Source organism: Carettochelys insculpta, chromosome 20 (genome assembly GCF_033958435.1).
Source record: "Carettochelys insculpta isolate YL-2023 chromosome 20, ASM3395843v1, whole genome shotgun sequence".
NCBI lineage: Eukaryota > Metazoa > Chordata > Testudines > Carettochelyidae > Carettochelys > Carettochelys insculpta.
In genome coordinates this window covers 22,655,953-22,728,041 of record NC_134156.1, presented here as the reverse complement: position 1 = coordinate 22,728,041, position 72,089 = coordinate 22,655,953, and the positions used below count along the sequence as shown (strand labels likewise).

At 45.1% G+C, this 72,089-nt stretch overlaps 1 long non-coding RNA gene across 1 annotated transcript; it reads left to right on the top strand.

The window, feature by feature from the left end:
- Positions 1-41,300: 41,300 nt before the first annotated feature.
- LOC142023701 (uncharacterized) lies at positions 41,301-49,384 on the top strand. Its single transcript, XR_012648293.1, has 3 exons — positions 41,301-41,369; positions 43,783-43,823; positions 49,172-49,384. It is a non-coding gene; the product is annotated as an uncharacterized LOC142023701 (long non-coding RNA).
- Positions 49,385-72,089: the final 22,705 nt, after the last annotated feature.

Below are 72,089 nucleotides of genomic sequence, written 5' to 3'. Positions count from 1 at the left end.
TTTTTTTTGGTCTGTGGAAGCAAACAAACCTAGAGAGAGGAAATCAAACCCGTCAATAAGTGCTAAAAATATTTAGTGTGGCAGGCTCTGTATTTTCTTTTTTGTGAAATACTGATTAATATTCAGTGGTTGAAGGTTAATACCCCATTCATTTTATTCCCTTTACATCCTCTGCACAGCAGTCACTGCTCCAATTTCGACTTCTAATTCGCACAAATCTGGTTCCAATCAGGATATTAGTAACTCACTGCCTAAGCAGGAAGAAAAATGGAAATCACACCATTGTTAAACTTATCTTTCAATACAAGCACACACATGATCTCCAGAGAGTAAATCTAAACATTCAGCATTGCCAAAGGATGCTTTTTAAGGGCTCAGCTACATTTTTATAAAGATAAAAAGAGAGATGCATTTTGAAGTTGTTCTAAAAGATCTGCTATTGCTCAGCCAGAAGTAAAGGCTTTTATGAAAATTCTATAGCTTTTGTGATGCAGAAGGCTAGAGTACATGACTGTAACTGACCTTTCTGGTGTTAAAATCCATAAATCGATTAATTAGGGCAAAGAAATACTGAAGTAAGAGGCAAACCACACTTGCTTTAGGTTATTCAGGCCAACACAATGTCAGCAGAAACGTAGAGTTAGAAGCAATCCAAATGAATGGGGATTTTTTTTTTTTTTACATAACTTGCAGAGCTTTTCAGTATTGCCCCAAAAATTGACAAATATTTGGAGTCTGCTTTTTGCTGCTCTGCCTAGATAGTGGTGCTCTGCCCTTTTCCAAGTGACACCACCAATGTGCTGCTAGGCTAATGGTGTTAAGTGATGTACTTATTTGTGAGAGTACATATATTTTGCAGCAACAGAAATGTTGCATTTACCATAGCACCTGAGAGCTTTGTACGTAGAAATTTGAGTGGCTATCTGGTTTCCAGCTCAATTACTTGTTTGACAGTCATGTATGCCAGTGGGATCAGGGTAAGCTGACTGCTGAACAATGTTCCATATAATTTTTTCCCCTTCATGTGTGGAATAAATTTTGTTGCATGCTCTGAGGCAAGTGCGGATGTGTACCACCAGTAGAAACACATGCTACCTGCTATGGGTGCTCTGCTGATCAGCTGGGCAGCATTTGAATCTCTCCTGGCTGGCTGCCCAAGCTCTTTGCTTACAGGCAACACAGCGAAATATTTTGGAACCTCCTCTTTTTACAGTCTTGAGTATGTGACAAGCCAGTGCTTCAACCTGTATTGCCTTCGCTGGGAACTGAGGGGTCCCAGCACGCTGCAGCTAAGTCTACACTACAGCTGTCCTTCAAAAGAAGCTCTTCTGGAAGATCCCATCCGAAAAAACTTCTTCCGAAAGGGCGCGGCCACACACAAAAAAGTGGAATGAAAGATCCATCTGCTCTTTCAATAGAGAGCGTTCACACAGCCCCCACTCTTTCAGAAGAATGGGCCAGGTATTGAACAATCTGGCACCATGAGGGCTGCTTTTTTGAAAGAAGGGCCTCGGGAATGTCTACACAAGAGGGCTTCAGAAAAAGAGCCGTGTTCTTTCGATTTCAGATCAAAAGAGCACATTTTGTGTGTGGATGCTCTGTGTGTTCTTGCAAAAAAGGGCCGGATTTTCCCAAAGAACTTGCTAGTGTAAACGCAGCCTGCATGTTTGAACTCTAGTTGCGTACAGAGGGAAAAGTCATAACATCTGTGTGAGTTTTGCCATTGATTTTAATGGAATAGGGTGGGTCTCAAGAGAGCAGAGTAGTACAATGTAGAATGAGGCGAGGCGATTAGAGAAGAGTCATGGTGAAAAGGGCAGATGACAAATAAGCTTTGGGAGAGGCTCCGATGTGTGCTGAGCTGTGCATTGTGGACTTGTACAATGTGCCATGGCACCTTTGGTGTTGAGGTAGAGCAAAGAGGCTGTATTGAAAGGCCTCTATAGAGCAAACTTCATGGAGCTCAGTTTATTTCTTTTGGAAAGTCTGAAGGGCTACTCTACTTGGGAATTGTAACCGAGGCTGGATGCCAGGGTAGGTATGTCGAAACCTGATGCTCGTACTTCTAAGTCATCCCCTTTAGGATGCAAAATGCACTCCTGAAGGGGGAGCATTGTGGTTAGTCAGGAATAAAATGGATTCCATTCACCACTGGGGGAAAAAAAAGTTCTTTCAGGACTCAATCCAACCCCCTCGTTAGCCAATGGGAGTATTTCCATTGAATTCAGTGGACTTTGGATCAACCAAAGCATGTCAACGGAGAGGCATTGGACTGGCGGGACCTACTTGTGCAGCACAGTTGAAATTATTAAGATAAAGCTAACCTATGAGCTGGTTTTAGAAAGAGTTGGTACACCAAGTTGGGTTTCCCTTCGAAAAGCTACTTGAATGTTTCATTGTAATGCTGACGTTGTTTCCTGATGTAGCAGTACAGAGTCACACAAGGCTAGAGTGAGAAATAACCTCACCTCTCCCAACAGCAGCTTTCAAGCACCTAAAAGAGTGTTGTTACAAGGAAGAGTGAGAAAAATTATTCTCCTTAACCTTTGAGGATAGGACAAGAAGCACTGGGCTTAAACTGAATCAAGGGAGGTTTAGGTTCAGCATTAGCAAAAACGTCCTAACTGTCAGTGTGGGTTAAACCCTTTAATAAGTTGCTTGAGGAAGTTATGTAATCTCCTTTCTTGGAGCTATATTTAAGAGCAGGTTGGATAGGCATCTGTCAGGGGTCATCTAGACCAGTATTTCTCAATTTTTTTTTTATAAAGCACCCCTTTTTCAGAAGACTTCTCTCATGTACTCCCAAGGGTCCACATCCCACCGATTGTGAAACATGGTCCTAAGGTAATCTGAGGTTTTGAAAAAAGTGCCATTCAGCCATTTCAGATCACTGTACCCTTTTCAGGAGTCAGATCTGTAGTTACATCTCACTTAAAAACCACTTTCAAAATCATGCAAAAATATTACAGGAGATGACTACTGAATGCTTGCTGACTTTTTAGCAGCTTATTAGCAAATAAATGAATTGGAATAGAAATATTGTACTTGCATTTCAGCATCAGGCATGTGGAGTAGCAGAAACAAGCCATTGTCTGAATGAACTCTTAGATTGTACTGATTTGACTAGTGTTTTTTTATGTAGCCTGTTGTAAAACTAGGCAAATATCTAGATGAGTTGATGTGCCCTCTGGAGGACCTTAGTGTTGTGTAGAGAAACACTGATCTAGAAGGCGCTTGGTCCTGCCATGAGGGTAGGAGACTGGGATGATGAGCTTAAGGCCCCTTCCAGTTCTAGGATTCTGTGATTCTGTGGTCACAGCAAAGTTGAAAACCAGCATAATGAGAATGCAAACTGGGATAGACATTTTGAAATGGTGGTGCAGAGACTTGAGGCTGCTTCAGAGAGAAGTGGCGGTAAGGGGTCCATCCCAAAAAACCTAGTGCCTTTCTGATCCCAGGTTTGTTCTTGTACCTAGCTTTGGAAAGAACAGAGGTATGCACACCCACCCAGCCACCCTCCGGAAGGAAGGAGGCAGGTTAGGGTTAAACCCTTGTACTCTGGTTGGAGCATAGGTTATTTACAGCCTCCTCTGTTTCACTTTTGTTGGGAGAAAACTCCGAGGTAACATCCCATTTCTTGAAAAGATGCTACTCCTTTGGAATCGTCCTTAAAGGAAATGGATATTCTCATTTTATGGAACACTGACGACTTAACCTTTTTAAAAATAAGCAAATGGTTCAGCACAACCCTGCACGGGATGTCTAGCCAAAATGCAAAAACTGACCACAGCGTACAAGTGGGCTGTGTTTTTCAGACCAGGGAATGGTAGTAGGGCCTTTCATCACCTTGCGCTGCACTTCTTTAAAAAATGATTTAAATTGGTGACAATGGCATTGAACGCTGAACAGCAGACACTCTGACAGGACCTAAGGAATTGTGCGCTTAAGCTGCATGAATTTTCTCACGCCACTTTGCTTGGAGGCCTTGTGTGTCCACACTGCCCCCACAAAGAGCCCCAATATTTGATCGTTCAGCCCTGCTTGCTCTTTACAATGCCTCTGAAACCCTTTTTCTTTCCATCTGTGGCAGTGGAAGTTGGTAGAATTGGCTGTAATCATTCACAGATCTCTAGAAATTCTTTCACAGTCATGCAGCTCACACACATAGGCTACATCTATGCAGCAGCCCTATTTTGAAAAAAGGTATTCCGGAATAGCCATTCCAAAAAACCTATTTTGAAACAAGGAAATACATAGCACATAGCGCTTATTTCAAAATAGCGCCCATATTTATTTCAAAATAGGTGCTTTCAAGACAGGGAATAGCTCTAATTTTGAAAAAGTTGCTTCAAAATAAGTGTGGTCCCACATTCTGACAGTGGCTACAAGTTGAACCTCTCTCATCTGGTACCCTTGGGACCTGACCGGTGCCAAATGAGAGAATTTGTTGGACCACAGGAGGTCAATATTGTCTAGCACATTACTAATGCTTCCACTGCTTACTGGGCTCTTAGAAGACATTTTGGGGTAACTGACAGAGAAATAATAGTACAGAACACTGAAAGTCAGGACTGGTGGCTGTAAACAAACTTTATGGAACTATGGAAAACTTGGCCACACCCAGGATAAGCGGTCTTCCAGCTAACTAAAATCATGCTGGATTATGGCAATTGCCAGATGAGAGAATTCTGTATTAGAGAGGTTTGACCTGTATTTTGAAATAGGCATTATTTGTCCTACACTGAGCTTTACCAAATTTGAAATAAATTCAAGGTAGCAAGTGTGTTATTTCCAAATAGCACGTGTATAGTGTAGATAACAGCAACGTTATTTTGAGGTAGCTTTGCTGCATAGGCATATGCACCTTGTAGAGCTGGCAGAGCCCTTGGAAGGTCAATGAGTTGAATCCCCTGTCCTCACCTATTGCAATCCACAGTGCTTTTTTTTTTCAAAATCCAACCTGCCCTAGAAAGGTCCCCTCAGGGACTGAGCTCGCACCCTGGGGTTTGCAACCTCAAGGCGCCAGCCACTGAACTATCCCTCCCCCTCAACAATACATGCTCGGAGCTAGAAGTAAGCCATACAAAGCTTTGAGAGAAAATGTTGAGTAGTAACGGTGCCAAAAGAAAATGAAGCATTTCAAACCGTCCACCTCCCCATGTCTGGTGAAGCTGCACAATATTGGATGTAAAAATGAAGGCTGTTCAAATAAGGAAAGGAGCCAGGACACCTGAAAATATTCCAACCAATAAATTCACAGATCCAGTTCTCAGCTGGCGGACCGCCTATTGTCTTAGATGGTTTTTACCAGCTGAAAATCTGGCCACTCGTGTTTATATGCCCAATTTTGACTCAGCTCAATGAAAATAGTTGTGGGCAGCAAAAACAGCCACCACTGAAAAAACCTGTGTGTGCAGCAGGTGGAAATTGCCGGGAGTTCACCGTTGCTGCCACTAATTATTAGAATCTGTGTCATAAATAATGTGTGGTTGCTTGGCCGTGTGCACTCTCCTGTGCCACCGGCAATCAGCGTAACTGCTCTCATCTGGTCGGGCATAGAAAATGAACTGCACAGAGTTTGCAGTCCCTGGTGGCTTTTCAGCTGCAGGCTTTGGGAGTAGGTTTGTGTCCCCTCCTTGGGCGTCCTGGGGAAGAAAAATACCCGTGGGCATGCTGGAGGAAGGATGATCAAGAAGAGCCCCTTTGAGAAGACACAGCATCCAATCCCCACCACAGCAGTCCACCTTTGCGTGCTGGTGGAGGAGCACTTGGCCGCTGCTTTACCCCACCCCACTGTCTTTCAGAACGCAAAAAGAGCTGGCCAAACTGGGTCAGACCAAAGGTCCGTCTAGCCCTGTGTCCAGTCTTCTGACAGTGGCCAATCCCAGAGGCAATGAACAGAACAGGGAATCATCAAGTGATCCATGCCCTGTTGCCCATTCCCAGCTTCTGGCAAAGAGAGGGTAGGGACATCATCCCTGCCCATCCTGGCTAATAGCCATGGATGGACCTATCCTCCGTGAATTTATCTAGCTCTTTTTCGAACCCGCAAAATAGTAGCCGAGTTAGGCTATAGCTTCAAAAATAACAAGCAGTTCTGTGGCACTTTCGGCTATGTCTAGACTAGAGGGATTTGTTGGCAAAATGGCCATTTCGCCCCCATCTACCCTGGCAGCTTGTGTTCCGAAAGCAGCAATTTCAAATCATGCATAGCTGTCATTATGCTAATGAGGCACTGCATATTCATGTCAGTGCCTCGTTAGCATCTTCCAAACTGCCTCATCAATATGCCTCCTCCAAAAGGAGGGGCTAATGTAGACACAGTTATAGAGCCTATTTTGAAATAGGGCCATTGGACACACTATGGCTTATTTTGAAATAGGCTCTATTCCCTGTCTTAACAGCACCTATTTGGACCTTGAAGCCTTCTTTCGCCGCCTCCGTCTAAAGGAATTTTTCCAGCACACCTATGAACAACAGTCTGACTCTCTCGACGCCCCCCCACCAACAACAAAAGAAGAAGAACTCTATGTGGACTCCCCCTGAGGCTGCTAGTGAAAGTCCGGACTTCTACGTACACTGCTTCCGCAACCATGCTCAGTCTGACATTATACACAAACAATGCCAAAGGAGACCCAATCTCAACTACGCTGAACGCTATGCTGTCCAGAGTCTCAAAAAGAACCAAGACATCATAATCAAACCAGCTGACAAAGGGGGTGCTGTTGTCATCCTGAATAAGTCAGACTATGAACAGGAGGCAGCCAGACAACTCTCCAACACCACATTTTACAGACCTCTCTCCTCTGATCCCACTTTGGAATTCCAAAGGAAATTACAACAACTACTGAAGGAACTCCCTGCTGCTACTCGGGACCTCATTAACTCAGACACACCATCTGAGCCGCAGCCTGGATTATTCTATTTACTTCCCAAAATCCACAAACCTGGAAACCCTGGACGCCCTATGATTTCAGGTATTGGCACCCTTACCACCGGACTATCTAGTTACGTGGACTCCCTCCTCAAACCCTATGCCACCAACGCTCCCAGCTATATCCGAGATACCGCCGACTTCCTGAGGAAATTACAAAAGATCGGAAAAGTTCCTGATAACGCCATCCTTGCCACAATGGATGTAGAGGCTCTGTACACTAATATTCCACATAAAGACGGATTACAAGCAATCAGGAACACCATCCCTGATGCCACCACAGCCAATCTGGTGTCTGACCTCTGTAACTTTGTTCTCACACACAATCATTTCCGTTTTGGGGACAATTTATACCTCCAGATTAGTGGAACTGCTATGGGCACCCACATGGCCCCACAATATGCTAATATATTTATGGCTGACCTGGAACAACGATTCCTCAGCTCTCATCCCCTATTACCACTCCTCTACTTAAGATACATTGATGACATCTTTATGATTTGGACCCATGGTACAGAGGCTCTAGAAGAATTCCACAGAGACTTTAACAATCTACACCCCACCATCAACTTATGCCTCGACTACAACATGCAAGAGATACATTTCTTGGACACTACAGTACTAATCAAGGATGGCCTGATCAGTACCACACTGTACCGAAAACCTACTGATCGCTATACTTATCTACACCCTTCTAGTTTCCATCCTGCACACGTGACTAGATCCATTGTTTACAGTCAAGCTCTTAGGTACAATCGCATTTGCTCTGGCCCAACTGACAGAGACCAAAAACTACAAGAACTTTACCAAATATTCATAAACCTGAATTACCCACCAGGAGAAGTAAAAAAACAAATTGACAGGGCCAGACGCATGCCCAGAAACCAGCTACTCCAAGATCGGCCCAAAAAAGCCAACAACAGAACACCACTGGTCATCACCTACAGCCCCCACCTCAGACCACTGCAACGAATTATTAAAGACCTACAACCTATTCTTAATCAGGATGCTACACTCCAGAAGGCCCTGGGTGACATGCCTGTTCTCTCCGATAGACAACCTCCCAGCCTCATGAGGATCCTTACAAACAGCCACAGTCTGTACCTCAGGAACACCAGTCCTGAAACCTTTCCCTGCAACAAAGCCCGCTGCCAGCTTTGTCCACATATCTTCTCTGGAAATACCATCACTGGACCTAACCAGGTTACTCACAGAATCACGGGCACTTTCTCATGCTCCTCTACTAACATCATATATGCCATCACGTGCCAACAAAGCCCAGATGCTTTGTATATTGGACAGACTTCTAACTCCCTTAGACAAAGGGTCAACGGGCACAAAACAGACATCAAAACACTCCAGATCCACAAACCAGTTAGTCAACATTTTAGTGGAATGGGGCATTCTGTCAATGACCTCAAGGTATGTGTGTTACTGAAGAGAAATTATCGCTCCGTTTTAGAAAGAGAAGTGGACGAACTGACATTTATATTCAAATTGGGCACATTAACACATGGCTTAAATTGTGATGGGAACCTTCTGAGTCACTATAGGGGCTCGTCTGCATACTTGGCTCAATCTAATTCTTGATGTTTCCCCCCACCCCTCCACTCTCTGATTTGCTCACCTTATTATCTTTTTCTGATTTGTCGTCCTTGCTTACTGTTTTTGGTTCTCTGTGTCTTAAATATTGAGTCTGTTCTGGTCTGGCTGTGGTCTGAAGAAGTGGGTCTGTCCCACGAAAGCTCACCTAATAAACTATTTTGCTAGTCTTTAAAGTGCTACTTGACTGCTTTTTGTTTTGATACTATTTTGAAATAGGCGCTCTTCCTTGCAGGATGAGGTTTACCAATTTTGAAATAAGCCAATGGCTATTTTGAAATTATTTTGAAGTAGCAGTTGCGTTGTGGAGATGGTAGGACAGTTATTTTGAAGAAACATCTCTTATTTCAGCGTAACTTTGCTGTGGAGACATGCCCTGACAAATTTAATAGGGCATGAGCTTTTGTGGGTAAAACCCACTTCAACAGTGGGGCATTGCTCCATTTAATTAGATTTCATCTGAAATGGGGTTCACCCATGAAAGCGCATGATCTAATGAATTTGTTAGTTGCTATTTTTTGAAGCCTGGTACAGTCTTGGCCTTCACAACATCCTCTGGCCAGGAGTTCCCCAGGCTATGTGTTGTGTGAAGAAGTACATATTTTTGTTCGTGTTAAACCTGCTGCCGATGAATTTTGTCTGCTGGCCACTAGTGTGCAAAGCCAGAAGCAGAGACAGCTTCTCATGACTCAGTGATACTGACTGCTGTCCAGTTTGTGTCTAACATCACCAGGGACAATTTCTGCTCTATCTGAGCCTGGAGTGGCAGCATTAGCTTTCCTAATCTGCTGTAACAGCATTGGTTTGATAAAGTGGTTGGGTTTACTCCAGCTTTAGTTCCAGTCCGAGCATTATGTAGCCCTATGGGTATGTAAACAGGCCATGCACATGTATGTTGACCAAGGCTTTCATTCACATGACGTAATGCATTTAAACAATGTACTCTGGAGCCCTGAGGGTAAAAGGGAATGCTGTGTTAATGCACTTTACACAATTTTATTTGCTGAGTCGTGGGTAGTCCTGTGTCAGAAAGCATGCCATGTTCCCCTCAAGTGGCAGGTCCATCAGTGGATAATAGCTTACTCCTCCCAGTAGTTGAAGGAGCAGCCTTGCCAAAAGAGAGGAAGGATTGTGCTTAATTTATGAGGGGCTCCTAAGTCACAGTTTGGCAAACAAAAGAGAAATGTGTTCAAAATGGTCTTGTTTTATGGAGGTAAATATTGCTTGCCCTCTCATTTGCACACCCAAATCTGGACCTGTTCAAGTAACATTCCTTTTGTGTGGGCACATTTTGTCCATCTCTTACTTTGTTTCCTTGTTCACACACCAGATGGCTCAGTGAGGTCCTGCAATGGGGTATATTCCTTTTCATTCTTAGCTGCTTCTGGAAGGCCAGCAGGAAGAGTTCTAGAGCACGTTATTAGTGATTTGTTGCTATGTCAACAGCTATAATTTGGTTTTATTTCTCAGCCATGATACCTTTTAAAATGACAAATTGTTTATCCAGAAGGCATTGCTCCATTCAATTAAAGCATTTTAAAGAAAGCGCTAGGACCCTGTACTAACTTGATTATGTCTCTTGAAGGACAGAACAATTTGGTTGCAATAGCATTTACAACAATTTTGTCAAGACATTTACCCACCCCCACCTACCTACATCTACTGGATGTTTTAGAGTGTATCTGTCTGTTGGTGCTACCTTTGTTCACGAACTCCTCTTAAACCCCATGGCATATGGCCAACACCATTTCTTTTACTTCAGCTGCTTGTCAGTTTCAAATCTTGGTTTGATTTGAAGGTGAAACCAACTGGCATTTCCTGAGACTTATCAACGGAGCTGCAGGGAGCTCACCACCTCACCCTGCAAAAATTACAGTCATCATGCCTGCCATGCAATGTCCAATTTGCGTCTCTCAGCACGAAGAGATAGGTGCTCACTTTCTGAAACCCAAATCCTCCCAAGTACCATCTTCCTAATTGTAATGTGGGAGTGGGAAGGGAGGTTTTACTTTGAAAACGACAGCATTCTTTTACTTTGTGAAAGGAATACAAGCACATATGGGAAAAGGTAGGCACTGTGTTTGTGGAGGTAAAAGCCCGTGTTCCGATTGCAAACCACTTGATGGATTGGTTGCAAATTACCCACTTGTTGTTACAGATGTTTAAAGCTTGCCATGTCAGCCTTGGAGCTGGCTTTCCCTAATTGAGAACAGAAACCCAGTTAGCCGATGATCCCGTCCTCTTTGAAGCCCCAGGCTGCAGCGTCATATAATATTAAATGGTGGATGTTGTGCTAGTGATGAAACCAACTGTAGCAGCAACATATGTGTTTTCAGCTCCTCCCATAACAGGAATGCTAGGAGTAAGCATCTGCTATGCCTGGCACAGGTACTAGGCATTTTTGCAGGGGTCTCCAGAGTGCACATGACCTTATTCCTATTATTGATTACATACCTACCACATGCTTGTTGCAGAAGACAAGGCCCTTGCTTGACAATACTTACGTAGTGGTTCACGTATACTAATGCACTGCATGATGGGATGGGGTGCACATATTTTGGGCAAAAGCTCTAAGACCAGCTGCCCAGAGGAAGCACTTTTAAAGTAGGCCTTTCTTAGCTTCAGAGATTTTAAGAGAAGGAGCCACTGTGATCATTTATCCTACATAAATTCATGGAGATTAATTCCTCAAAGGCTATTAGCCAAGGTGGGTAGGAATGGTGTCACTAGCCTTTCTTTGTCAAAGGCTGGAAACGGATGACAGGAGAGGGATCTTGTTCCATTCACTCCATCCAGGGCCTCTGGGCTTGGTCACTGTCGGAAGACGGGGTAGTGGGGTAGATGGACCATTGCTCCAACCCAGTATGGCCGTTCTTATGAGCCTGATCTACTGCATAACATGGGCCAGATGATTTCATCCAGTAGTCTTCAGGTTGCTACAGGACTATTTGTCATTTGCTTCAAGTATGTAATTTCTGGCTGAACTAGAGCAGAACTTTTAGAAATACTGTGAGGCCTTGTCTACACTATGTTGTGGATCCATGCTGCAGTGATCAATCCACTGGCAGTTGATTTATCATGTCTGTCATAGACATGATAAATCAATCCCCAAGCTTGCTCCTGTCCGTGCTGGTACTCCAGCAAAACGAAAAGAGTAGCTGATGTCAACGGCAGAGTAGCCCCTCTAACCTTACTTTATGCAAGATGACATGGTGCGTATGCTGATTTCAGCTGTGGTATTTGCATAGCTGAAGTAGATTGACAATCTGGTAAGTGTTGACAAGGCCAGAGTCTTGATTTAAAGCCTGGCATGGTGGGAGAATCCATCACACCTCTTCTTAACTTGTTCCAGTGCTTAATTACCCTCACAGTTCAAACATAAACCTAATTTTATTTCGAACTGGTCTAGGCTTAGCTTCCAACCATTGGGTTTCATTATGCCATTGTTTGCTAGATTGAAGAACCCTCTATTATTGGAACTCTTCTCGCATACATATGTATAGACCATGGTCAAACCTTTTCTAACCATCTGTTGAATAAATTAAATAGATGAGTTAGCATGTCCAAGCACATACCTGCAAGTTAGAAGATGTGGGCTCTCCTGACATTCTGTGCCTCAGATGAAATGTACAACACAGTATAATTTTTGCATCGCTGCTGTGCATGCAGAAAGTAAAAAGAGGCACATGAAAGGGGTCATAAAGCCAGGGAACCTGTGTCTTGTGGAATTCTCTCCACTGAAAGGAGATCCCTGGCCCTGTCGGGGGTGCATATGGAATCTTGCCCATCTGTGGGTTTACAATGGGACTTTGCAAGATATGCCTTTGCGGTGATGGGGTGCACCTGGGCCAACCCAGGTCTCATCTCTGTCTCACTTTGTACAACTCTGTTTCATGCAACTGCTGTTGGTATTTGAGATGCAAGTCACAAGTGAGCGTTACATGACCTCTACCACCCAAACTGCATCGTTCCTAATTCAATGGCTTAACAAATGCAACAGTGTCCTGTGTACTGGGGAGAAAAAAGGGATGGAGTCTACCTCTTTGCTTAACTTGGTCTAAGCTGGAATGTTTACCGGACATTGCTTGGGTCCTTAACTCAATTTATTTTCATGTTTTTGAAAAATAAAATGAGAACATACATGTTCATTTAAATGATTGCTCTGGGGTGGGCAGGGGATGAGCAGTTCATTATGCAGGCTGCCCCATGGACAGTGGACTACCCCAGCTCTCTTTCACTATAGCAGCTTGGGGTCAGGTGAGAAGTGCCCCTCCATGGCCACTGCGGCTCCAGCTGTGGGAGGGGTGCATGTGTTCTGGCTGGGGCAGATCCAGGTTTATCTGCCCCCGCCCCCCACGCTCCCCAGCCCAAGTGAGGAATGCCACAAATTGTGCACTTTGCCCTCACTCCCTGTCCTGGTCCCCTTCACTGACCCCTTTCTGCCCCCGTATGGTCATTATACAGTATAACTGTCCCTGCTTTCTATCCCCTGTCCCCTGCTGCCCCCATGTGGTGCTTATACAGCAGAGGCCTCACATTCTCTTTTATGAGAAACAAGCCCATTCCAGGCACATCCCAGTTTCCTGGCAAAACCAAACCCTGACCTTGCTCTAAGTTATGATAGGAGAAAGCTGTCTACCAAATTTGCTCCTCCTAGCTCTTATTGTTTAGGAGGAGATCTTGAACAAACAGCCAGCCGGACACATGGAGAGACACACAAACTCTCTCTACTATGTAATAGATTGGCAGAGGTTTGGAGGAGTTCATTAAGAAACATCATGAGTGTATTTAAAGGAGAGGGCTTCAGTTAATTAGTTTTCAAATATCAGGCTCTTGTTTTAGCAGACTGTGGTGCTCCTGAGCCTGATGAGAGAAAAGTGATGTTCAACTGCTGTGCTTAGGCAGTTATACCAGCTCCTAACTGGCTGATTAACCCAGGTCCGTGCAGCCCTGAGAAGCCAAAGCCTTGCCAAAATACAATGAAAAAACGCCACGGTCAGGTCCTGAGTTGGAAATACCAAGTGGTACATTGTGTAACTGCAGCCTTACAATAAACAAAGTGCGTCAGGTTTGACATTAACCATGTCCCTTGGCTGAGGCTGGTGCTGGAAGCATAGTCAGGGCCCTGCTGAATTGGGTCTGTCAGTTCAAAAACACAACAGCAGCGAGTCAGTGCCTTGAGAAGCTCCGATTAGCTTCTCCGCTGTTTCTTTTCAGACCTGGCTAAAGAAAAACAGGAAGCGGCATCAAATTAGTCTGCAGCCGAGCCTCCCAACAGTCACAACACGGCAATTCAAGACACGGCTCCGTGACTGTTTTTCCTGTCCTGCAGCAGCCGTGCATTAGGTCAGAAAATTGATTCGATGGCTCAGTCCTGTTGTGGAAGAAACAGGAAAGGGGAAAGAAATGTGAAGAAGTTCAGCACTGAAGGCCTTCTGCTGGACTATTTTTCTCCTCATCACCTCATGGAAAAACGAACCCAAACCTGAAACCATTTTTAGACACAATTAATTTAAGGCTGAACAGAGGACAGAAATGACACTGTCCAAGTCATGAAGCATTTGCACCTCACTGGCAAAGGCTTGTTATAAAATTAGCGTCGGTGCCATAACCTTGGGAATTTTAAGAGTCTCTCAGGAGCAGCTGGGCTCCATCCAGAGTTGCTGATTCAAGGACAATTTTGCTGTTAGCAGGTCTCCGTATACCAGGGGCCAGCGGCTATATATAGGAAGCTGTGATGCTGTTTGTTGTTTGTGCTCACCATCTTTATGTTTGTAAGTGTAGCCATTTTGTTCTCAGATCTACTGCAGACAAACTACACATGGGTGTGCTATTTATTGTTGTTTTCCTCAGCATAAAATAAAAATGTTTTTAGTCTGAAGCTACATGTCTGCTGGAAAATGTAACTCAGTTGACCCCCGTGGTCTAATGGATGAGGTATCAGCCTCCAAAGCTGAAGATGGTGGATTCAGGTTTCAGATGGGTTGTATGTTGCTTCACAAAGCTCTGGCTGTGATGGTTTAGCTGCTGGAGGTTGGACTTGATGACCTCCTGAGGTCTGCTCTGATTCTATGAGTCCATGAAAGGCCAGAGTCACTTAGGCTACGTCTACACGTGCACGTTACATCGAAATAAGCTATTTCGATGAATAGCGTCTACACGTCCTCCAGGGCTGGTGCCGTCGACGTTCAACGTCGACGTTGGGCAGCACCACATCGAAATAGGCGCTGCGAGGGAACGTCTACACGCCAAAGTAGCACACACCGAAATAAGGGTGCCAGGAACAGCTGCAGACAGGGTCACAGGGCGGACTCAACAGCAAGCCACTCCCTTAAAGGGCCTCTCCCAGACACACTTGCACTAAACAGCACAAGATCCACAGAGCCAACAACTAGTTGCAGACCCTGTGCATGCAGCATGGATCCCCAGCTGCAGCAGCAGCAGCCAGAAGCCCTGGGCTAAGGGCTGCTGCACACGGTGACCATAGAGCCCTGCAGGGGCTGGAGAGAGAGCGTCTCTCAACCCCTCAGCTGATGGCCGCCATGGAGGACCCCTCTATTTCGATGTTGCGGGATGCGGATCGTCTACACGTTCCCTACTTCGACGTTGAATGTCGAAGTAGGGCGCTATTCCCATCCCCTCATGGGGTTAGCGACTTCGACGTCTCGCTGCCTAACATCGAAGTTAACTTCGAAATAGCGCCCAACACGTGTAGCCATGACGGGCGCTATTTCGAAGTTGGCGCCGCTACTTTGAAGTAACGTGCACGTGTAGATGCGGCTTTAAAGAGCTAAACTTCATACTCTTATTTTTAATCATATTCTTGGTTTCAAGTGTCTTAAACATATTTCCTTGTGGATAACTATCTACAGCACCATCAGCAAACCCTTCTCACCAGGGAAGGCAGTTGAATGAATGGACCTCTTCTCCCTAGAAGTGAGGGTGTCAATCAATTGGTTATGATGCGCAGGAGAAGGTTGCAAGGGGGGGAAAATAAACCTGAGTACGAGTGCTATATACATGGCAAACCATCACAAGAGGGAAAAGATGGTGGTGTTTTGACCAACTAGTCTTACAGTTTTTAGTTTAAAACATAAAGTAGCATCTAATGACACAAGATCAAGACTATAGTAGAGCTTAAAAAAGAACTAAATAAATTCATGGGGGATAGGTCCATCAATGGCTATTAGCCAGGATGGGCATGGACGGTGTCCCTAGCCTCTGTTTGCAAGAGGCTGGAAATGGGCGACAGGGAATTGATCACTTGATGTTCTGTTCATTCCCTCTGGGGCACCAGGTACTAGCCACTGTTGGAAGACAGAGTACTGGGCTTGATGGGCCTATGGTCTGACCCAGTGCAGCAGGTCTTATGTTCTTAAGCCTCTATAGACAGTTCTTAAAAAGGAATGATTAAAATAGGGAGGATAATTGCATATCTACAATATCATGCTTTTCCACCATCTTCTCATTTAGCAAGGAGCGAACATTTATGTTGGACCCCACTTTTCCTCCCTGCAGTTAGCAGGGCCCCACCAACCGGGCTAATGTAATCCAAAGCAATGGAAATTTCAGTTATGTTCATATGAAAAAAAAAAACAAACCCTTTTGGTATGTGTAAGAAAATAAGTCTGTAGAATGTCAAAGCTTTATTAATCGGTGTATAAATGTGAATATACTTATCCAACAACAGTAGCATATTTCAAAATTTTTAATGAGATGAATGAGGGTGAGACCCAGCAGCTAATCATGCTCTTGGAATTTCACCCATCCATTGAGGTGGCCTGCTCCCCCAGTTTGTGCACCCTTTTCTAATAGGCTACAAAAGTGCTCTGGCCAAAAAACCACACAATTTAAAGAGACAGGAGAAATCAAATTGAATTAAAACCCAGATTGATTCTAATTAGGAACTCAGTCCAGGGTTTGTGCTGTCAAACGTGGTGGCATATACTGTGATGCGTTTCATTCCTGCACTTGGGACGGAAGAATCCCAAGCATTGTTACAGTCTGGGGGGCTGACTGGCTAAGTAGTAGTTCAATAGAAAAGGATCAGGGGATTACAGTGGATGAGAGGCTGGATATGAGTCAACAGTGTGCCCTTGTAGCCAAGAAGGCAAAAAGCATATTGGAGTGCGGGGGAGGATTTCCAGCAGATCTAGAGAAGTTCACATTACCCTCTGCTCAGCACTGGTGAGGCCACATCTGGAGTATTGTGTCCAGTTCTGGGCCCCCCAGTATAGAAAGGATGTCGATGCATTGGATAGGGCCCAGTGGAGGTCAACGAAAATGATTAAGGGGCTGGAGCACATGAACTCTGAGAAGAAGCTGAGGGATCTAGGCTTATTTAGCTTGCAGAAGAGAAGAGTGAGGGGCAATTTGATAGCAGCCTTCAGCTTCCTGAAGTGGGGCTATGAAGAGGATGGAGAGATGGCAGAACACAGCAATAGTCTGAAGTTACAGAGGGGGAGGTGTAGGTTGGAGATTAGGAAAAACTATTTCACCAGGAGGGTGCTGAAGCACTGGAGTGCATTACCTAGAGAGGTGGTGGAATCTCATCCCTAAGGGTTATTAAGTCCCAGCTTGACAAACTCCTGGCTGGGATGATTTAGTTGGGGTTAATCCTGCATTGGGCAGGGAGCTGGACTCGACCTGCTGAGGTCCCTTCCAGCCCTAAGAACATAAGAATGGCCATTACTGGATCAGACCAAAGGTCCATCCTAGTCCAGCATCCTGTCTGCTGACAGTGGCCAGTGCCAGGTGCCCTAGAGGGGTTGGACAGAAGACAATGATCAAGCGACTTGTCTCTTGCCATCTTGCCAGCCCTAGGATTCTATGATCCTGTGTGCTAATCTTTTAAATTTCATTAGATCAATAAGACTAAGTCACGTTTCCTAGTGTAGCCAGGGAATTCTGTGCAAGCTCTGTTATTCCCCGCAAGGGTGTCAGGCCAACACATTTCCTTGGTGCTGCACTGAGTCTGCAATGTAAAGACAGATGAATTACCAGTACACAGTTCAATAGGGACATCTTGAACTCTGATTGTCTGGGAGCCCTGTATGGAATAACTGAGCTACACTGAACATCCGTACTGGACATGAGTGTCAGAGTTACTTCTAATTTTTAACATCCATGGGTGGAATAAATTTTGTTAAAGTGCACCAAGGCAAGGGCAGATGTACCCCACCTTAGAAAAACATGCTGCTAGCTATCAGCTGGGTGGCATTTGAATTTTTCCTGGGTGGCTGCCCAAGCACTCAGCTTACAGGGAACAATGATCAATACCCTGAGACAAGGATACTGGGATCTGTTGCCATGCACTCAGAATCTAAATGCTTTATTTGTACCTCTTGGACTAAAAACTCCTTCTCATGCTAGGCCGAAGTTCCTCTCCAGCTGAGCATGGAGCTGCAAAGGTAGATAATGAAGACAGCAAGGGGAATATTCATTTGACACCATGCCAGACATCACTAGGATTTTTGCCTTATGTTCTGAACTGGACACGAAAGCAATGTGCAAATATTAATATTCATTGTTTGTCATTTGGTAATGCGTGCAGCCCCTTTGGCTGTGATAGTGAGAGAAGATTCCTGATCTGAAGTAAGTCTGATGTATGTTTATAATCTCCCTTCAGACCACACCTGCATGTTAACGTTATTGTATTTAGCCCAGCATCCTGAGCCCAAGTTAACTGACGGGATGCTGAGATGCAATGGCATGGTTGGATTTGTGCAGTGCAAATGGGCTCTTAGGTACATCAACATTACCCAGGAGATCAACAGGGTGAGGGCTGATCTTCTGGGCTTTGATTTTGCGCACCTAGTGGTATTATGGACTGTATGGGGAGAAGGAGGCTGAGATAGCAGAATACCTTCTCTTCCAATGCCTGCTGCCTGCCGGTGCTAATTTCATTGCCTTGAATTTAACTTTCCAGGATAGCCTGCCAGATGCTTGTTGCTTGAAGGTTTGTGAAAATTCTGTGAGGCCCACTCTTCCTCTGCTGGCTTGTGTGCCTCCTTAGATATGTAATTTTCTGGAAGCACAGGCTTTGGGCGGATTTGACTTGGACAATGCCACAGACATGGGTATCATGGCTGCTGTGACCACTGAGCACAGGAGATCGAGAGTTCAACCACAGCAGTGAATTATAGCGCTGGCTAAGATAATTGCTATGGTAACAGTTCATGAGCTCTGTTGTCTTTCAGATTGACCTAAGAAATGGGTCATCATCATCATCATCCTCAATAACTGTGGGCTCAGTGCCTGTTGGTGTTTGATGCCTCTTTCACTATTTCCTTCCATCTTCCCCTATCCAGTACGGAGTGGCTTAGTTTCTGTAGACTAGCTCCACACCAATCAACTATATCATCTATCCATTCTCTGTGGGGCCTGCCTCTCCTTTTCAAACCATCCGTTATGCCAAATACTAGGGTTTTGATTTTTCGTTCGTGGTTCATTCTGCAAATATGTCCGAATAATTGTAGCTGCTGTTTTATAACCTTCCACAGCAGGTTCTCTTTCGGCTGTAAAGAAATGGGTGAGTAATATTAATTCATTATTATTATTTGTAAGCCTTGGAATGAGACAAGACCTGACTATGTGAACATATTATCTTAGGCTATGTCTACACAGCAATATTATTTCTGAATAAACTGTTCTGGAAGAGGTATTATGGAAGAGCTTATTCCGATATACTGCAGCTACACATGAAATGCAGTTTGAAATAGTGCTCGGCTGTTTCAAAATAGAGGGTCTACATTAAAGGAGCCTATTTTGAAATAGATCCATTGGCCACACTATGGCTTATTTCGAAACAGGGGCTGTGTAGACAAGGGATAGAGCCTATTTCAAAATAGGCGACATTCCTTGTACAATGAGGCTTACCAATTTCGAAATAAGGCATCTGCTATTTTGAAATTATTTCAAAATAATTTTGAAATAGAGGTTGCGTTGTGTGCATGCTCATGTAATTATTTTGAAATACCTTTGCTGTGTAGACATACTCTGGTTACATCTACACGACAGAGATCTTTCGAAAGAAGCCCTTTCAAAAGAAGTTGTAGACATGCTGCGGGATCTTTCGAAAGAACTTGCTAGGGTAGATGCAGCCCCTGAGTTTGCATTTAATGGATTAATAAAGGTCTGCTGTAATTGAATGGCATTGCATTTACAATCGATGCCTTGCTCCCTGAATTTGATTGCTTTTATTTTGAAAACAATCTGCATGGTTTGCTAATGGAAATGTAACATCTAAATAATGCTTTTGTAAATTTTTTTGAGGAATGGCTATTTAAAATCAAGAGTATCTGATGACAACAATCAGGATTTCACAGAGACTAGCCAGGAAGGGGACAGCAAGCTGTTAGGGGAGGGTGAACACACTGAGCTGTCAGTCATCCCATGATTGTCTGGGTTGATTCTCGTGTGGAGAATCACAGTAGCTGAGGCTGGGCTGGCTTTATGTAGTGTGATGATGAGCTCGGGTGGGCGGACTGTGGCTGACCCTGGGGGAGTTCAGAACCATAGACATCTCCTGCAATGGGCATCTGAGTCAAACTGGTACTGGGATCTCACCCCCTCATCTCGGCCTGGCTCTCATTTCAGGTTCTGCTGCCAAGTTCTTCCACAGCTTTGGGCAAAATGAACAACACAGAGTGGAAGCCCTCAGAAGACCCAAATCCTCCAGCTGTTCATTTAGCTTCAAATCCCTTCACTCCCATAAAATCTCAGCTACAGGCTGTCCCCGTTTGTATATTTCCACCAGCCGCAAAAGTCACCTCCCTTCGCATCTGCCTATGCAGTTTCGGCTGAGGCTGCTCTCTGTGCCAGTTGCCACACCTCTTTGCAAGGAACATGTAATTGCAAACTCTTTTTTTTTTTGTTCTTTTCCTCTCATTTAACGTAAAACAAGCAGACATCCATCACCCTCCTCTGCCCGGGCTCTGATGCAAACATTTTCCACCTGGTGGAGTGAGACAGTCAAAAATACAAATAAAAGTTTAAAAAAAAAAAAAGCCCGACGGTGAAGATATTTTTAAAAGCATGACACAGAGGAGTGTGACCCGTTTGGTGTTCTTAGTGGGTGGGTACAGTGTTATTTCATGTTATTCTTGTCTCTGGGCCCAGCATTACCAGTGTGCACTTTATTAACTGCATCTGATGCTAACATGCTGCAGGGGGGTTTGTTCACAGGGCACAGCGTGGGATGTTTCGGGGGATGCCATGGACAGCATTCTACAGTCATTCTGCATCTTGGGTTGAGCCCTGTTGGTATCATTGCCCTGCGGGGCAGAGAGGGGGGCTGGGGGAGCAGTACTTCTGATGCTCTTGAGTACTGCCGGACAGCGGACAACATTGATAGAGAACAAGGCAGTGACACGTTTTTATCCCAAGCAAGTACAGAAGTATAGGTCCGGGGATGGGCAGTTCATGGTGCTATGATGAATTGCACCCATTAAGGATGTGGTCCTGTGGATCAGAGTTTCAGAGCTGTAGCTCAGAAACAAAAATGCAGCAGCTGGAGGGGGAGCAGGTGAACAAATCTCTGGGGGGGCTCAGCTGAAATTGGGGCTCATCCTGTCATCCTTCTGCAGACTGAAATGAAACCATCTGTCCATCAGTTTGTGTCTGCTGCTTTGACTCTTGCCTGAAGGTCCAGGAAATGTGGCTCTGGTTATTCTGCTCCTGGGCCATCTGCTCCCTGAGCTTCTGAATGAAAATGCCATGGTACCTTTGGAGAAACCCTGCTTCGGTCAGGCAAGGAGCAGCGTGGCACCAGACGGCCCAGCAGCAGCGGTGGGGATGGCAGCAGCAGCAGAGGCCAGGTCTGGCCACCTTGCTGCTGCACTGGCCCAGCTCCTTGTAAATGAACTCTGGTTTTATAGTTCTATAAAAGGCAGCTGATTGAAGAGGTCCCGTTTTAGGAGGTTCCAGCTGTGCCGGGTGGGGTCTGCAGCCGTCTCCAGAAGCTGGTGCCATGTACCCAGGACTGATGCTCAGCCGTGACGTCAGCGACAGAGAGAAGCAGGTTGGAATTCTCGGCGTGCCAGAGGGCGGGAGCTAAAGGCTTATCCAAATCATCCCCGCTAACCCTGCCTGCAGCTCAAACTCACGGCAGTTCTGGCTCGCCTCTTTGGAGACTCTGTGCAATGCTTGGAAGGGATGTGCCATCATCTTGCTCACATCACAGGGGAGGAACAGTGCCCTCTCTCCACGAAATTCACCTTCCCTCTAGCTTTGCTTTTAGTTTCATTTCAGTCTGCAGAAGGATGATGGGATGAGCCCCAATTTCTGCTGAGCCCCCAGAGATTTGTTCAGCTGCACCCCCTCCTGCTTCTGCAGTTTTGTTTCTGAGCTACAGCTCTGCACCTCTGATTTATGGGGCCACATCCTTAACTGGTGTAATTCATCATAGCTTCATGAACTGCCCCATAAATTCTTTAGTCCTCTCTTTTTGGTTAGTTCACTAACGTGGCATCTTCCCAGCTCCTTCCTCAGGATTCCTTGGCACGTTTTCTTCTGCCCCTGCCCACTCTGTATCATAAACACATGGATTTAATTTTTTCAAGACTAATTCACTTAGTCTTAGATGGGTAGAGCTCAGCTAATGATGTTTCTCGGTGCAATGTAAGCTGCCATAGAATCAGGGCTTGCTCCAAGGGCCACAAATAGAATCACAGAATCATAGGGCTGGAAGGGACCTCAGGAGGTCATCTAGTCCAGCCCCCTGCCTAAAGCAGGATCAACCCCTACTAAGTCATCCCAGCCAGGACCTTGTCCAGCCAGGACTTAAAAACCTCCAGGGATGGAGAATCCACCACCTCGCTAGGCAACGCATTCCAATGCTTCACCACCCGCCTGGTGGAGAAGTTTTTCCTAATATCTAACCTACACCTTTCCCTCTTCAACTTCTGACCATTACTCCTTGTTCTGCCATCTGATACCACTGAGAACAATTTCTCACCCTCCTCTTTAGAGCTCCCTTTCAGGAAGTTGAAGGCTGCTATTAAATCACCTCTAAGTTTTCTCTTCTGTAAACTAAACAAGCCCAAATCCCTCAGCCTATCCTCATAGGTCTTGTGCTCCAGACCCTTAATCATTTTTGTTGCCCTTCGCTGAACCTGCTCCAGCAAATCCACTTCCTTTTTATACTGGGGGGCCCAAAACTGGACACAATATTCCAGATGTGGCCTCACCAGTGCTGAATAAAGAGGAATAACTACTTCCCTAGATCTGCTCAAAATGCTCCTCCTAATGCACCCCAGTATGCCGTTAGCTTTCTTGGCTACAAGGGCACACTGTTTACTCATATCCAGCCTATAGCTGTCATTGTAAGCTGCATGCACCAGGCAGCCACTCAGCAGAGATTCAGGTGCTGCCCAGCTGATGAACTGAGCACCCACAGCCAGCAGCGTGTGTTTCTATGGGCAGTGAACACACATACTTTGGTACACATAACAAAATTTATTCCACCCATGTCTGGAAAAAATTGTTAGCATCAAAACTGGTTGTGACCAGTGTCGCTCAGCTTACTGGGAACGCTGTTTGTGACCCTGGCGGCAAAGACACGTGAGACCCTGAGTTCTCCAACCAGATCTCAGCTCTTGTGGCGTGAGGGGATTTGGGCCTCTACATAATGCACTGAATCAAAATGGGGGCCTCACAGATGTCTCCTGTAGACCTGGACAAAACCAGTAGGGTCCTAAAGATGTGAAATACTGACAGACCCACAAATAGAACCTGTGACTATAAGGTCTAAAGCCCTGCACTCTACCACATGAGCTAGGAGCCAGCTGGCTCTCAACTGAGGCTGTAGAGCAGAGACTTCACTCGCCCCCTGATGAGGTCTCAGTACCTCCGGGTACTACAGTAGGATCTGCTCGATTCTGAGGTCCATTTTCTACATGTTTTAAAGAATCCTATGGAAGGGCACTGAAGAGAATTATTTGTGTTCAGAGGGAAGCACAGAGAACATATTAATAAAGCAGAGCATTTCTGCCATGTTCAAGAGCAGGAAGGGCATCATTCCTCAGAGAACTCCAGGACTCCTGTGGCTCCACCGGCAGTCACATCGCCATAACAGAAGGGAGAGATAGGCCCCCACCTATTATTTTTGTTCCCTGTTCAGAAACCCTGTTGGCGTTTCAATTTCTTGATCCCCCACCAAGACCAATGGATCCTGGCTCTCATTTTATGCAGACTCCCCACCGAGCTAGACGCTAGTTAAAAGGTTACTACCCAGCTGTGAAATGCGTAGACAGGGTAACAGCTAAATGGTGGAGTGACCTCATATCTCATATTTATTGATTAAATGTGGCTTGAACGAGTCACTACTAGTAAAACAAACCACAGCAAGTATTTCCCAAGTACTGCAGAAATATTCCATGGCAGACAGATGGCTAATATGTGGGCTAGCTCTTACGTCCTCGCTTTAATACAGCTTTGTTTCTACAGCCCCAATTACATCTCCAGGGCTTGTAAGTCCTACATAAACCCTTTCAGAAAACTCACCTTCTCCAGGCTGCTTCAGAAAAAGAAGGAACCTCTTTGACCTTGACAAGGAGAGAGCAAGAGAGCTCAGAAATATGCTACAGCTTCTATTCATGTTATGAAAATGCTACCTCAGCCCTGGTCAAAGCATTAGATCTCTAGAGACCTGGAAGTCACACTTGTCTTAGGACCTAAGTGATAGTTGCAACCAGTGTTCTGCTATTTTTTTCCATCCCTGGGCAGAATAAATTTTGTTATGTTCACTAAGGCATGTGCAGACATGCACCACCAACAGAAACAGGCTGCTGGCTGTGGGCACTTTTCTAATCAGCTGGGCAGCACCTGAGTCTCTTCTGGGCAGCTGCCCAAATGCTCAGCTGACAGGGAACGCTGCTGTGGTACCTTTCCAGAACAATAAATTCATTTTTAAAAGAAAAATGTGATGAAACGGCAAAAAACCCTGACTAATATGAGACCTTAAAAAAAGAAAAAAAGCTTCCCGGGATGGCATTTAAACCCCAGTGTGTTTAATCAACAAAGTGAACTTCACTCCCATGCACCACTAATCTGAGGTGCTGCTTTGCCTTGTGTGAGAACTGTGTGTGTGTGTGCGTGCGTGTGAATTTCAACCCTGAATGCAGTTCTCTTGACCTTCCCATTTACAAACTCAGCAAATGCCATTTGTCTTCTCCCATGACAGATGTCACTTTCCAGTGCCTTGTGACACAAACCTGCTGGCTTGATTTAAACAGTCTGCCCTGTTGCTTATTAGCTCACGTTGGTCTGTGGATTCCCTGAGGGGGCAGTGGAAGCCCTGCACCATATTAACAGTAGTCTTGGCTGGAAAAGACTCTTTGAGTCGCAGGTGTTGCTATAACTGACTGCCCAGGATTACCTTTTTGGTTAAAATTATGACGCAGTGTTTCCCTTTGGAGATTTACACGCACACGGAGGGGAGACCAAGCCGTGGAAAAAAACCCAATTTGGCACCGCAGCGATACAGATGTTGCAAATGTGAGCCCACATCAACACTGCTTATAAACTTTAGACATCCTGCAAGTTGAGGGCGTCTAACAGCTTTAAATGGTTGACTTTTACTTCATTAATGCAGCAGAAATCCCCTTCCCCGGCCCATCCTCAGGTCCCTCCTTGAAGAGGCACAAAGGCCAGTTGTGGAAGAATGATTGCTTTAAGGTCACTTCTGAGGTAGGATCATGGCAGGGAGACTCGGCAAAATCTTTCTGCTTTGACAGTGGACAGAGAGATGCTTACTGTTGAGGGGATCGGTTTTAGTGAACCTTGCTCCAGGTAGGGGTGGAAGATGGTGAAGAGAAACCCTCACCTTTTCCCTTCCCTTTCTGATGCCTGGAATCCCTTGTTCCCATCAGCTCTGGGCTGGAGTTCTGCCGATAGGGATCCACAGCTAGCAGAAATTTCTCTCCCCAGTGATGTGATACCTGTTGCTCCACATAATATGGGGCATCGGCTTTCCCAATCCGGATTAAGGGTGAGTCTACTGAAGTTTATGAGTATGGTTTGGAAGAGTCATATAAATTATATAGCCCGTGCACTTGCCCTGAAGGTTTCCTAATGCTCCTCCATGTTTCTTCATTCTGGGGAGGAGGCTGGCCTCAGAGCCATTAAAAATGCTCCAGCTTGTTAAATCCTAAATCCTAATTCAATGCTTGGCTTTCTGGTTTCAACAGAATCTCTTGCTCATTGCAGTGATTATTCATTTTTGTGGCTGTTTCACTGTAGCCCTGATCCAAAACTATAAATCACTTCCCTCTCCATGTCTTTTGTAAGACACTGGTTGGAACTGAAAATCCCCATACGTGGGTTAGCTCTATCCAGCAGTGATGAAAACCCTTTGATCATGTAATCTGGCCTTCTGAATTATACAGGCCTTAGAATGTGCCTGAATCAATTCAGTGTGAACCAGCCATATCTTTTAGAAACATGTCCACACTTGATTAAAACATTTCCAGGGATAGAGAGAATTCACCACAAATCTTGTATGTTGTTCCAATGGTTGATTGCCCTCACTTTTAAAGAGTTATACCTTATTTCTATCCAAAGTGTGGCTAGATGCACCAAAAGGTTTGCGACTCTCAGTGATCCTTGAAGTGAATTGCCTAAGATTTAAAATTTGTGATCATTGTGCACAATCCAAAATCAGGAATTTTATTAGAATCATAGGGCTGGAAGGGACCTCAGGAGGTCATCTAGTCCAGACCTCTGCCTCAAGCAAGATCAGCCTCCCAAAGTCATCCCAGTCAGTACCTTGTCAAGCTGGGACTTAAAAACCTTGAGGGATGGAGAATCCACCACCTCTCTAGGAAACACATCCCAATGCTTCACCACCCTTGCGGTGAAGTGGTTTTTCCTAATATCTAACCTACACCTCTCCCTCTTCAATTTCAGCCCATGACTCCTTGTTCTGAGTCAATACTAGTCAGAAGGGTTTTAAAGGCATCGAATAGTATCTGCTAGGCTCTGAGATTGCAGTTGCGATTGCAATTTTCCTAGCACCTGTAATCCCATCTGACTCCACAGACTTTAATATTCCAATGTACCTAGCCGTTAAGGTTGTAAAGAAAGTCTTCTGAATGTGACCTGATTTAGAGAAGTCTGAAGATAGACATAAACAATGTCCAAGACAAGTGTGAATGGCACCCACTCACCTTAACTGAAGATGTTGACTCTGAAACCTACAAATGACAGTGCCAATTAATTCACTGTCAATCATTTTAGCAGAAATTTATGGGTGGAGTTTGAGAAAAATACAGGTATCTTTTTTCTCCTAACCTGAATTATTGCCGGAAAAGTCAGAAACAAGAGACAGACAGATTGAAACATACACACACATGCTTTTTACTATAGTGTAGTCACTTGAACATCGTTCAAAATTACTGCAGGCATGAAATCAGTAAGTGAGTTGTAGGGATGACTTTGCATATGTGGAAGAGAAGCAGTGTTGCCTAGTGGCTACAGTGCTGGACTGGCACTCAGGAGACCTTGGGCAAGTGATTTCACCTCCCTGTGCCTCATTTTCCTGGGGATAAAGCTGCTAACCTCCTGTGTAAAGTGCTTTGAGAGTCAGTGATGGAAAATACCAGCTAGGAGCTGGAAATTATATTCTCTTCATTATCTGTGTGTTGGAGGGGAGAGAGATCAGGTACGGGACTCTTCCCTTGTTCCCCGACATCCGAATTTACATGCACACAGGCTAATTTCCAGATTTGTTCTGGAGGAATCAGAACCTTTAAGGGCATAGTAGTAAAAAATAATGAAATGCCATCATAAAAGACATGGAAAAGCAAATATTTATTTATACCGAGGGAGCTAGGAATAATACACCTGCTTCGAAGAGATGGCTGGCAGAAACAGGGCATTGCACAGGGCACATAATGGTTTTTTTTTAAATTACAGTTTATAGGGGCTTTCCTGCAATTAAGGCTAAATAAAATCAACATTTCTCCAACCTGTTGTATTTCTGGCTCCCATTAACTCTGGTCTAGCCAGTCACCATCTCTCCTCCCCGGCAAGATCTTTAGTTCTGTCATGTTTCATTTTTATATGAACACTGGACTAAAGTGGCTAGGGAGGCTGTGGAATCTCCATCACTGGAGATGTTTAAAAGCAGGTTAGACAGACTATCAGGGATGGGCTAAATGGTCACTGGTCCTGCCATGAGCGCAGGGGACAGGCCTGGACATGATGATCTCTCGAGGTCCCTTCTGGTTCTAGTCTTCTATCATTCTATTTTGATCTTTCCTCAACTTTTCCCGAGTCCTCTCCGCACTGTCGTTCTCTCCCATTCCTACTCCCCACCCCCACATTTTCCCCACTTTGCTTTATTCTCTTCTTCATTGGACAGATTCTGCTTCTTCTCTTTCTCCATGTGGCTCTTTCACCCTTCGTTTGGGACTCTACATGCTAGTGCCACAGAAATGATGAATAAGGATGAGGAATGGAAAAACTGAGCTAAAACTGGAATCAAAGACCCCTGTGAACAATGCTGTGCATGCCTAGAACTAAGGACTTTCCTTAAGAAAGCTGAAAATTGTCATGAAAAACAAGACTTAGAAAGGGAACAAAACAAGCAGTTTTTTCCAGGGTCTAGTTCTCTTCTCCCTGATCCTCATGCCTCTAGCCACCCACTTTGTATGGCGAGATGCAGCTTCATATCTGACACTGCATGGATGGCCCATATTTGCAGGCAAAGTGAGTAATATCCCCGCTCCTGAAACCCTGCAGAAATCACTCGTGCTTTAGCTGAAGAGAAATATTCCGCTGTAAAGGAACACGTAGCCTAGTGGGCTGAACATAGGACTGTGAGCCAGAAACACCTAAATTCTTGGAAAGGAGTGGTGGGGGGACCCCACACTGCGTCTTAGTTTCCCTGACTGTAATATAACCAACAATGTTAGGCTTACAGGGGAGCATAGCCTTTGTGCTGGCACTTTGCCAAGGGGGATTGCCTTCACCTAAATATCTATATAAAGAGATTGGGGGATTGTTAGCTGTCTGTGTGTCATCTGAAGCCTAGAATATCTGTCTAGTCTGTGTGAAGCAATTGAGACAGCTAAGTGCCTGAAGGAGAGCTGTTTTTGACCAGAACACCTGAGTTTCACAGTCTGTTACCAACCAGTTTTTAACTTCTCAGCCATTTTGAATTTTCAAATTATACCCGTCTGGTGTTCAGCCATAACAAGGCATCTATCGACACCATGGAACTGAGGTAGATAGGGACAAATGCAAAGCGTTCCACGTAGGAAGGCACAATCAGCTTCACTCATCCGAAACCGGGAGTGAGTGTCTCAGAAGGAGTCCTGCAGAAAGGGTACTAAGGACTCATAGTGGGCCACAAATATCAGCTGTGTGACACGGTTGCAAAAAAACCAAATATCCTTGTGGGATGCATTAACAGGAGTGTCGTGAACAACACATGAGAAGGTCCAGTTGTGGGCACCACATTTCAGGAAAGATGTGGACAAATTGGAGAAGGTGCGGAGAAAAGCAGCAAAAATGATTAAAGGATTAGAAAACACGACCTATCAGCAATGTTCCCATTAATTTTTTCCACCCATGAATGGAATAAATTCTGTTATGTGCACCAAGGCATGTGCAGATGTTCACCACTCTGCAAAGCTGTAAGCATTCTGCTAATCAGCTGGGTGGCTGCCCAAGCACTCAGCTTACAGAGAATGTTGTCTGTGAGGGAAGAAGAAATAAATGGGTTTGTTTGGTCTGGAAAAGAGAAGAGAGGGGACATGATAACAGCATCCAAGTACTTAAGAGGGTGTTACAAGGAGGATAACCTTAACCTTGAGGATAGAACAAAAAGCAATGGGCTTAAATTCTAGCCATGGAGGTTTAAGATGGACATTAGGAAAAACTTCCTGTCAGGGTGGTTATGCACTGGACTAAGTTGTTTAAGGAGGTTATGAAAACTCCTTCTTTGGAGATATTTAAGAGCAGGTTTGACAAACATCTGTCAGGGATGATCTAGACGGTGCTTGCTCCTGCCGTGAAGGCAGAGACTGGACTGGATGACCTCTTGAGGTCCCTTCCAGTTCTAGCATTCTGTGATTCTATGCCAGGAGACGTATATCTTGAGGAAACTCAACCAATCACAACCATTCCAATACAGCTCATTTGCCTGCTTGCATGAAGAAAACTGTACAGATAGAGGATTACCTGGCCCAGCTGTCACACCAGTGTTCTCCTAGTTAGTGTGTAATCTATGGTTTGTTAAATCTGGAATCAGGACTGGTGGAAAAGGGAGGGAATGGAGTGAAATATAATGAGGCCAGTACAAAGTACACAAGAATTTCCAGAGTCATTGAAATCTCTTGATGAACCTTATAAAGTTTTGGGATAGAACAGGATGCTACAAGGAATTTTTTCTTTCTTTTTGTCCACACAAAGTTGCATAAATTGATCTTGTCATCCAACTTTGTCTGCGACAGCTTTGAAGAGCGAGCCCCCAGTCCCTAAATGACTTCGTCAAGTGTGTCCAACCAGGTATCAGCTCACTCCAAACCACAATGCTCAACAAGGGCCACTGTCCCAGGTGAAACATAGGTACTCATTCAAGGGGCGATTGCATCAGAAGTAAGGCAAACTAAACATTATTTTAATGGAAAATGGAGTATTCTTGGCACCAGGCAAAATACAAGCTGTTTCCAGCTCTTTGCACATCAATCTGAATCCATCAGCACAACACGTGTTATGCTTTCTGGAACTTGGGAAAACTTCCAGGTTTGGTTTTCTCTCAAACCTTCCACAACTTGACACTTGGGGATTCTACAAATTGAGGCAAGGGACAGGAGGATATTATATCTTGTCTGTGGGGCCCAGCGCTGCCTTTAGGCGTTCCTAGGATCATCTATGTTTAACAAAACATGGAACCTGGTGAAATGCAGGAACGTTCATTTTCCCTTATTGGCTCAATACTCCACCCAGCTCCTGGGAAAGGTTTGCTGAGATTTGTAAGTCTTCATCCTAGGGAAGTTTCAAGCAAAACTCAGCTGGGTTTCTAAGTTTCAAGCAAATCAAGGCAAAGTTTGATGTAGAGAGCTGAGCCAATCTATGGAGAGTCAAAAGTTAAGTGAAATTGGTCAGCCTCCGCTGAGTTTTGCTGTGAAAACTCAGACCATGTTAAAGAAAAATTGCCTCAAGAGACAGAGAGGGAAAGAAAGGTGAGATGCCTCAGGGGAAGAATAAGGCCAAGCATTTTTTTCCAGGCTGGTTCCAGTGAACATAAGAATGGCCACACTGGGTCAGACTAAAGATCCGTCTGGCCCAGTATCCTGTCTTCCAACAGAGGCCAATGCCAGATGCCCCAGAGGGTGTGAACAGAACAATTAATCACGAGGGTGATCCCTCTCCTTTCATCCATTTCCAGCCTCTGACAGACAGAGGCTAAGGACACCATTCCTACCCATCCTGGCTAATACCCATTGGCTATGTCTACACTAGCACACTATGTCGAAGTAGCCTATTTTGATGTAAGTACATCGAAATAGGCTACTTCGATGTGCATCGTCTACACATCCTCCAGGGCTGGTGCCATTGATGTTCAACATCGAAATAGCGACGGGGAACGTCGAAAGGAGCCACCCCAGAAGGAAATGTGGAGTGTCCACACACACAAGTGCTCCCCGTCAAAATAAGGGGCCAACAAAGCCCGAAGCCGCTCCCTTAAAGGGCCCCTCCCAGACACACTCGGCCTGCACAGCATGAGATCCACAGAGCCGACAACCAGTTGCAGACCCTGTGCAAGCAACATGGATCCCCAGCTGCAGCAGCAGCAGCAGCAGCAGCAGCAGCAGCCGCCGCCAGAAGCCCTGGGCTAAGGGCTGCTGCATGTGGTGACCATAGAGCCCTGCAAGGGCTGGACAGAGTGTCTGTCAACCCCTCAGCTGATGTCCACCATGGAGGACCCCGCTATTTCAGTGTAGCGGGACGTGGAGCGTCTACACACGCCCTACTTCGACGTTGAATGTCGAAGTAGGGTGCTGTTCCCATCTTCAGATAGGAATAGCGATTTCGACATCTCGCCGCCTAACATCGATTTCAACATTGAAATAGCTCACGGCACGTGTAGACGCGATGCATACTATTTCGACATTGTGCCAGCTACTTCGAAGTAGCCAGCTAGTGTAGACGCACCCATTGATGGATCTCATTTCCATGAATTTATCTATTTTTTTTAAACTCTGTTTAAGTTTTGGTTTTCACAAACTCCTCAGGCAAGAAGTTCCATAGGCCTACTCTGTGAAGAAAAACCTCATTTTGTTAGTTTTAAACCAGCCACCCATTCATTTCATTTGGCGACACCTACTTCTTTTGTTATGGGAACGAGTAAATGATTTTTCCGTATTCACTTTTCCCACACCTGTCATGATTTTGTAGACAAGTGTTTCTCAATGCATGGCACGCGTACCTTTAGGAGCCCCTGAGAGAAGTCCAGGGGTAACTCCTGGAGCTGTATGTGGCTTTTTGAGCAATAAAATGCTGCGAGAGCGCTGTGCCCCACTCTGAGCGTATGTCCCTCCCTTGCATGTGGAAGGAGAAGCCTGTGGTGGCAGTGATGCTGGCATTGGCAGTGGCGGCTCTGGTGAGTCACCAGCATTGGATTACAGGGTGTATGTGTGCTTGGCTGTGGAGGCGGGAGGGGGGATTGGGTTAAAGTTGCGGGGTGGGGGAAGCTGGGGCTCACTGGCTGTGGAGGAAGGGAGGTGGGATTGGGTTAAAGCAGGGAGCTGTGGGTGCCCGGCTTTGGAATATTATTCTTGTTATCTGAAGTAAGTGATAAAATTGCTATTTGTACAATTTTAGTTTAGTATTTATAACTACACCTGAAAGGGGTTAAAGTGGACTGATTTCTTGTGACAGCAAAGAACAGAATTGCAGATTTGGAAGAAGGTAATGCACAGGAAACAGTATCAGAAACATTGGTTTAACTGTGGCCCTCAGTATTTTGAAACCTAGGTTTGAACATTTGATTTCATCCAAACAAGTTCAAATTTTGCATTCAATTAATTATAATTTTTCTTGTAATTTCCTTGATCACTGTTCACTGATGCCTGCATAAAATATATAGCTATGCATGAATAACAATGGACTGATTTTATGTGTATCTAATATTTTATTTATCTTCTTTGCACAATCATACCTATGATGGCAAATTTATTGCCTATAGACAATTTCTTCCAACCAACCAGTTACAATTAAGTTATTTAAACAAATGTGTTGCAGTGGTAGAAAAAAAAATGCATGTCTGAAAACTGTGATTACTGGGGAGTATTTATTTATTTATTTATTTATTTATTTAAAAAAGAAAAAAAAAACGGTTGAGAAAGATTGTTATAGACCTCTGTCATATCCCCCTTAATCTCCTTTTTTCTAAGCTGAAAAGTCCAAGTCTATATAATCTTGCGAGGGAGAATGAAAGGGAGCAAAGTGCAGAGACAAAAATGAGAAGGATGCTTAGACGGATAGGCAACACAACACAGAGAGAAGGATGAGCGTAGGGCAGAAGGAAGGGTAGTGTGTGGAGATAGTGGAGGGATGGTGGAGGGGGAATGAGTGTTGTGATTCAGGGGAATGGAAGAGGACAGTGGGATACGAAGGACAGGTAATTGGGGAGAGAAAATATATTGTGGAGAAGGTCAGCAGTGAGCAGCATTGGACATACTGACTGGTGCTTGGTGAGCCTATCCAAAGGGAGATGTCTTTTGCTTGGAAGAAACCACCAAACGCGGGTCTGTGGTGTTTTTATTCCCAACTAACAATGGGAAGCTCTGGGAAAATTAAATAGGAAACCCCAATCCAAAGGTTTCATCATCAAAACAGTTCTCCATGCCCTGGCAGTGTCTATGCAAGAGAACTTCCTTCCATAATTATTGAGCATACTGAAAAACAAATGACCAAGCGGTTCGCCTTGTGGGTTTCCCTTTCATCCTTCCTTCTCCCTCCAAGCCTCTGCTGCAAAACTGGTTTGAAAAGCAATCCGTTCTGATATGAGCTCACATCTTGGAGAGCAGCAAAATATATTCAACCACAGAAAACTAAGTCATGTTCAGGGCCCGACTTAAATCCCACAGAAGGAAATTCGGAATGAAGGCTGAAAATTTAGACTGACACAGCTGCTCGAGTCTCAGGATTGTGAAAAGAGGAAAAAAATGGCAGTCACTTTACCATTAAGTGCTTTAAGGCCAAAGCCAGGCCATGGACTCTGGATTGAGCTGAACTGATCTACTTTTTTATTTTTGAGCGATGAGCTGGTGACGTCTCACAGAAAACAAATAAAACAACATTTAATCAGTGGGCAATTGACTGGGACTCAGATGCTACGCATCCTGTTTCTGCTGCTCCTGCTGGGTGACCTTGGGCACATCACCTCACCAGTTTCTGGTCTTGTTTCCTACATCTGAGATGATGATACTCAAATGTTAGGGTTAGGTCCTGCTTTAGGTCTGGTTTTGGGCAGAGGTGTTGGACTCAATGATTTCCCGAGTGTCTGCTGGCCCTGGGATGCTATGATACTGAGTGGCTTTGGGAAGTGCTTTGAGACAGATGGATGAAAATTACGAGACAAGAGCCAAGTCGTCAGCTCAGATTGCAAGTGTTTTCCTGCCTTTTGCTTAGTTTCTTTTCATCACAAAGGATGCTTGAGTGGAGGCAGCTGGGAAGCTTCATCACCTGGAGCGCAGGGGCTGGAATTGACTGCTGGCACCTTGCCTGTTCAGGGGCTGCCCTTTTGGCACTGGTAAAGGAAGCCCTGAGTTCTGTCCTTTAATTGACCTAAATGGCCCACTGTAGGGGCAAAGAACTGCCAGGGTGTAAGAAAGCCATGGTCACCCCATCCTGCCTCTACAAGGCCCCTTCTCCTTCATTCAGTCTAACTCTTCCTGGCTTTTCATCCCTGCAGTGCAATGTTAGCAGAGCTGGCCTGGAGCAAGCTCCTCTGGTCTACATTTTTCCCAGGGGGAGAGGGACTTACCCCTACCCAATGGTCTCTGTGTGAGCTGCCAAACTAGAGCCAGAGGGGGTCACATGGCAATGACAAATCTAGATGAGGGATTAGTTTTTGTCTCACCAGTACAGATCCGGAATAACTCTGCTGCTGTCAATGAAATGGTGTGGTCTCACGCAGGTGTACAGGTGAGAAGAATTTATCTATGATGCCTACTCCTTCGGAAGCTTATTTTGCTTTCTTTGAAAGAGCCCCGCTGAGGCATACTCTGTGCATGTAATTGTTCACACAAATGTAGATGCTCAAACACTTGCATACTTTTGCTGTCAGATCTCACTCCTCTTGAGGTCACCTCCCCAAGTCTTAAAAAGGTGCAAAGGCTTCCTGCAGGGCTGAAGGTCTTGTACTCTGAATAGCTCTAAGTTGGGGCCAGGAGCTTGTCACAGAATTGTCAAATCATAGGGATGGAAGGGACCTCAGGAGGTCATCGAGTCCAGCCCCCTGCTTCAAGCAGGCTCAACCCCAACTAAGTCGTCCCAGCCAGGACTTTGTTAAGCTGGGACTTAAAAAACCTCTAGGGATGGAGATTCCACCACCTCTCTTGGTAACACATTCCAGTGCTTGACCACCCTCCTGGTGAAGTAGTTTTTCCTAATATCCAACCTACACCTCTACTTCTGTAATTTCAGACCATTGCTCCTTGTTCTGTTGTTTGTCATCACGGAGAAGTTTCGCTGCCGTGCCGGGTGGGAACCCCAGAGGAGGAGAAATATAGCACAATTATCTCTACACTGCAAGTTTTCAAAAAATCTTTCCCGAGTCACCAGCAAATCTTTACTATTTAGACACTATCTAGCGTGAGAGCCTCAAAATGTAATTTACCGTTTTCATGTCCAATTTGTACCAACACAATCCCCTTCAGGAACTTATTAACCATTCACAGATGGACAAGCCTAGAGTATGTCTACAGAGGAAAGTTATTTCGAAATAACTTTGCGAGCATCTACACAACGCAATGGCTATTTGAAATAATTTCAAAATAGTGGATGGTTTCATAGTAGGTAAAACTCACTGTATGGGGAATAGCACTTATTGTGAAATAGGTGCTGTGTGGACACGGAAAAGGGACTTTATAATCCGTAATGCATCTAAGGGCTCTATTTCAAAATGGCCTCTGTTGTGTGCGGACACACTATTTTGGAGTAAGGTTTGCTTATTCCAGGGGCTTCCCTGTACTGTGGATGCCTTATTTTGGAATATCTTATTTTGGAATAATAAATCCGGTATGAGCTTTTCTGGAATAACTTTGCTGTGTAGACATATCCCTAGAGTGCAGGAGGGACGGCATCTGGTGTGGGTCTGGATCCTGTACACCATGCAACCTTCCTTGAAACTTCTCCAGTGGCCCCAGTGCCCAATTGGACACAACTGTGTATCAGCTCTAAAAAGCCTGGCAAGTAGGAGATTTTTGTCTTGGAACTCCAACAGCACCATACACAATGGAGGCAGAAGTAGACACAATAGCTTGGGGTGGGGGTTCTCAAAGGATAAGCTACAAAGGCTGATTGTTTTAACTCAGTCTAGACCTAACCCCAGGCAATTGCAAGTGGAATCTGCTACCATCTCACAGTGACAGTGTGATATGAGCTGATCCCAGTCCAGATCTTCGCTAGAGCAGCAAGATCCAGCTGGATCCGGGGGCTGGATTCAGTTAAACAGGATCAAGTTCCTGGCACGCCCAAGGTGCTTTATTTACCTGTGCCTCCAAAGGTCTGGCCACTTGCAGCTGCTGTGGTTTGTTGTTCCTGGCCAATGGGACCTGCAGGGAGCGGCAAGTTTGTTGTTGGACCAAAAAAACCCCCTGCTTACCATGAAAAAAATCATTTGTGATGAAACCCTGTGTTTTTGCAATAAGAAGGGAAGTAAAGATTTTTTTTGGGGTGAAAAATTTCAACCAGCTGTAGTGGTGGAGATAATCAAAACATGCCAACCTCGTGCACTGTAATGAGTGAAAGCATTTGTTCTATTAAAATTAATTAATGGGGATTAATTTAAAGACATGTTCCAGAGGGTGGTTATAGATTTTTGAGACAGCTCCTCAGCGAGACTAAATTGTTACATTGAATTGCTAAGCTGGTGATACTCTAGGTGAGGAACTGATTGATAAAATTCAAGAAAGAAGAGAGGTGCTTTTGAGAAGGTGGAACATGCTACCTGGCATGAAGGAGTGCAGGCGTTTGAGTGATTGGTTCCGCTCGCAGGTCTAGTCTAGAAAAAAGAAGTGGAAGGTCTCTTCATTTCTATGGTTTTGTCAAGTGGCAAAACCTCTTTCCCTCCCAGCGACCCCAGAGGTGTTTTACTAAGACTCACTTTACTGTTTCTACTTTTAAATCACAGCTTTGCTGCTTTTTCTATATAGAGAGCTTATATTCTGGTATGGCCCCCCTTCCATCACCATAGTACCTGAGTCGCGGAAAGTCATTAATGTATTTATCCTTGAGTTCAAGTCACCTTCACCCCAGCTTTTAGCTCTGACTACTGGAGCCTCCCTCCACTGGCTCTTTTAGGGTCCTTCATTTCCACTTCTCAGCCATCAAGCCTCCATTGAACTGGAGATTTTATCTGAGAGCTGAATAAAATCTGGGGGAAACAGGGGCACATGAATTATGTTCCTGCCTCTGCAACTGACTTCCTGGATGACCTTGGGCATATCACCTCATCCATCCATGCCTCGGTTTTCCCTGCTTTAAATAGGCAATATTACCACTGTCCTTCCTTAATAAAGTATTCTGAGACATATGGATAATTGGGGCAGTCGAAGTGCTGTGGGTTATTGCTACTACTACTACTACTACTACTATTAAATCCCTCAGGGAAAAAACAGGTCTATGTCACCCCCCCCATCATTAAAACAAACCCTATGTGTCAGGCAGAGATCAGAGCTGAATAAATGCAGCAATGCTAGAACAGTTTTGTGTTCTAAGCTTTGTGTTCTCTCGCCCTCCTCCTTCCGTAGCAGCCATAGCAAAGCGGGACACTGGCCTGATGAAAAGGAAGGAACTTTGCCCAACTCCTGGTCTTAATGAATCGCACTCTTAAGAAACAACAACAGAATGCTCCGCTCAGGCTGGCCAGGCCTCAAGATGCTTTCAGCGATGCTAGGCTCTCAGCCAGCCTTTCTGAATTAGTTTTCCTGAGGTTACCACATGGGTATTTGTCAGTTGCTTTTGGATAAAGCCACTTCTAGGATCCATCAAATCCAAGAAAGGGGCTGTTGCTTGCTGCCTCGCATTCGGCTGAAACAAGGCTTTCTTTTGGGAAAGCGGATGAAAAATGGCTTTGCGGCTTCCCCTAAGTTGCCTTGTGTTTGTTTGGGAGACAAAAATAGCTTTTGGTAAGAAGACGACAAGATTACACATCCTGAGCTGTCCTGGTGAGTCAGCAGGCCCTGAGCTAGGAGCTCTTTTGCAGATAGGCATGGAGGTGTGGGCTCTGGGTGGTACAACAATCAGGAAAGCCTGGAGGAGTGAATCCTAGGTGTGGCTGTGTCCCAGAAGTCCCCTCCCAGACAACCTTGCCAACACCAGTATTTCCTGTAACCTGTGCTCTTGTCCAGCCACTCAGGAGAAATTCAAAGGCCACCCAGCTGATTAGCAGAGCACCCACAGGTAGGGTTTTTTCCCTATTGGTGGTGCACATTTGCACATGCCACACAGCGCATAAAAGTTATTCTGCACATGGATGGAAAAAATCTTTGCATGGATGGAAATGGTTAGCGGGAACCTTGGACAGTGCTTTGCAAACTGGTTCATGTCCTGTTGCTTTTTAAGGGCCCAGATTCCTGCCAGAGATGCTGAGTACCCCTAACTCTCAGCGAGAAATGATGGGTGCATTGTCCAGGGAAAGACCTTAAAAGCAGAAGGACACAAGGGCGAAAGTCTAAACCAGACTGATGCCTCTCTGTCTCTCTCCACCTGTTTGTCTCCATCAGACCTGCCCACATTTACACGGCTCTTGTCACCATCACCAAAGTCATGGAGGGGCTGACACACCATTGACATGTTATACACAGCTGTGCAAAGTGCCAACAAAGCAAAGCAACTCTGCCCTGATGTAATAGGATGCTATATCTAGTTCACGGGTGTGTTAATGAGGACCCAAGGAGAATTTGGCCCCAAGTCTGGGGTGATGGGACTAGTCATATCAAAAGAAGGGGGATTCTTCCAATTGGGCTCCGTTCCTCCCCATCAAACCCTCCCCCACCCTGTCAGACTCCACATTGTGACAGCCAAGTATACAACATGTGCCAGAGTCACCAAGCGAGCAGGGGTCAGTACAGCCATCTCCTCTTTAACATTATTTGCTGTAGGCTCAGCTCTGCAGTTTCACGTCCCTGGTCATGCTTCATTTCTGGGACCCCCAAGTGCATCCAACAGCAAGCTTGTGTGGCATGGGGTAGGGTGGGATGCAACTCAGGGGCCTGTCTGTGCATAAGGAATCTGGGGGACAGGTCCTGTCTGGATGCATGTGGGCTGCAGCCCCCTATGGGAATCCTCAAACTCAGGGCTCTGGAGGAGCTGAACAGTTATACAGGGATGTCCTTAGAATTTATGGGTCTCTACGCAGTATTAAATTGGTATCCCTGTGCCTGACAGCAGGAGGACAATAATTTTTCAGAGGGGTGATTTTATAATCATCAGCATCACACTCATGAAATATTTTAAAGCAAATCTCAAACTGCAGTCCCGTAGACCAGGGGTCTCAAACTCCTGGCCCACAGACCAGCTCCACTTGGGCCAGCTGTGCAATCTGTCTGGAATTTGTAATGGGCTGGCAGAGCTGTCTGTTCCCACACCTCGAGACCCACTCCTTCCTGCTGCCATTCTGCCATCTGCTCCCTATGGCACCTGGTCCCCTGAGGATGTGGTGTTGGGGATTATCAGTGGGGAAGAGGGTGGCCTCTGCTCACTCCCTGCAGCAGTGGGAGCCACAGAGAAGTGGAAATCTGGCTGGCTTTTCCACTTCTGAGTTCACTAGACCCCGTCTGAAGGAACCAGAGCCACAGATCAAGTCTAGGAAGAGGCATGTGAGTGGACATTAAGAACCAGTGGTGCCCCAGATTTTCAGTGGCCCTACGCAACTGTGCATTGCATGTGTGGGTCAGGACGGCCCTGCAATCAGATTGGTGTACAAACAGGCAGGATGAAGAGACACATGTCCACCAGCGAGCATTGACCCAGTCTGTCTGGATGCCCTTCTGCCACCGAGTCACAGAGGACGGCTGCTGCTAAAAGAGTGAATTTGTTTGCTCCAGCAGCAGAGGTCTGTGCATCGGCAGTAACATAACCAGAGGGGTGGTAACAACAGCACAGATAGGAATGGAGTAGGAAAACCACCAGAACTTCAAATAAATCCCATCAACCATGTGGGAACATGTCTAAGACCATTTCTTCCGACCTCTGCATGTTACTGGAGGTAGCTTCAGTAACATGCCGAAGCCAGAAGATTCCCAAAGCCTTTCAACAGGATGGTATGTCCCACAGACATCACAAGGTTCTCACGGCAGGATGAGATACTTCTTGTCTGATCAAACCAAACCCTGAAAGGCTGCTGGGGGGTTTCCTGTATGGGATGAGCCAAAAAACAAGGGGATAGCAGGGATTAAAAATAGGTCTTAACAGCACAGCAGTTCTGGAGTTTGTGGGAAACTCTCCCCCCGCCCCACCCAAACATAGTTTCCTTCCCAATTCCTGCACAATCAGCGTATTTCGTAAAATTTTGAAGACTCCAAGGGAAGGATGCACCATCTGGCAGCTGAAACCTCAGTGTCAGGACTCTTGGGTCCCACTGCCAGCACCGCTACAGGATCAATGGATAGTACTGGGCAGTCACTTAGCTTCAGTATTTTCCTGTTGCCCTTGGCATCAAATGCATATAGTGCAGGAATAATTTTTGGAGTGTGGGGTGCTAAAATTGCATCCTCATTACCTCTGTCCATGCCCCTGACAGGCCCTTAGATCTGGGGCTGGCAACTGGGACCCTGCATTTGGGGCTGGTGCCAGGACCTCAGGCTCAGCAGCTGGGTGGGACCCAGCTGGTGGCACTGCCAGCAACCAAGTGGAAGCTGGGTCCAGCAGCTGAGCTCCTTGTGCATAGGGCTGACAGCTGAGCTGGACCTTGGGCTGCTGGCTGAGGCCCTGTGGGTGGGGATGCAGAGCTGGAAGTGGAGCTGGAGAACAGCGGGTCTGGCAGTCAGGACTCTGGGGCCCTGGGCTGGGATGCCCAAACCTTGGGGGTGCTGCAGCACCTCCTGTCTGCACAGCCCTACTTCGCTCACCTATGAATGCCTGTGTGCCTCTCAGTGGTGGGGTAATGCTTAGATATTTGAGGGCCGATCACGGCTAGTCCGTGCATGGGAAAGAAGGCAGCAAATACGTTACAAAGACTTTAATTTGTTTGCTGTGGGTACTGACCTGCTGTTTTTTGTGCTAGGCCCTGTACAGACACATAGCAAGGGATGGTTCCTTCCCCCTAGGCTTACAGTCTAAACAGGCAAAGAGCAGGCTTGTAAACCCAGTTTATCTCCTGAGTCTCTAGCTCACTCACTGTTGCTTCCTTTCTTCAACAAATTCCCAAGTTCCTCTGCCTTTGTGAAGGGGCCAAACAGTTACAAAGTTCTCACTTGGGCATAGTTCCCATACTGCATTCAGCTGAGTTATTACGACATGCAAATACAGTAGCTATGCCACAACACCAGACAGCCAATGCTAATAGTTTCATTTCAATCCATCTCACTGTTGCAGTTGGCCAAAATCAAGTCGTTACCTGCTGAATCCTACATATCATCAGTGTCTCAGAATGGTGAGTTACTCCTCATGTTTACTGTTCCCATCCATGTCATTGCATGGCGAACCGGTCGTAGCTGCAAAAATAACACTGCACAAACTATGCAGAACTGACTTCTTGTGTGCTAGGTATGTTAGATCATGTAAAAAGGTATAATTAAGAATGACTTCACCTGCCTTATATACATGGAACTTGACAAGACTTGTCATGCCACGACTTCCCACCTGTGAAACACAAGTAAACAGATTACAACAAAGCTTTCCCAAAGGGCAGAGTGCTCAGTTTATGTGGTTGGTGTGCCACCCTGTGCCAGCTTCACGGTTTGGAGATGCCTGTCTGTGGGTTTTCACATAACAGACATGATGGCCAACTGGGTGATTCTCATCTGCTCAGAAATGGTTTCCGTTAACTTGCCATTTGCGTGTAACAACCAATGTGGGCTAGGAAGCTTGTAAATATGGCTGGGCAAAGAATGCCAGCTGCTTTCTGCAGAAAATGTCGAGACTTTGGCTCACATTGGTGCAAGCTGCTTCGAAGCTGGTGCAGAAAATTCCCAAAATTTCCTCTGAATTTTTTCTTTTTTTTTTTTTCTGATGACAAGAATTGATTTTTGTTTTTGGTAAAATAGAAATGGAAAAGAAATTAGACCATTTTTGGGAGAGTGGCATTTTTCACAACAACTTTAAGAAACTTCAAACAACTCAAAATGTTCATTTTGTCAGAAAAGGCTATGTTCACATGGAAAATAGTTTTGGTGGAAAATTTTTGACCAGCTTTTGTTGGAAAAGAATGGCCTTGTGCTGCAAGCACATGACAGGTCAGGGGAAGATTGTGCTTGTTTACATTTCTCATGGAACTGGAAAAGACCTTGAGAGGTCATCAAATCCAGTCCCCTGCCCTCTCTGCAGGACCAAGCACCATCCCTGAGAATTCTTCTTCTTCTATTTTTTAATCTATTTGCCCCAGAACCCTAAATAGTGGGTCCTTCTGTTTCCAGGGGTTCTCCTGTCTTATGTTTCAGTGCCAATATTTTTTTCTCTGTAAAAGCTTATAAGGCTTCCAGTTATAGCTCTACTGTCATGTCTTTCTCCCTGCTGTTCCTATCTGTATCTGATCTGGAAGGCTTTTTTTCAGCACTAGATTTTTCCCCCTCCTACAGTCATGTTATAATTGCATTGGTGCAAGCTGGTGCAGCAAATCTATAATAGGGTGTTGCAGGTTGAACCTCTCTAATCTGGTACTCTCTGGTACAGCAACATGCGTGGTCCGACATGATTTTAGTTAGCCGGACAACCGCTTATCATGGGTGTGGCCAAGTTTCTCATGGTTCCATGAGGTTTGTTTCTAGCCACCAGTCCTGGCTGTCAGTGATCTGTGCTGTTATTAGCTCTAATCTACCTGCAAATACTGTTTAAGAGCCTGGTAAGTAGTGGAAGTGTTGGTAATGCTGATAAATATTGTTGACCTCCTGTGGTTTGGCAAATTCTCTGGTTCAGCACTGGTCAGGGCCCGAGGGTGCCAGACTAGAGAGGTTCCACCTGTGCATCTGATTCAAGCTAAAAGGTCTAGTAATCTGCTCAGGATAAAATAAGTTATTTCATTTTTTTTTTAAAACTGTGTGTCTTCATAAAAAATTCCAAGGCATCGGGCAATCCGAAAGCAAGTGCCAAGCCTGGGATGTTAAATACCCAACCTACGTCAGTGAGAAACTCACTCTTAATCAACAATCCACCTGAAATACCTCAGGGAAAAGACAAACCCTGTGGAAACATGTTACGGCCGACGGAAGCCATCTTGGGGTAGAGCTGCCCCATGAGCAGCCTGCCAGAAGACAGACAGCTACATTTGTCAGTTTCAAAAGCCGCTTGTTAAAAGTTTCCCTTTTGATTTGAGCACAACAAAACACGTTACATTTAATAAGAAAATGTTTCTACCACCTTCCATCCAGCTCAGTGCAAAAGGCTTACCAGCCTAAATGAGTTAGCTCAGGATTGTGAGCTCAGTCCTTGAGGGGGCCTTTCAAGGGTCAAGGTTATATTAAAAAAATCTGTCAGGGATGGTGATAGGTCCTGCTGAGAGTTCAGGGGACTGGATTCAATGACCTCTCAAGGTCCCTTCCAGCTCTATGAGATATGTGTGTATATCTCCATGTTACCCCATCTGGAAATGTGCATAGCCAGTGTCAGTAATTTTCTACTTCGACATGCTTCTTAATGAACAATTTTAAAACAATCATAAACAGCGATAGCATTAGATCATCCAGGCTTGAAAAAGAACCTTTAGTTTCAAGTGCAGGTTTTGCTGTGGTACATCCCTGAGTGATGTGTATGTTCCACTTTTGCGATAATTAAACGATTGCTTATAAGAACTTTTGCTTTGTCAAAAAGGAGCATGAAAATTAAAACAATTCTGCTTCACTGTTTTCCAGGAGCCCTTAGCCAAGTTGGCCAATAACTAAGACAAGAAAAGGTATGTATTGTATACTTTCTTAAAACTTGGCTAGAAACAGCCTCTTATTGTCTACATTTTTTTTCCATGCCCAACTTGGCTACACCAAACAAGCCGCTTGCCAAGTTTCTGTAGTGTGTTATTTTCCTATGTGTTATGTGTTTCAAAACATAAAAAGGCTGTCCTGAAAATATTCTACAACAATTCTGCACAGACAAAAGAAGAGAAGGTTAAGTTAATCTCACCGCAATCAACACAGCTTATCCAAACACCCGTCTCAAAAAACTAGCTCAAAGCATTGAAAGAGCTCTAAATGAGCACTTCTAACAAACACCTCTGAATCTCTGAGATCCCATTCCAGCCACAGTGGAGAGAGCCATACGATGGTACTACAAATTGTACTTCTCTAATCTGGCACTCTTTTGGCCGATAACATCCGTAATCCAGCATGATTTTAGTTAGCCAGGCAACCACTTATCATAGGTGTGGCCAAGTTTCCCACAGTCCCATGAAGTTTGCTTCCAGCCACCAGTCCTAGCTCTCAGTGTTCCATTCTGTTATTTACCTGTAATTTTCTCCTAGATGTCTTCTGAGAGCCCGGTCACTAGTGGAAGTGTTGGTAATGCTGCCAGACAATACTGACCTCCTACAGTCTGGCTAATTCTCTTGTTTGGCACTGAGGGTGCCAGACTAGCAAAGTTCAACCCGTACAAACCTCACTTGTCAGATTGTAGAGGCAGTGGGACAGGCCAGTAGTCATGGTGTTTGCAGCTAGTGCTGCTGAGGTGGCAGCTGGCCGAATGACTCACAGGAAACAATATTCTTGTATGCATGACATTCTGTGATATAGGTTCCATTCCCTCTCTCTCTGGAGCCATGTAATATACTTTGTGTTATGCAGGAGCAAAGTTATGGCTTCTTAATGAAAAGGTGACAATGATTTTAGTCATCCTTGACCTCAGTCTAAAAATGTCCCATAATTTTGCTTCATATGTAATGCCTTATGTCACTGATCTTTCATCGCAGCAAATAACACATCCAAGTCCCTGTGTATTAAGCGACATTATGCACATAAAATCCTCTATTTTTGTAGCTCCATATGTCTACGAGTGGTAACGCCTAGATCACCTTCACAACCTGTTGGAATTGTTTGTCATGAAAGAAAAAAGAAATGATCTTAAAAATCTGATATACAGTTTGGTCACATTGTGGTTTATTTTTGCCTTTGAGTCGGCTGGCATAGTAGAAGACAGCTAGTTAGCTTCCGTGTTGTTTATCTTCAGCTTCCTTTCCTGATTGCTGTAATGCTGTTTGCAGTTCCCTCAGCACAGAGCTTAGCACAGTTGGAGGACCTTAGACCAGTGGGTGCCAGCCTGGTGTCTCTGGAAGGAAGAGATGCATGAAAAAAAAAGATACACGAGAATTGCTAGAATTGACTCTGATAGGGGTCTATGAATGGGTTTTGGGGAGTGGGAATGGGATTCTGCACTAGTGAGAAGGTTGGGAAACCCTACCATAGACAGCAAACTATTTTGCACCAATACGGAGAGCAAGACTTTTGTATCCCATCGATTACCATGTGTAATTGGGTTCTCTGTATTATTCTCATCCTTCCTGAAGATAATTTTAGAAAAAGGGATGAGTACTAATGAAGGCCCTCAACGTACAATGCAACTGTTTTTACTGAGACATAGTCTGCCAGGCATATGAGGCAAAATCTTCGCCATTCAGAAAATTGACAAAGGGATAAAGCATGGCCCCAATCCTGCAAGCATGTGTACGCATACAGATTGGACCTCCAGCACCCTCAGGGCCTGACCAGTGCTGATCCATGGGAGGTCAATATTGTGCAGCAGCATTATCAACACTTCCACTGCTTAATCAGCTCTTAGAAGATATTTAGGAGTAAATTAGAGCTAAATAAGAGCACAGAACACTGACAGCCAGGACTAGTGGCTGTAAATTAACTTTATGAGACCATCGGAAACTTGGCCACACCCATGATAAGTGGTTGTTTGGCTAATTAAAATCACACGGGACCACAGATGTTGACAGACCAGAGAGTGCAGGACTAGAGAGGTTCAACCTGTATTTAATTTTACTGTCCATTCAAGTTCCATTGATGTCATTTGCCATTGATTTAAATGGGCTTTGAGCACTAGGGTTAGGTCTACACTCGCTGCAGAAGATTGAACGCTTAGGTTCGATCTTCTGGCACGCCACATTGCGCACGCATCAAACAGAGCGTTCCGGGGTCAACGTCAACCCCAGAACTCCTTGCGAGCTGCAAGCATTGAGGAATGCTGATGGGAGGAGCATTTCCATTGGCATTCTGCAGGGAGGAGAGGGACAAATATCGAAGGCTGCAATATTGATTCTTGGTATGCAATTGCCATACCTAAAATTAAGTAGCAGCTGTTGATATTCACGATAAGTGTAGACCCAGCCTAGGTGTTTTTGAAAATCTCAGTAGCTGCCTATTGGCATTTTTAGGCTCCTAAGCCCTTTTAAAGTCTCCCTTATGTGATTTAGATGGAAAATTCTCATTAACTCTTAGCGCCTAAGTCACTTAGGTATTGTAGCAACATTCTTCAATGAGATTACATTCCAGACTCTATGGCTGCATTTACACTACAGAGATCTTCTGAAAGATGATCTTCCGGAAGATTTTCTTTCAAAAGAGAGTGTCCACACACACACACACACACACACACACAGATCAAAAGACCGATTCTTTCTTTTGATACAGCTCCCACGCTTTTGAAAGAACAGGCCACGGATCGAAAAATCCAGCCCCCTGAGGACTGCTTTTTCAAAAAAAGGGCCCACGGAGCATCTACACGTGCTTTTGTTCCAAGAGAAGCTTTGGAAGTTTGGCGCTCCTCCTGATTCGGGTGTGGAAGAGGGCTTCCAGAAGAAGGAGCCGCATTCTTTTGATTTTGTATTGAAAAGCATGTGTGGAAGCTCTCTGTGTTCTTTTGAAAAAGTGCAGGATTTTCTGAAAGGGCTCGTTCGTGTAGCTGTGACCTATGAGATTACAGGTCTTAACCTCACAATGTTTTTACATTGATTTAAAAGAAGTACTCCTGGTTGTCACCAAAAAAGGGGATTGAAATCCTATATGTAAGCTACTGGGGTTATTTAAATAGGTACCTGTATGTCAGGTAAGAGCTTTGTAGGAAGTAAGAAGAGAAATGGTCAGAGAAGAGCTAGGCCACAGGATAGACACAGCTCACTCAACATAGAATTCCTATCCCAAAGGTCAAACTTCAATCCTTTATTTAAAGATCGGGGATCCTAATATCTGCTTGCTCGCCTGAGATGCTGGAGATTGCTTTCCTGAGCACAACTCTACCCTGTTTGCTAGCAACTGGTGAACCTCCTAAAGTTTCAGGATGTGGTGCTTGTAATAATCAGACCCCGATGCCAGTTTAGGGCAGTCTTTGGAGACAGCTGAGATTTCCCATCCAGTTCTGCAGGCTCCAGGATTTTGGAAAATTCAGAGAGGGGACAACAAAGCAGCCAGACAGCTGGGTTGTTAGCCAAACCTCTAAACTTTATGAATGTCAGTGATCACTCTTGAAAAACGCCAGTGGTCTGCCTCCCTCCCCCTAGGGCTTCAGAGAACCGAGGACAATTTCTCTCTATGGCCTCTTTAGTGATCTGAACTAAGACCAATGCAAGTCAACAGAAAGCTTGCATTGGCTTTGGATCAGGCTCTCTCTCTCTGCCACTGGAAGATTACGCAGGAGGTAAGAATCATGACCCTGAGAGGGATTTAAGATTTATGTCAAAATTAGATCCTCATGGTATAGAACGAGAGTAACACCTTCGTCCTCTCCTGTCTCTCCCAGGCCTGACCTTCCACAAGCACCATTTCCTGACCAAGGACTCCAAAGAAAATAGAACCCCTCCTTGGTATTGAACCGAAGCCTGCACAAAACTTGTCAAAATACACCACCGTGCCTGTCAGCTGCCTGGGACAAGCCCTCGCCAGGAGTTTGCAGAAACCCAGCTCAATTACTTACATTTTAAATTATCTTTAATTGTCACATGTGAGCTACAGAAATATTTCCCCCCTCCTCGGAATCAAGACCTTGCTATTAAGAGTCACCCCGTAATTGCAGCTTTAATAAGTGTACTGTAGCAGGTCAACAGAGAAGGTTAGCACAGGGTGAAGCTAGGTGAAACCAATGGCTTAATATGAGTAAGTGAAAGTGACACACCACAATACTTGGATCAATTATGTACGGGTAGTTTGGAGTGTAAACTTTTTAGTGAGTGTAATTACATAACCAGATGTGTTAATTCAGTTTCCCCTCTGCACCACTGCATTGCCTTAGAATACTATTTTCTTTCCTATTTCTTAATTTAACAAAATCACCTTAACTACAGTATCTCGCTTTCTAAATTCCACTGAGCACTGATTGCGGTGAGATTAACTCAAGGTTTTCAAAGGAACTGAGCACTGATTTGTACCGAACTGCCCTGGGTTGCAGGACCTATGTTTCCAAAGTTCCAGAAGGTGCTGATATCATGCAAGCTAAGGAAAAATGTTAAAGGGAAAAGCCCACAGGTCTTCCTGGGGCAAAATCCACACCGTAAACAATTGCTAGTCTTTACAAGGTGGGAAGGGTTACGAGAAGATCATAATCTCATGCATGTGTTCCATCCATGTGCTGTGGGTATGGGGTAGATACGTTGAACAAAACATGTGTTCACAGAAGGAATAAAAGCATTAATTAACGAAGGTATCATTAAGAACTCAGACATGCCTTATTAAAAATTATATGAGACCCGGTGGTGTAAGTGAACATTGCTCTACTGAGGATCTGAATGAGGATGTTAAGCAACACCTATGAATGTAATAATACACACTGCAACAACTCTGTAAAAGCAGCTTCTGAATCTGCCCCTGTACTTTTGCACCCAGAAGACCTTTGATGTTTAGGTGCGAATGGTGTCGTTGAGAATTCCTGATTTGCACACACACGTGCAGCAAAGTTTTTCAGCCCGTGAAAATAATTGCACTGCTGGTTCGAGGGTGAGGTGTGAGCAATAGTGATCTATCAGTGCACATGATGGTGCCTATTAAAATAAAGAGTTGTCTACGACCGCCAGATAGAGGAGCTCTTTTGCTGCCTAGGATTGTGTTTCAGGACCTGAAGGAAGATCTAATTATGTGGGTGGGATTTATCGAGCAATTCTTTGCATTGTCTGCTTTGGCAAGATTTTTTTTTTTTAAACTGGACTCTCAAGATTTTCCTTTGTTGGAGCTAGGGGTCGCATAATGTTATGGTCTTTCTTTTCTCCAGCTTATCACATTAATAGCTGCTTTTCTGTCCCCCTCCCCTTCCCCCATCTCACAGACCACTCGGACTTGTACCAAACATAACTTTAGTCATGCACCCTTGGGATAGAAACATGCAGAGAAAACAATGAAACAAGACTGTTTATAAAGCCTTCAACACATTAGCCTGTGGAGAAGAGCCCAAGTTTCCATGTAAAGTCCTGAATGGATGAGAATGAGGCGAAACACATGGAAAATGTGGAGTAAGTAATAAAATTATAAATAAAACAAATACAATAAATGGGGAATGCCCTTCCAGTCTTAATGGTTTGTGTTCCTAGGAACTCCAAGCTCCCCTGCCTGTGGAAAATGGCATGTTTTTCCAGTGGGATAACCAGGTGGAGTGGGGGGATGCAGCAGTTTCGGGGGGCAGATGTATTGTTTCATAGTTAGCGTAGTAGGGGTGGGACTCAGGATATCAAACCAGTCGCCCTGGTTCTCCCAACCACCTTTCAGCCCAACCTTAGGAAAGTAGCCGAAGCTTGGTCTACATTAGGCAGGTAAGTCGATTGCAGACACATAGTTCTAGCTACGTCAATAGACTAGCTAGAGTCAACTTATCTGCAATCGACTTACCTTGCCATCTTCACAGAGGGAGGTCGATGGGAGAAACTCTCCCCTCAACCTCCCTTGGTCCATGCAATACTGAGGAGTACAGGGGTTGACTGCTGACCCCAGAGAATTTGATTTCACGTGTCTCTAACGGACACCAGTGAAACCAAATCTGGGAAGATCAACCCTGAGTGAGTCAGTCTTCCAGGTAATGCAGATACACCCTCACTCACTCACACTTTAGTAGTGCACAGGTTTTCTGTTGGCCCTTTGAACTGGAAGGACTTTGTCCCTCTCCGCTCTGGTTTAAACTGGTGACACATGCAGTGGTGTAACTGGGCCAACGCACCTCTAAAGGGGCACACAGATCCCATGTAAAATGGTGCTGGTGTCCGTGTGACTTACTGGGGTGTGTGGGGCTGGGGCATGCTCTGAATTGTCTTGCAACAGTATGAGGTACAAGGGGGTTGTCAGAGCTGCCTGTCCACAGGGTGATGTGGGTGGCTGCTCCAGCCCCTGCACTTTTGGAGGCCCCATCGAGGCCACCTCAGCCGTCTTACGGATGAATGGGGCAGAGAATTACCTGGGGCTGGGGCTGAGGCTGGGACCAGGCTGGAATGAGGAAATACCTGGGGCCAGAGGTGGTGTGTGGCGGCTGCAGCAGCAGCAGGTTGCATCCTTTCGCCCCGCGCATACTCACTGGCTGGCAGGAGCGGCAGCTTGCTCCCACCTGCCTAGCCCGCCGAACCTAACTGTTCCTCAGCCTCCTGCCCCAGGTAATTCCCCGGCTCCATTGCTGGGGGAAACAAGTAATGGTGCATGGCGGGGCTGGAGCAGGCGGTTGCCTGAGGTCCCATGCCTGGGGCACTCGCTTGGGTGACCTTGGGGTGCTGAACCAGAGAATTTGCGGAACCACAGGAGGTCAATATTGTCTAGCACATTACTAACACTTCCACTGCTCACTGGGCTCTTAGAAGGCATTCAGGGGTAAATTAGAGCTAAATAACAGTACTGAACCCTGAGAACTAGGACTGGTGGCTGTAAACAAACTTTATAGGACCATCGGAAACTTGGACATACGCATGATAAGTGGTCATTCAGCTAATTAAAATCATGTTGGACAATGGATGTTGCTGGATGAGAGTTGTCGACTAGAGAGATTCAACGTGTAGCAGTAGGGAAAAAAAATCTAAGATGGTGGAAACCAGCAGAATTGTGGGAAGAAGTAAACAAAATATCTCACGGGCCAAACATAGAATGTGGCCTGTGGGCTGCAGGTTGTGTACCATTGGTTAAAAAAATACTTAGTCCTGCCTCAGTGCAGAGGACTGGATGATGGTCTATTGTTATTCTTCTACTTCTACTTTTCTATGGTTTCTAAACAAAATGTTAGTTTGAAACAAAAAGTTGAAATGTTTTCATCGACTGTAAGGTCAGAAGGGACCATCGTGATCAGCTAATCAGAGGTTCTGAACCATCATTGCATTGTGACCCCCCCAGCCCTTTTATGACAACAATAATGACTACATGACATCAGGAAGGGGGACCAAAATCAAAGGTTAAGGGCTTCAACCTCAGGTGGTGGGTGATGGGGTCCATAAATTGAGCCCCACCGAGGAGGGCTGAGAGCCTCTGGCTTGAGCTTGTGCTCCTGGCAATGGGGCTCCAGCTTTGGTCCCATGTGGTGGAGCTCAGGTTTCAGCTTCACCCCCAAGAAAGTCTAATCCCAGCCTTGGTGACCCCATTGAAATGGGGCCAGGACACACTTTGAGGGCCTGACCCACAGTTTGAGGACACCTGATCCAGTCTGTCCCCCTGTGGGTCGCAGGCCACAGAACCTCACCCAGCCCTTCCCGAAGTAGACCCTGGCTTCTGGATGAGTAAATAATGTCCTCAAATCATGACTCATTGACTTGAGAGAATTCACCATTGACACTGCTTTAAACTTGAAAGTGCTCCAGGCCCTGGGGCTGCAGAGGACAGCCACAAGTCATCAAAACAATTAAGACTTTTTTTTAAAGGTTTTCATCTGAAATTTTTCAATAAATTAAACTTGAATCCATGACTGTTTTTGGTTCTCCCCCAAATGTGCATGGGTGAATTTACCATGCACTGAAAACACTCCAGCCACCTCTACAGGGAAGTGATGCCACTAGCTAAGGTCAGACAACCGATGACCAGTAGAGGCAGGAACATGTTCAGTGTCTTCACACACACACAATTCAGAGCCCTCTCTATTACACCACACTACCACCCAAAGATATGGCCACGTTTTGCAGAGATTAAACCTGAAAAGCATAAGAGGCAAGCCCCTTACAGCATGTAGAATCATGGAATCATAGAATCAAGGGATAGAGGAGACCTCAGGAGGTCATTGAGTCCAGCCCCCTGCCCAAAGTAGAATCACCCCAGCTAAAGCATCCCAGTCAGGACTTTGTCAAGCTGGGACTTAAAAACCTCTAGGGATGGAGATTCCAGCACGTCTATAGATAAACCATTCCAGTGCTTCAACACCCTCCTAGTGAAATAGTTATTCTTTATGGGTACCCTACACCTCTTCCACTGTAAATTGAGACCATTGCTCCTCGTTCTGTCATCCGTCACCACTGAGAACAGCCTTTCTCCATCCTCTTTAGAACCCCCTTTCAGGAAGCTGAAGGCTGCAATCAAATCACTCCTCACTAAATAAGCCCAAATCCCTCACCCTCTTCTTGTGGGTCATGTGCTCCAGCCACCTCGTCATTTTGGTTGTCCTCTGCTGGACCATCTCCAACGCACCCACATGTGAATATCTTGTAAAAAATTCCTTTGAAAAATCTGTGATGAGTCAAGTTTGCTGTGTTTGCAAGAAGAAAAAAAAGTACCAGCAATGCATTATGTTGCAACTGTTCTTTAAGGCGAAGGCTTTGAATTTCCATTTCTCCAGCCATTAGCACTGAGGTTGTTTCGAACAGATTAGCCAGCGCATGGTGAAAAAGCCGCTCTGCCTGCCAGTATTTGAAGCTGTTTTGGTGTGAGTCAGATGCTTTGCCAGTGAAGTAATATTGGGTCCTTTATTTATTATATTGAAACTTGATCAAAGAAAATGTCGGGGCAGAGAGGGGCTGCGAGGGGAGGATGGCTGCAGTGTGAATTGAGTGTTCACGTCTGGGTTCCAGGATGCTGCCATGGGTAACGTCTATGGCATCGCTGAGTATTGTACTGCTAAGCAAGTCGTGCTACAAGCATAACCCAGGAGCTGATAGGCAAGGATAGCCTGGTCGGATACACTGTTAAATACTAAACTGACTACAGGGAGCCCAGCCTTGTGGGAGCTAAACAGCCACAGGGAGGAAAAAAGGTACAATGCCTCAGAATTAACGGTTTCTTCATCTTTTGTGACAAGTTTAACAATAGGCCCTTTATTTTTTAGCATCTGTGACCCCCCACTGGGTTAATTATTTTGGTCTCAAATGCGAGGCTGCAGATGACCCTGTTTTCCAGCCAGAATGGGCCCAATCCAGGTGAAAGACCAGTTTCAAAACTGAAATGTATAGATCTGGCTGGTTTTCAGTGTGATGTGGTCAAATCTGGATGGAAAAGCAACATTGGAGGCTTAAACAGAAGGCTTAAACAGAAGGATTACTTAAACGGAAAGACTGGGGGTAAAAAAGTGCCTGGAAAAGTGGCTAAGAATAAAATTACCCTAAACCTGAATAGGAAAAAAAGTGAAATAAATTGTAAGTTATTTTGAGGGAGGGATCACCATTTTTGGTCCATGTAAGGTGGAAAAATATCTGTAAAGATACTTGAGTAAAAGTGCAACTGCTCTCATTTCTGGATACTTGAGTACAATCATGATGTGATCTCTGTGTGTGCACGTGTGTACTTTTTCACAAGTAGTTTTGCACAGGGTCACCGATAACTTGTACTTAAGTAAATTCCCCACAAAGCAGCTGCATTTTTACTCAAGTAACTTTTTGGGTACTTTTCCACATGTGTATGTAACACAATGGGGTCTTGCTCCTAGGCTGAGCCTCCGTTGTCCTGATTTGCCAGACAATTCAGACCTCAGCCTGTACTGCTAGAATGCACCAATGAATTGCATGATATTAACAAACACACACAGTGGCGCTGGCCTGGGGTAAGGAGCAAGGTGCCTTCAGTCCATTTGCCACAGATGGGCCCTGAATTGAACCACAAACGGGGAATTATGTAGGATCAGAGGGCTTTGAAACATACTAGGTCCCATCTAGTCTTTCACTCTGCCCTTAATTGAAATCGGTGCCAACCCCAAAGATTCAGAAAACGTATTAGCCACCTGAAAATGATGAGATCGACTTCACTGTCTGTCACTCAGATAAGATTGTATTAAAAATGCATATGGTGATCTTTATATTAACCTGGGGTTCAAATCATGCAGAGTAAATCTGCATTTCCAGTTTATTTTTTTCAAATTTTACTCTGTGACAGCGAGAGCTAGAAATGCCCTCCAACTTTAATGAGAACTGAGTTTCTGGCATATTCAAACAGTTCCTGGAGCCAGGGCTTTAAGAAAGCCACTCAATATCACCAGCAATGTTCCCTCTAATTTTCTTCCACCAATGAGCAGAATAAATTTTGTTATGTGCACCAACACGTGTGGATGTGCACCGCCAGTAGAAACACATGCTGCCATCTGTGGCTTCTGTGGGTGTTTTGCTAATCATCAGGCAGCACTTCAATCTCTCCTGCGTGATTGCCCAAGTGCTCAGCTTGCAGGGAATGCTGATTGCCAGACAACATCACAAGGGCTGACAGCACTACCCATGCTCCATAAGGACACTTGCTCTTGTGTATCTGGTAATGAACAAGGACTCTGTCAGCCATCAATCTCCTCTCCTATGTCATTGGGTATGGTCCTGTAAATCCTTTTTGTCACAGGGCAAAGGTTGCAGTTAATGGATAGGGCATCGGGTTTATTTCATAAGGGAAAGAATCCTCCTTCTCAAAGACTTTCCCCTGGCATCAAACAGTTGTCAGTGGTGCCTGGGAGGGCAGAATGTTTCATGTACAATATAGGAAGGAGCACCCTGATGGGTGAAAGGTGAAAACAATCTCCCCCTTTGTGGCTTGCCAGTGAAGTGAAGAAGAAATGCTAGTCAGGGTCCATAAAGGAAGCACACCCAGACGCATGCCACTTGGATTTGTCAGAAGACATTTTACCTTTTCCAGGGTGGATGGAAACCAGTCTCTCCAGATGCTGAGCCGAAGGTGGAACGGGGAGAGGTTTGCTCACTGAGGTGCCAGTGGCAGCGATCCCTGATAGTTACAAGCCCTGCAGAATGCTTTTGCCGCTAGGGTTTTTTTTTTTTTTTTGGTGGTGGTGGTGGTGGTGGTGGTGGGGAGGCTGGGAAGGAGAAGCCGAGAAACCAAACAAACTGAGCACTTTACGCTGCAAAATGAGCTTTTCTCAGTGCATTGCAATGGCCGATGCTACAGGGGTTGTTGGGAGGGAAAAGCGGTGGCTGAGAGTTAAAGAAAAAGTTCTCTCACTGTTTTGTTTAAAAAGGAAAGACAAGCTGATTTCCACCTGACTTTTTAAATAGTTTGAGCTGGGTAGTTTCCTCCTTTTATTATAATACCCCTCCTCCTCACTCCTCTGCCAGAACTACATAGAAATGTTAACAGTGTAATAACGTTTGCTGGGGGGAACACTTTTTGATGACCATTTTGATATTGTTACAAGCCCTAGTGCAGACACAATTCTGCAGCTATTAAAGTGCTTTTGCAGCCATAGTTTTATCTTGCTTGGGGAACCAGTATAAAGAACATTGGCAAAAGCACTTTATTATGAGTGTAGACACAGTTTACTCTAACAATGAACTCCAGCTCTCATACAGAGCTTTTCACCCAGGGATCTCAAAGTCTTTTACAGAGGAGGTCAATGTCATTCTGCCTGTCCTACAGATGGGGAAACTGAGGCACAGGGTAGGGCTGCAACTTGCCCAAGCTTACCCCAGCAATGGCAGAGCCTGGTAGAGAAGTCAAATCTCAAGTTCAGTGCCCAGGCCTCTGGGGAACAAGCGTCTACTGTAGTTATACCTGCAAACTGCTTCTAGTCAAAACTGGGTCTTCGTCTGCTGTGGTGAAGCACCCTTATTCTGGGTGCAAAAGTGAAATTTAGTCTTGGAGCCCTGTACTACATCTCTCCAAAGGGGCAACCTCACCCCTAAAGAGAGTCCCGGGATTGTTTAAGGCCCTCCCCCCAAGTTTATATTGCAGCATATCCTAATTTTCCACTGTGGCATGCGTGTGCTGGCACCTCTTCTTCCTTGCATCTGCATTCCCTGCCAAATCCCTGCGGGTAAAACTGCATCCTTATTGTCTGATTTTCTACGGGCCTTGGGCAGTTACCCAAGTGTGGCGAAATCGGGAGACTTGTTCCAGAGCAGTTATTGCTGCCTCAGACACACCTCAAGTTAAGAGCGGAAGGTTCAGAGGTAATTAAACGCAGACATGTTGATTGGTTACATTGCTGCATCTTCTCCTTTAAGCTATTCCTTTAAAACCCAAGTGCTTTGCTTTACTTGGCTGGGTTTCACTGTAGCTTTACTATTTTTATGTTTTCTTTAAAGCAACATTTTGGGTTGGAGCAGACTGCCAAGCCAAGAGGCCTAGAAGGTGAAGCCAGCCTGCCCCAACAGGGTATAGAGTTTATGTTCTCTCCCCCTCTCATAGTCAGCTAAAGGGTAACGGTCTCACTAATGGGGTGTGAGTGCAAGGGGACGGTGATGCTAAAGATCCCAGATTCAAATCCCATCTGCTGACCCATAATGAGGGTCATTATATATGAGCTTCCCTCTACCAGCTTGCTAGGTTCATCATCTTCAAGCACGACCTCTTGGAGACGTTCCGACTCACTCAGGCTTAGGTTTTGCTAAGGAAACTGCTAGTGGGAGCACGGTGGTTCTACCTTTGTGGGCATTTATCTCAAGGGACTGGGCTGACACCACACCCAGCTGACTAAAGAGCCATTAGGCAGCAATGATTGGCTGTGACTGGGGATGGCCTCCCACGGCCTCAGTATCTACCTGGGTCCTAGGGTGATTGCAGGTTGCTAGAGCCTCGCTGCTCCCAGTGCCCAGGAGTTGGAGTGTTCTCCTGTCCTATCTGTGCTTAGTCTTTGTCGTGGTCTCCCAGCCAAACCCCACCCTGCTTTACACGCTGTACGTGATGCCTCAGCTCAAAACGTCATCATGAAGCCAACCTTCAAATCGAATGGGTGCTCCTAGGTGGTTGAGCCCAGCACAGACATCATCCACCATCACAAACTCCACCTCTCACTCCCCTTCTTAAGCAGCCCCCCACCCCCAATAACCCTCCAGCTCATGTTGCTTAGGGGACAGAGTTTTGGGCAAAGGGGTGGAGCAGGGTCAAGCTGAGGCGGGATGTCCTGGAGCCTGTGGTTGTGGGTTGACCTGGCCTCCATGTTTGGGACAGGCCCTGTATCTCTCAAGGATAGTGGACCACTGGACACTGCCCTCTGCGATGGCTGAGCTGAATTAGTGGCAGGCCTGAAGCTTGTGCGGTGGTGATGGCTATGGAGAGAAGGGAGCCTGAGGTGCCTCAGAAACCACCCTCCTGAAGCTGAGTGGCAGGGGATGTCTTGTGCTGCCCAAGGATAAGTGGCAGCAGCCTAAGGGCTCGTTTTGGCAGGCAGGGATGACTGGAGGAAGGGGTTCTGCCAGCCTAGACAAGGTCCCTATACTCTGGACTTGCTATTATGCTAAGGTCCAGGAGACAGTCTGGGTAAGAGTTTTCTTGTCCAGCTAAGGTGAATCTCAGTTGCTAGGAATAAATTGCCTGGCGAGGTTGTAGAATCTCCATCACTGGAGATATTGAAGAGCAGGTTAGACAAACATCTGTCAGGGATGATTTAGATGGTGTTCAGTCCTGCTATGAGGGCAGGGGACTGGACTTGATGACCTCTCAAAGTCCCTTCCAGTTTTAGTGTTCTATGATTTGACTTAGCAGGACCATCTTTTGTCTTTTAGCTCTCTTCCAAGTCCATGGGCCAGTTAGCCCCATCAGCAGCCCTAACACTCCAGACCCACAACACAAACTCAGCCCAAAGAGCCCTGCGATATTATTTAGTGTTTGTTAAACACTGGGAGTCCAACAAACCCAGAGGAGAGCTCCATGCTTGCAATTCACAAAGAAATGTTTGCATGCTGCATTCATGGGCTACATTCACCCTGGTGTATGATTAGTCCCGTATGCCTATCCCTGCCCTCTACTTCCAAGAGAGGTATTTCCTAACTTTCTAGTATGAGAGTCGCAGCTCCAGCCTGTAGTTAGCAAAGCAACTGTCTCCCTGGGAAGTGCCCTGCAGCACAAGGCAATAAGAACTTGAGTTGCATCCTAGTACTACCTGGCACATCTCTCCTGTTTTTTGGTATGATTCTCTGCCAGGTGAGCAAATCTGCAGCTGCAGAGTTTGAAGGATTTATTTCCAGGTATTGAAACGTTTATTGCAAAAAATCCTATGTTGCACAGCTTCTTCAGGCGGGGAAAAATACCCCCTTGCACTTGCTCACACAAACTCCTCTGGGAGGAGATGAGTTAAAGGGGAACATGGTTATACACATGGAATTTGTCAATGTTGCAGAAACAAATTCCACCTTAAATTCATTTTAAAAAACAGCAATTCTGGGACCTAGTTGGTATGCTGCTGTGTGTGCCTTAGGAGCAGGGAGGAGAATGTTACAGAGTAAATATCTGGTCCAGTGCCCTCTGTCCTGCAAGCAGACTCCCAGGGCTGTTTGAAGATTGGCAGAGATGAGAATTTCTCCATGTTTTACTTCCAAACGTCTCTGCTGCCCTTGCTCTATTAACTCTGAAACTGGCCCGACTGTCTTCACTAGCCATTCATGGGGGAAAATTATAAAAAGCATCTGTTTCTCTCAGCAGCTAAGCTCTCAGTAACTCTGATTTTGCTGAGAAAGGTCATTTGGGTACAGCTCTCAGGAGGCAGACACGATCAGGTGTGTGCGTGTGAGGAACAGCGACCAGGAAAGGTGGAGAAGGATTTTTCTCTGTCACCAGAAGCTGTGTAACAATGTGTGTGGATTATTTACAATAAAGACTGACGGACTGTACTAGTGGTTAGAGGAATCACACGTTCTGGGTTCTGTTCCTGCTTGTAAAACCTGGTCAATGTGGGTTCTTCAACTGTTCTGGGCCTCATTCTTTCCCATCATTTATTTGTACCACTGCAGCTCCTTGAGTCACTAACTGATCCTGGAGCCCCACTGAGCTTGGTGCTATCCCTGGTCCTAATAACATATAATCTACATAAACCAGCAGAAGAGGGGTGGGCAGTGCCACAGAGGCAAAAGTCACTCTCTAAAGGTTGCACAAAAGGTCAGAGGCAGAGCAGGGAACCAACTGCAATTTTCCCCCCTCTCAGTCCAGTGCTCCACCCACTAGGTCATCCTCCTTCCATGTCACCCTCTGCAAAAGCTAAATACCCACAGGTGTGGGGGCAGTTGTGAGGATTAATGAAGGCTCTTCTTAATTAATGTGCCCTGCCACAGCACCTCCTGTTGGCCAGTTTGGGAATCAGCTGTTCTCCAGCCTTAGTGTGCCCTCTGTGAACTTTTCCTGTCAGTTACCTGCCTCCTGTTGGTGTTTCCATTCCCTCTACGCCCATGTCCCTCCCACTCATGGTGCCCCTTTTCCTACAGTACAGCTCCCTGGCAGTGCCCCCACACTCCAGGGTCCTCCCCTCCCAGGGAACTCCAACCCCAGCCTTGTCTCAGACCCACTGCCAGTCATCACCTATCCCCTACCTCAGGGGCATATTGCAGCCAGAAATGGCCACTCCACATAGGCAAGGGGATATAGAGCTGCTGCCTTCTCCTACCCTGGCTGCCTCCCTGCAGCCCTAGTACCCTCAGGCCTTGCCTCAGGCCCTGCAGGCTGAAAGTTTGTAAGGCTAGAGCTCCCCCAGCTTTGCCTGCCTTTCCTCAGCCCTGCTCTGGCCCAGGTACCATCTCTAACTTCCCAAGCAGCCAGGTCCTCCCTTCTCTACAGCTGGGGCAAAAGTGTGGGTTTCTCCTCCTCTCCAGGAACCCTTTTTATACAGCCTAGCCAGGCCCTGATTGGCTGTCTGTAGCCCTCTTCTGATTGGCTTCAAGCCCCAGCCTTTACCCAGGCCTATTTTAACCCCTTATGGACCAGAGTAAGGCACACACTCTGTCACAGGGGGTTACAGTTGTAGAGAAATAGATTATGAACCTGGAGGGCATACTCAGTGGTGTGAACTTTTAAATACAAGAACACTTGGAGGTCATCAGCTGAGCACAGTATAAGAAATCCTGGCTACAAGAGGAGTCCTGTTAGGCAGATTATCCCAAAAGAGAGCAGCTGTGATCAAGAGGTTATTATATTGCCCTGGGTCAAAGGGCAGGGAAGACCCTGGCTCCAGTTTGCTGGTATTCAGAGTAGGTGAGAAGAAATCTCTGTATGTTTGGCTACTATTTAGATGCAATTTTTCCAAGTCCTCTGACCTACATCCTTCCTGCCCCTCTTCATCTTCCCTCCTCCCTCTGCCCACACTTGTTCTGAATTTGTGGGCTAGGAAAACTCAAAGTTGTCTTGATGGATTAAGCAGAGACGAGTCTGTACTGAGCAAACTAAACACGAAATAGTTACAGTTGTTGGAAAAGTCTTGAGCCCAGTGAATGATGGTGAAAGTTTTCTGTCCTCCAGGGGCTGGGAGTAGCCCATGGGGCACCAAACATGTATATAAAGACAAGTTCAATATGAGCATGGGCTGTCAATGAAGTCCTGAAAGGCCTAAGCTTAGTGCAACCCACAAGGCTAGAGAAAGTTGTTCTGTTTTGCTACATCTATATGCTGGCGAGGCTAGAAAACAAAAAGATGTCATTGTTTCCACACCTTCCTAGAAAAGAGCAGGCCTGTTTCAGAAACAGCGGACTGAACCATGTGATGTAACTGGCAGCAAGTGTTTATATTCAGGTGCTGGCACCAGCAAATTACTTAGCATCTTGTAGACTATTAAAATATCTGTGGTTCTTATCAGACAGTCAGGATCTAATCCTTAATAACCCCCTTATCCCCCAGCCACTATGGAAAAGTGTGACGGACAATAGGGTATTGAAGAAAAGTAATTCAACCTTTTAAAAGTTACCCTGAAAACTTACAGCATTTGTAAGTATTTCTTATCTGTAGGTTTTATGATGCATCCTATAGGGTTTTATAGTCAGGAAATACTAAATTCTACCGGATGGTAAAAGAAACCAATGGAAGTCAGTGGAGACATGGGTGGTTAGGACAGTACAAGATGCGGCCCTGTAGAGCTGAATTGTTTTTGGTTTAGGGCTTGGGGTGGGTTAGTTTTTGTTCTTTTTTATTTCAGCATGATGCTAGAGGCTGTGTTCTTAGAGCCCCGTTTATGCTCAACAGTGCATTGCGAAAGGCTCCTGGGCATAATTATTGGTCTGAAGACACTTTACTTGGAAGTTAGAAATCTTAGCTGCCTTTGATCTCCCGTCTGTTTCCTTGCACAAAAAAGTAATGGACAGGTTGTTCCGAGGGATACAAGATACAAGGGGTTTTGGCTTTGTTATGTTTTTTAAAGTCAGCTTCAGAGCCCTATTGTTCTTAGGCCCATTAAAATGGTCACACGCTTAGAGAGCCCTGGTTAGTGCTATTTAGTGACCCTGCTGCGCTGCAGTTCTGAAAAGGGGGATAGTGTTGCTAAACTTGCTATTGAACCACGCAACTGGGCTGCCCCTCCAAGGGAAAGCAGGGAGGGCTGCCCTGCCCTCTTTCCTGGGAGTTTTTGTGTGCATGTATTTGTGCTGAATGGGAGCAGCGAGGCTTCTATTCTGCTCTTGCTGAAACAGAATAAGGTGGTGCACAATGGGACAGGCAGAAGAGAAGGGAGCGGAGGAGGGGGGTGACCCATACAACAGGTGCGCCAAAGATGGCTGCCACTTTCCCACACATATCATTCAGCCTCTGGTAGCCTTAGAAAGGCCAGGAACTAAATAGCCTTTGGGATCGAGTGTCTTCAGGTTAGATGTGAAAAAGAGCAGCAAGGGAGGCGGGGTGGTGGTGGGGGGGGTTGTTTGTGCCTTTGCAGCTCGGTTATTACCATCTCTAAAGCCGCAACTTGCAACCTTATCTGTGTTCATTTGGTCTAATAGTCACATGCTGCTCAGGTGCCGTGATCATGCCTGAGGGATGGACACAGAGCCAGTCCCCATTGTGCTCCATCTGTGTTAGTGGCCGATCAGTCACTTTCTGTTCTTCAAGTAGGACTGGAAATGGCCTCATGACTTGGGCACTACACTGGATGATTTGCTCTCCATTGGCTTTCTACATCCCGGTCTCCACCTCCAAACTCCCCAGGTCTCCCTTCCTTCTCTGACAGAAAAATCCTATGAAAATGAGGGGGGTGAAATTAACTAGAAATTAAATGGGATTCTATGACAATGACTAATAAGTGCTACAGACTAAAACGGAGAAGCAGATTCAAGTTCTATGTTTATCGAACTCTTCTGAAGAATCTACGATGGGTGTAAAATTGAGTTCTGAAAGCCCATAGTTGGCTTTGAATCCTATTCTAAATATGGATGCAGGAGCTACATTTTAGGCTCCGAACTTTGAAAATTGTGGCCATGAAGCTTAGTTACCATGGTGATGATTAATTATTTCATCAATAGCTATATAGACAGAACTACCATGCATGTTCATAAGGAGCCCTAGCACCATGGAGGTCCAAAATTTGACAGGGACTTCTAGAGGCAGTTGCAATACAACCTGGAAGTTTCATCACCTGTTTGAAATGAAGATACAAATCTGGCCACTAGTTAGCAAGCTGATGAGTTGAGAGCATTCCCCTAAACATTTTGATTGTATAGAGTATCATACCAAAATCAACGTTTCCTTATGGCTTTAAATATGCTATGCATTTGAATTATTCATACAATCCTTTATGTCCTTCTCCACTGCTCATAATTGCTCATTAGTTTTGAGTCATTTGTTTGTACGTCTGAAAAGGGCAGGGGGCAGATTTTTCATTTATACAAACCTTTTCTTTCTGTTACATAACATAAGAACATAAGAAAGGCCATACTGGGTCAGACCAAAGGTCCATCCATCCCAGTATCCTGTCTGCCAACAGTGGCCAGTGCCAGGTGCCCCAGAGGAGGTGAACTGAAGACAATGATCAAGCGATTTGTCTCCTGCCATCTGTCTCCAGCCTTTGACTAAAGGCTAGGGGCACCATACTTTACCCTTGGCTAATAGCCATTTATGGACCTAACCTCCAAAAATTTATCAAGCTCTATTTTAAAGATGTTGTTTCGTCTTTCTAAATACTACTGATGCCTAGAAGTGTCAGATTCTAGCACACAAAGGGAATAATACTGGTTTTTCAGTTGGTAAAAGTCTATGTTTCTGTGGCTGACTATTGGGAAATTTTGAACATATTTCTGTAGCTTGTAGTTTTAGGAGATTAGGTGACTTTTTAATGTTCCACTTGCAAAAAGAACATAAAGAAAAGGGTATCCTTAGTAATGGTTGTGCGACTCATTCTAGTTAGCAAGCAAAAGTCTGGTGGGTGTTTATTTTTCATATACGAATGTGCCTTTTCAGGACGTTGATGCCCAGCTGACACAAAATAACAGCAGATGTAGAACTGGGGGAATAATTTATTTATTTATTTTAAAAATTTTGGTGTGTCAAATCACCTCTTTAAAATTTTTTTGGAATTCTTGGTGGATTGAAAATGCCAATTGTGGATGTGTTCCAGAGCAGGGGTTTGAACTCAGATCTTCTACGGGAGGATCAGAACCCGTGGGGTAAAAGTTACAAAAGGCACAGAAGAGGTGATAGCAACAACTGCAGCATTACCACCACTTCCCCTTCTCCTTCTGGTTACTTTGTAAATGGATGAAAGTCACGGTGACAAATTCACAAGTAGTTTGGGCCCACCAAAAGTGTCATGGAATAAACTCTTTGCCTCCAAGAACGTCAACTAATTCTGGCACCTAGATAGATCTGCCTACTGCAATTGGATGCAACAATGGGGCTGCCAAAGAAAATCTGGGTTTCCAACAAAGTCATTTAGCTTGGGCTAAAAAAAAAATGTTAGATTGACTTCTTGAGAGCTGCCTTCCCCATGTGTTCAGGTGCTGTGAGGCTGCCAGTATGTTTAGGATTCATTGGAAGTGAAGAGAGGTCAAACTTATGACTCTCTGCTGCTATATGAAGAGTTAGGGCCTGACAGACTATGAGCAGACAGACGTGACAGACATCTCAAACTAAGTCTTTACATCTGAGATTTTTTTTGGGGTGGGGCAGGGGGAGGGCTGAGTGAAATAGGGACAATTATTACCCTGGTGGTTGTTGCATGGTTGGGTTAAGCACAATAGTCCCTGAAATAAGAACATGAGAACGCCCACACTGGGTCAGACCAAGGGTCCATCTAGCCCAGTATTCTGTCTCCTGACAAGGGCCAGTGCCAGATGCCCCAGAGAGAGTGAACCGAACAAGTAATTGTTGAGTGATCCCTCATGTCACCCATTTCCAATACCTGACAAACAGTAGCTAGGGACGCCATTCTTACCCATCCTGGATAATAAGTATTGATGAACCTCACCTCCATGAGTTTATCTCGTTCTTTTTTCAACCCTGATAAAATATCCTGATCTTCACAATCTCCCTCGCAAGGACTTCCACAGGTTGACTGTGTGCTGTATGAAGAACCTACTGTCTATACATTTCATCTAGTGACACCTAGTTCTTACATTAAGGTAGCAAGTAAACAACTTTTCATTACTCACTTTCTTCGTACCTGTCATTCTTTTATAGACCTCTGGCATATTCCCCTTAGGCTCCTCTTTTTTAAGAGGAAAAGTCCTAGTCTTTTTAATCTCTTTTCATATGGCACCTGTTCCAAACCCTAATCATTTATTGCCTGTTTCTGAACCTTTCCCAAAGCAAACGTACCTTTTGCAGAGATGGATTTATATAGAGGTAATAAGATATTATTTGTCTTATTCTCTATCCCTTTTAAAATTATTCCTAACATTGTGTTTGCTTTTTTGGCTGCTGCTGCACATTGAATGGATGTTTTCAGACAACTATCTACAATGATGCCAACATCTCTCTCTTGAGTAGCTATAGCTAAATTAGTCCCCGTCATTTTGCATGCACAACTGGGATTTTTTTTTTTCAACGTGCATTACGTTGCATTTAACAACATTAATTACAGGCCACACATTATCAGAATGACAAATGGGAATTTTAATCAGATATACCTTCAGTGAATCCACTGGGGTCTCTGCTACAGTCACTGTTGTGAAAGGACAGGTCATGGGTGTCTGGACCTCTCCAGTCCCAATGCCACGGCAATATGAAACTATTAAATACCATCATGAGATCCATTTGGGCAGCAGGTAATCTCACGTCTGCTGCTGCTGCTGCAGGGTTCTTACATGTTTTTCTTAAATGGCTGGTGCTGGCCACCCTCAGAGATGGGATGCTGGCCTAGATGGGTCTGATACAAAGCTAACTTTAAATTTTTCCATCCATGAGCAGAATAAATTTTGTTATGTGCACCAAGGCATTGTGGATGTGGACCACCAATATAAACACATGCTGCTGGCCATGGGCTCTCGACTAAGTTGAGAAGAAGCTCTTCTGGACTCCAAAATAGCCATGTAGAAGCATGGCCTGCAGGGATCTCCCAGAAGGAAATCCTCCTTCTGTTAAGCCACATCTTCCTCAAAATTTTGAGGAAGATGGGGCTTCCGGAAGAAGCATTTCCTTCTGGAAGATCCCCACCGGCTGCTTTTCTAGATGGCTATTTTGAAGTCCAGCAGAGCTTCTCCAGGACTCTGAATCATGTGACCATATGCTAATGAGGCACCGGAAATTTACGTCTGTGCCTTATTAGCATCTTCCTGGCTGCTCATTACCATCCTTCTTCTGGAGAAAGTGGCATGTGTACAAAAGGCCATGGTATGTTACATGCTGGATGTAGCCTTTGGCTTCAAGATGGCAGAATTATCATTCTATCAAACTGGAGACCACCTGGAAACACTAGGGTACAGAGATCTCCAAAACTGGCACCTTCTTGAACCATTGGTACAGAAGGAACCTTTTTCTTTGCAGTTTTTACCATCATGTTCTTTGTGGCTCTTACATTTTATGCTGTGACATCCTCTTCCAACATTTACTGACTTTTATTTGACTACAGATATGAATTCAGGCCTATTTTTCTGTACCATGTACATATGAAACAAGCTTCTCTGAGCTGTTTCCTTCTGGGAGTAAACTGTCATTTTTCACCACATTAAATTTTATAACTTTCAAGTGAATGGAAAATAGATTTTATTATTTTATTTTATATATATAATTTTTTTTTGCCCTGAATGTTTTATAGCTGAAAAAACAGAATTTGTGGTTTTAACTGTTAAGGTTTGATGCACAGGGTTATGGAACCTTTTATGTAACCCGATGGCCCTGAATAATTATCAAAATATTTTGCTTTCCACCCTTTCTAAGCCTTTGCACTAGAAAAAAAAAAAAAAGCATATGCAACCTTTTCTTCACCACCACCAAAAAAAACCCCAAAAAACCTTTCACAAGCTCTGCTCTCTTTGCTTCAGTATGTACTGCAATGAGGAGAGCCCATAGTATTTGGTTCTGTGGCTTGAATATTCTCTCTTATCAGTCATTACACAGGAAGAAAAAAAACTCAGTAGAAACCTAGTCCCATTTCCTGCGCACTAAACATCTATCGGCCAGGCAAAAGCCACCAGCACTACATGTAAAGCAGTTATTTATCTGCTCCAGATACTCTGACGTGTGTGCGTCGATTTCAAAGAATGCTGAGGCTGCACTTTTTTGGAGGCTGCAAAGGTTTTGCGAAGTAGAATGCCTGGGGTGGCAAAGGCAAATGATCTGAAGAGACAGCTGTACCAGAAATCAGAGACAAACTCTCAGGGAAAAGGCTCAGAATTCAGGAGGGTTGATTTGGCCTTTCTCTGGATGTCATCGACATTGTTATCTGTATTACAGTAGCACCTAGAGGTCTCAATGCGCTAGGTGCTGTATGGACACATACCGAGAGTGTCCCTGTTCCAAAAGCTGGGAGGAGAAACTGAGCAAAGTAACTTGCTCAAAGTTACGCAGCTGACCCCTGTGGTAGAGCTGGGCTTAGAACCCAGTGCTGTTGACCTGAATGAATAGGAACATCATCAGCATTGAAACTAACATGGACAAAAATCAGTAAGGCTGTATGAATCTTCATGCTTCAGGGCAAGGCCTATACTAATGGCAAATCCTTGGGCAGGGAAATGGCTCAATCCTATAAATTTATGTGAAGAAGTCTCATGCATTTATGGTGCCATGGAATTGTTATATCTTTTCTTTTTGGGGTACATACCTTTAAAGATCTAAGATCTCTCCCTATCTTCAGAGTTCAGTATCTGTTTGGTTCCAAGAACTCCTGCAATCTGTTGCAGAAGAGAAACACATACTGTAAACTTTCCCAGAGACTTTGGTTCTGATTTTCTTAGGGTGTGTCTACACAGCAAAGTTATTTTGAAATAATGGCCCTATTTCAAAATAACTTTGCTAGCGTCCACAATGTAACCGCTATTTCAAAATAATTTCAAAACAGGCAAACCTTATTCTACAAGGAATAGTGCCTATTTCAACCTGTTTTGAATTTCAAAATAGTGGCTATGTGGACAGGAAGTAGATCCTATTTCAAAATAGGCTATAGTGCATCAAATGGCTCTGTTACAAAATAGGCTCTGTGTGTAGATGCTTGAAATAGCTGAGAGCTATTTTGAAATGCATGTTGTGTGTAGCAGTACTATTTTGAAATAAATTATTCTGGCACAGCTCTTTTGGAATAGCTTATTTTGAAATAAGGCTGCTGTGTAGATGTACCCTATGTTTTTAATCCCACTGATTTAAAATTAATTTTGGAGTGAAAGTAGATGTTTTGCTCTTTGTGTATGGCAATCAGGGAAACAGATGCTTCAAAATCTACCGTTGTAATTTTTTTTCTCTGTAGGTTTTGGCTAAGCAAAAATGTTCATGTGGGGTGTTCTCCATTTTTGGCACAATGTGAAAAAAATGGTTTTCCAGTTTTAATTTCTCAAGATGTGAAAAGGAGAGCAATTTCAGGTAGTTTTTGGCAAAAATTTTCAGCTGCTCAGAATCTAATTTTTTTTCCGATGACAAATCAAAAATTTCAGCTGAAAGAACAAAAACACGTTCTAATCTGTGCTAACGGATCTAGAACCTTTCCCTTGTTTCACGTGTAGTCTAAGAAGAGCAGAACACTGTTTTCTTGCAAGAGAAATAGCTCTTGGTGGATGGAAATTCTCCATGTCAGATTTGGGGGGGAATAAGTGGAGTCATAACCACTCTGAATATAGAGGTTGAAATGGGATGACACATCTGGAATGTTAATGACATGAACTAAAGAATAGGTGTAACTCCTCTGTCCTTGATCCAGCTGAGTTGGTGTCCTGCAAACCCCTTAAGATTGTTGGATGAGCCAGTTATGTGATTTAGAGATAATCCCCACCAGGGCTGTCCCTAGGGGAGACAGGGCCTGGATAAATCAGCCCCGTCCCCCCACCTCCGCCACTGCTTTGGATGTATGTGTGTGTGGAGTCTGGCACAAATCAGTCCCTGCTGACTGGGCCAAGCAGGACAGATCCACTCTGGTGCTGGAGTCCCTGTTGCTGCTGGCAGTTGCCAGTGCCGACTTCAGGGCTATTGTTGGCCATAGCAACAGGGATCCGGCCAAGGTGGGGGACTCACTGCACCAAAATAAGGGCAGCTGAGCTGGGTGCTGGCTCCACTAACTGGTGGGTCCTGTGGATATGATGGATTCATCCTATGGGACCACCATGAAGACCAATTGCATTGACCCATGGGGCCCAGAGCAGCCACCCCAATTTGCTCTTGAGGATGACTGGGTGTCCGGTTTTCAATCTAACACCCAGTTGAAAAGGGAACCTCCCCAGTCTTCCCCAGACCGAGGACAATGAGTGAATGAGTGAGGATGGGGCAGTGCGAACAACAGAGGGAGGGGAAACAGAATGAGGGGGTGGTGCCTCAGAAAAGGGGTGGGGCAAGGCTGTTTGGTTTTGTTTGGTCAGAAAGCTGGCAACCCTGTCACCCTACTTAAGGGACAACTGTAATATCCACTGCTGGGTGGGATTTTATTGACTCTGGCTAACACAGGTGAAACATGTTCTAATCCCTCCCCCTCCAGCCTGTTATCCCAACTCCCATACTCCTCAGTTATTCTTTTAAACACCGTGGCTACGTCTACACGAGCACACTACGTCGAAGTAGCCTATTTCGATGTAAGAACATCGAAATAGGCTACTTTGATGTGTATCGTCTACACGTCCTCCAGGGCTGGTGCCATCGATGTTCAACGTCGAAGTAGCGACACAGAACGTTGAAAGGAGCTGCCCCGGAAGGAAATGCGGAGTGTCCACACACACAAGTGCTCCCCGTCGAAATAAGGGGCCAGCAAAGCCCCAAGCTGCTCCCATAAAGGGCCCCTCCCAGACACATTCAGCTTGCACAGCATGAGATTCACAGAGCCAACAACTGGTTGCAGACCCTGTGCGTCTCTCAACCCCTAAGCTGATGGCTGCCACAGAGGACTCTGCTATTTTGAAGTAGCGGGACGCGGATCTTCTACACACGCCCTACTTCAACACTGAATGTCGAAGTAGGGCGCTATTCCCATCTTTGGATGGGAACAGCGATTTCGACGTCTCACTGCCTCACATCGATTTCAATGTTGAAATAGCACACGGCACGTGTAGTCGTGATGTGTGCTATTTCGACATTGTGCCAGCTACTTCAAAGTAGCCGGCTAGTGTAGAAACACCCCATATGTCTTTTCCTTAAGCCCTGGGCCAAAGATCTGGTTATAGCCAGTGGAAGTCCCTTTATATGCAAACTCCATGTCACATGGCAATCCACCTGGAACTCTGGCAGGTGCCAGAGTGAAACAAGCTGAAAAGAGATAAAGTGGAAGGAAATCAAGTCCATCTTGCAGGTGAAGGGCTTGGGCCGGGGGTGCGGGGGGGAGCAGGAGTTGTCGGCTGTAACCACCATTCTGCGAGCACTATGCAAGGCCTGTAATTAATATCCAAAGCCCTGTTATTGGAGCTCCTGGGGCTTTAGTCGTAACCTAACCATGGATGATCACAGATTGTGGAGCTTCTGATGAGGAAAGAATTAGAAATATTCTTTGGAAGGAGCCCTCAGGTAACCCACAGTGTGCAAGGATCAGAGGTAATTCAAATTCTCTTGGCTACCCTTCAAGCTTTCAATAGGATCAGGCAGAGGAGTAAAAATTTCACCTGAACTACTGTGTCTCTTTCCCAAGGGACAGTGATTTATTGGGACAGAGAGTGCCTACAGGACCATCTCTAATCCTAGTCATGTCATTGAGAGACTTTCAGGGATCCTGACTAGAAATTTCCATCCCCTTTGGGAGAAAAGAAAGCTGAGGAGAAATTATGTGGGAGCTTGATTTGAAAGTTCAGTTCTCAGCCAGCTTCCCCAAAGTTTGTCAGGGAGATTGAGTCAGGGAGTTTGGTTCAACCCCATCTCCAATCAATGGGCTAGATTCTGTAGCCCATCACAACATCTTGTTGCTAGTACAGGTTGAACCTCTCTAATCCAGCACCTCTGGGACCTGACCAGTGCTGGATGAGAGAATGTGCTGGATCACAGGAAGTCAAGATTGTCTAACAGCATTACCAACACTTCCTCTGCTTACTGGGCTCTTAGAAGACATTTAGGGGTAAATTACTGCTAAATAACAGCACAGTACACTGAGAACCAGGACTGGTGGCTGTAAACAAACTTTATAGGATCATGGGAAACTCGGCTGCCTCCATGATAAGTGGTCATCCAGCTAACTAAATCATGCTGGATTACAGATGTTGCCAGATGAGAGAGTTCCAGACTAGAGGCGTTCTACCTGCAGAAGGCTTTTGATTCCAATGTATGGGTGGATCAGGCTGGAAATAAGGAGCTGGGTTATGCAAGGAGAATTAATATATTGTTTTCTTTTTCCTCAGCCAGCCGTTGGTGGAAAAACAGAACAAGATGAAAAAATGCCTACATGTCCATCAAAATTATTTTTGGTTTTGGTCTGACATTGGATGGAAGGACTAAATTATCAAGCACAGACACATTCTACAGACATATGGGTGGATAACTCACATTGGCAAAGATTTCACACAGTTAAATCTAATTTTAATTATAACTCCTCTTACAGGAAAGTCATAGAATTATAGAATTGTAGGATTGGAAGAGACCTCAGGAGGTCATCAAGGCCAACCTCCTGCTTAAAGTTCTAGGTTACAGCTACACTACAGCAATCTGTCAACAGAAGTTACTGTTGAAATGAACCTTCTGACAAAACTTTTGTTGACAGAGCATGACCACACATGAAAGCAGATTGCTCTGTTGAACTGCTCTGTCAACAGAGTGGCCAGATTGCCTGGCCACTCTCTTGACAGAACAGCCAACTGGAAGCACAGCAGACGGGGCTGCCCGATGACCTGGAAGCCCTGTCTGTAGACAGAGGTCTCCCCCGGAGCATCTACATGGCTTTTCTGTTGGCAGATTTTGTTGAGAAAGTTGTTCTGCCTCATGCAGGCAAGGCAGAAGGCTGTCAACAGAAGTGCTGAGTTCTGTCGACAGTATATTAAAAGAATGCATTTTTAGTGTGGACGTGTTGCGACTTTTGTTGACGAAACTGTGGTTTTGTCAACAAAGCTTTCTAGTATAGCTCTACCTCTGTAGAATTTAATATGACTGAATCCATGGACGTTTAGTTTATAGAAGTTACGTTAAACCCTATTACATTTTAGAGATAGAGAACTTTTCTATAGGTCTTCATGAAAATTTAAATTTCTGTAGGATGGATCCAAGGACTCATAGAACAGTGTCCATTTTCTATCTGTCTTTTCCATAAAGATGTGCTGTGACCAATCAAGAAAACTGGGGTGATAGAAAACTTTATGCATATTTAGCTTAGGCACCCTTATTGTCAGTTCCCATCCTTCTCCTCTTCTGATCTGGCTTGCTGTATTCCTAGGCTGGTGTGTCTGTCCTACACATTCTGCCTTTGGGGCCTAAAGGAATATTTGCAAGGAGCAGTTTCCTCATGCCAGTGGGAATGAATCTGGGACCAGATCTCCAGCTGTTGTAAATCATCGTAGCTAAGTGAAGCCAAAGGATTTATAGCCATTGACACTAAGAAAGGATCTGACCCCAGTTCTTGAGGGCTAGATTCCTTCCTTGGAGTCATGTGTGTG